The sequence below is a fragment of the Dermacentor andersoni genome, chromosome 1 (genome assembly GCF_023375885.2).
Source record: "Dermacentor andersoni chromosome 1, qqDerAnde1_hic_scaffold, whole genome shotgun sequence".
NCBI lineage: Eukaryota > Metazoa > Arthropoda > Arachnida > Ixodida > Ixodidae > Dermacentor > Dermacentor andersoni.
In genome coordinates this window covers 355980212-356052300 of record NC_092814.1, presented here as the reverse complement: position 1 = coordinate 356052300, position 72089 = coordinate 355980212, and positions in this window count along the sequence as shown.

Sequence of the window (72089 nt, the reverse complement as noted above, 5' to 3'; positions counted from 1 at the left end):
CGTTCTTTCCTCTTTCGCAGATTCTGCCGAGGTTCTTCTTGGTCACTCTCTGGATACATTTTGTCTACTGCATCGCACCTCTCCGAGCCGCAATTGTCAAGCTAGTCCGCGTGTTCAAATTTTTCACTGGGGCCACCATGACTGAAACCATGTGCGCTTTGGCCAACATGTTTGTGCCTATGGTACGCGCAGCTCTTCATCGTACGTATTGAAAGCGAGCGTTTATGTGAGCGCTATGAATTTATCTCTCCACATTGCTTTCTTTTAAAAATGGATGAAGATGAGAAAAGATCCGTATAGTGCAGCTTTGGGGATTGCTCAGCCCACTAAAAATTATTTAACAGCCTGACAAGATAATACGCACAGAACGCTGGCATGTGACCTTATAGTAAAAGACAAAATGAACGTAACAAGTGCATAAACCTGCATAATTATCGACTTACAGCAGTAACAAGCGAACAACAAAAGAAAACAGAATTACAACACGGTCCACAAATGCTTCAGCGCTTTAATGAAACCAGACCTAAGGGTTCCTGAACATAAATGAGAACACTGAGGGGTCGCCAGCATAATACGTGTTAATAACAACGAAAAATCGTTAACTAATAAACAATGTAACGAACGCAATTATTATTTAGCGATATCTATTTTCAACGACCTCAGGATATTCCTATTATACATGCTCAGAAATGCCTATCCTTTCGCTGCTTTGATTTAAGTTTTTTAATAGTCAGCTTTCTAGCCTTCTCCAATATTACATTATTCACTTTTGCAAAAGCTTGGGCATAAGATAAAAAGGCATAGAAAGTGATTATTGGCCTAATAAAAAAAAACAAAGCGTTCTTGTTTCCAGGGGCACAGCAAGGTCAGAAACAGCTCTGACTGGCTGCGAGTACTGTTATTAGACATCTCAATGCTCATACTGTGACCGGAGACGGCGCGTGCATGCGTGAATAATTAAAGAACACGTACGGTATGCCTCGTGCAGGTGCTTGTCCCGCTCTTAAAATGCTTCACATAACAGCTCTACAATGGTGAATCGTACTTAAGGGAAACTGCCATTATGAAACGCTTATTAGACATTTGCATCCCGTGCACTCGTGAACGCATGTCTTGATCTGAAGCTAAGTTAGCTACACTTAGCTACACTGCCTACACAAAAATGGCATCGCATCGATTTAAATGTGATTTTCGCTAGTTACCCAGCGCATAATGGCATAATGGCCGTGGCAGTGTTTTTTTTTTTTTTTTCTCGATGAAATTGGGGCATTTTTCGGGAAGATTTATGGCCGTGTTCGTACAATAGGAAGAATTGATCGGAAATGCGTGAGTCTCCTGACCAAATCGGGAGAGTTGGCAGGTATGCAAATAGCAATATGTTCATGTGGACAGGTAGCAGATAGGTGTTTCGTTCGTTGCACATCACGCCGGACGGAGCGAACATGTATGATCACTTTGGTGCTTTCTTATGCTAATTTGTCTTCCAGTCAAAACCAGCGTTTTGCCTCTTTTGGCTATTTCTCGGCGCTGGACTTGCGAATCTGGACTCGCAAGCTAACGCTCTTCTCAAGCAAGCCGCATCAATTAAAACTAAGCTGCACTTGCGACGCCGTAATGCAAGCCTTGCGGTGTATACAGACTATTTCACTTCCTGCAGGAAAAATGTACTTTAAAACATCATTACGAGATAAAAATCAAGGGCCACAATCTTAATACATATGGAGATAATTATGTGCACTACAGATAGCCTTGAAATAAGCTCTAAAGACGCACAATAAGAACTAAACTCAGCTGCTTCGCGTCGTGGCTGGCAGTCGTTAGACTGCTGTTTGGGACTCTAATGCAGCATGATTGTAGAGTTCTGACCATTAAGAATACGGGAAAGCATAAATGATGATTTGAGAAGCTCAGTCGGCGTAGGCGACCAGATTTGGCGCATAACGCTTAACCGAGTAGACGTGTCTTGCAACACGTTTCACGCGACCCCATAGCATTGTCCCGCTATATATTCCTCCGCAATGCATCGTGGCATATGCTTACATATCGTTTCCACAATATTCAGGACGACATATTTCATGCTCAAAAATGGGTGTCAGAATGTGCCGAAACTTCTTTGCTATAAAGTAGTGCCGTGTGGATTGGAGCAACGGGCCCGTAGCTTGAAGCCCAGGCGTGGCCCGGCGCCTGGCTCCTAGCCAGGCCTTGGCCAACGCCTGCATGACCTTGCCCGGCCCAGGCCCACGATTGTAAGAGGGGGCCCGCCCCAGGCCAGCGGGAACAACTCAGTGCACATGCCTTAAAAATGTCGTTGTTTAGGTGATGTATCCAAAGACTGCCATAAAACTGCAATAGCAATAAATCTTTGCGAAATGGAAAAAAAAAAACTTTTTCGTACGTACGTACAGCACGTACGTGTACAGTTAACATGAAAAGTTTGGGCGAGATATTTTATTTAAGACTGTTGTGTAGCACTTAATGTTATAAATTCCAAGATTTACATACACACTTGAAGAAAACTGGCAGTTTCGCGAAGGCGGAGCATTGACAGCGATAAGTTGTAGCGTAGCACTCGAGCTTCTAGCACGGTGTTTTTACAATACGCGAAGGCGATGTGACTCCACGCAGTGCGCGAAACAACTGCTGCTGCGGCGCAAGAACAGCGTGCTATGAGGAACGGCATTACCAGCGTCGCACATAGGTGGTGCACCAGATGAGGCTGACGGAAAACTGAGAAAACTGCCGGAGTTTCTCGGCGCTAGATTGAGCTTGACGTTTCTTTGTTCATTTGTTTGTTTGTTTGTTTGTTTGTTTGTTTGTTTGTTTGTTTGTTTGTTTGTTTGCATGCCCAAGTGAATTATGCCGTAATTCTTGCGCTTTTCTCATGGGCTTTAGAACTGTCAGGGTCCTTCGCACTATGTAGTTGAGGTTTCAGTCGATAAACGAATTGGTGCTCTCACGTTTATTGTCCTTGTCTTTTTGACCGCCTTCCGGTGAGACGGTGTAGCACGCACACATCAGGAACGCTAATGTGTGTGCCCACGGCGCTCACGCCAGCAGTAGAAGCCGAATGCTGCCGTCAGCTAGAGCCGACCGAGTGGAGCTTGAGGACGCGATCTATCATGTTATACACGGCGCGGAACGAGATAGAACGTTTAGCCCGGTCTCATACCCTGCATGAAGGTTACTTGGCACGAGTTGGCTTCCATGTTTTTGAAGCCAAACGGACTCCACTCCTCCATATGCCACTTCTAATCCTCGACGCGCGGGCCGCGCTTGCACTTCGATAGTGTGACCGCTCAACGGGGGTAGCATGAAGGCACCTATGGTGTTCAAATTGCTATCACAATAAATGGACTCTGTAGATAGTTCCTACACCAAGAAAAAATTTAAAAATTATGTTAGGTACAACATCCGATAAAAGTTCAAACGCGCCTATTCTAATTTGACCTCGAAATTAGTGAACGAGGCAAACGCGCTGCCACACAAGCCCTCCTAAGCCGACGAGAAAGCATTTCTCATGTATGCATGTAACGCCCACGAAGAACATTGCGAATGCATTTAAGGTGGAAGCCCATCTACGTTACACGGCAGCAACCGTTAACTGATCGTCAAAGGTGTGTAATAAATCAAAAGCGGTAAAATGACCCAACTGCAAAAAAGACAGAAAAAATCGCATCGAGACTGATGAAATAGTGCACTAGCCAAAACGGTAAAAGCCAAGCTGTATCAAGAGCTTCATTTAGTATTCGTTTTCTTTTTTAAAACAAATTTACTTTTCGCAGAAACAAAAAGAATCTAAACTGTTTTTACAATACAAAAAAGTCGAAGTTAGCTCGAAAGGCGAAGAAATGATTGCGATAGCAACTTATCAGACAGCTAGGCGCAGTAAGGTTAGTCGATTTATCACCTGTATGAACTACTGTAAACATTCGCTTACTAGCTGAATTGACAAGCGTGATGTCACGCGCACACAGGCAAACATAAACACCTATCCATCGATGACCATCCACACTCGTTGTCAGTACGCTAGCGTGATGAAGAGAAGCAGCGCAGCAGCGGCGAGCGATTTCGCTTTCAGCTGCCTCGCGTTTCGTCGCGAACTAGGCTTTCGAGAACGCGGCGCACACGAAGCCATCAAGTATCTCGGGTTGGCTAGACTTCGAACCCACCGCAGATTACCTGCAAGATAGGACGCAGGCGACGGCACTCGCCCGCGCCATGGGCAGTCGCGACCGGAGATATTTCAAGAAGCGAACGCGTGCGCTACTCTGCCCCCTTCCTCAACCCGCCCGCTCCTAGCACGCGCACATCTCCCCGCTTCGTTGGCGCGCACTCTACCCGCCGTGATAGCTGCCTTGGCGTGTTTCCTACACCATGAACCAAGAGCGCCAAGCGACCAGCTCTTCCGAGGCCCATGTTCTAAACGGGCGTGCAAAGGGCCTTCGGCCAATTCACCGCTCTGTTTCGATGGAGCATTTATCTACCGCAACGTCATTTTCCAACGAGCAGAAGAAGCAATCAGCGACGGAGAACGCCGCCGCGCGTTCCTCGACAACAACGAAGACGCCCGAGGTGGATACCGCGGGAGTGGCCGCCGATCCCATCGTCGCCAATTGTCCCTCCCAACAACGAGAGGTAGACACTCCAACCGGGGAAAGGATGGAGGAGGATGCTACCCCGAACATTTACGACGACAAAACTGACGACAACACAGGTGGCTGTTGGAAGACAGTCATACATAAGCCATCCGTCAAACGCACGCTAAGACGCAGCCCTCCGAGAACATCTCGGGCATTCCGGACGTCTCCCAGCCTACCGTACACAAGCGCAGTCGGAATCAGAACCTGCCTCAACTTCCTTTGCACGACGAAAAGATAATTCTGCGGCCTCACGGAGGACTTTGCCTCGATAAGTGGACGCGCCCAGAACTCGCCAGTGCTCTATGGAGTGCAGCCGGCTTGACCACCGACGGTCGTCAGGGCATCATATTCCGACTGCGACCTCAGCAGAACTTGGCAATCATCAGCACACCCCAGTCACACGTAGCCCACGCATTGTACAAGGTGAGGGAGCTGAACCTTGGTCAGCGGGTCTATCCCATCACAACATATTTTGCGGCCGCAGACAACTCATGCAAGGGAATTGTTCCTGGTCTTTTGCCCGGTACACCGTCTTCCAAGCTAGTGGATGAGCTTTTGGCTACTGGAACTCAAATACTTCAAGCACGAATGATGGGTCAAACCAACGTTGCGTTGGTGCCATTTGAAGGACTTAAAGTGCCTCGCTACGTGCATTTCTATGGTGCAGAACTCCGCTGCTACCCCCATCGACCCCGCCAACTGGTCTACAAGATATGTCACAAGCTCGGCCATTGGGCTGATTACTGTCCTACGCTGCACGTGGTCATTTGCGCGACGTGCGGGACTGACAACCCCACCCCGTCACATCCGTGCACCCCACACTGCAGATCCTGTGACGGGACCCACCCTACAGCGGATCAAAACTGCCCGCGGCGTGCTAGGCAGACACTGAACAAAGCTTGGGTGCGGAAAGCTCTCGAGAAAAAGCAGCGTGAACACCAACCCTCCAGCGACCCGACCACTACCACAGATACGGTGGAGACCCGAACGTCGCGCGCCCCAACGAAGGAGACCAGACAAGACCGGTTGGTGACCCGTTCGAGATCCCGTCGCAAGTTCCGGACCCGCTCCAAGTCTCGGTCCCGATCCCGCGAGGCATCGGTGCGCCTCCCAGAGAAGCGCCCTCCTTCCCCATCTCCCCAACAACCCTACAAGAAGGCCCTGCAGACCAACGCCCCAGCCAAGGTGACCCTGGTCCCTTCAGGGGTGCAGCGGACCCCGGAGAAGAAAACAGCAATGGAGGTGCCTCGGGAGGTAGGTCGGGCGGAGGGTCCCCCACAGCTCGCTCCGCCCCGTAAATCTCTCCCTACCCCTTCCCCTGTTACGAATTCGTTATCAAATCCCGATCCTCTAATAGAAATATCCCGCCTACGTCGTGACATGGAGGCGCGCTGTGAGCGCCTGCAACAAATGGACGCGCTGGTGGCAGACATGAGCACTAGTATGCAGGCGGCTCTGGACAGGATAGAACGCCAAATGGAGGCCCTTCAAATAGGGATTACGGAGCAAGTGAACTCATGTATAGAGTGCACTTTCGCACGCATGCAAGTTGCTGAGCTTAGCGGTAACAACGAAAGCGCGCTTTCCGACCAAGGCTCTCGGCCGCAACCTCCAAATGTGGGCACCCGGCGCCCGCATCCCTATGCACGACCGCCTGCTTCCTCTCGCGATGATGATGGCGCCGCGTAACGCGGAGCAACTATTGGTGTGGCAGTGGAATTGTAGGGGATTCCGCCGAAAACGAGGTTCCCGAGAGCAGTATATCGCCACATCCACGAACCCTCCCGATGTCATCCTCTTACAGGAAGTCAATTGCACCCCTTCTTTATCCGGCTACAGCAAGCTCTCGGGTGTCTCTCCTCTTGTGGGAGCCTTAGTTTCGAAACATGTTACATGTCGCATGCATACCACTAACATTGACATTCCTCACCAAATATTGGAAATAATTACGCAAGGTAAACGCAGCGAGAGTCTGTTTATACTCAATGCATACAGTTCCCCCCGTTCGCGAACGCACTGTTTTCAGCACCTACTAGCAGAATTTGGCAGGTTTGAACGGGTTTGTGTGGTGGCCGGCGACTTTAACGATCCGCATACTGCATGGGGTTACGTTAAATCGCAGGCTAAAGGGACCCGCTTATGGAATGCCATCTGTAACATGAGATACACACTGCTTACCGACCCAGAGCACCCCACTCGGATAGGCAACAGCGTATCTCGTGACACCTGCCCTGACCTTACCTTCGTGCGCAATACTGGCCCAGTCGTTGCGCACGGGCCTTTAGAGGAGCACCTTGGTAGTGACCACTACATTGTGGCGACCACATTGTCATTACGGGGTGCGCGCAGGCCCGAGCGAAATGTGCGCATAACGGATTGGGAGAAATTCAGGGAACGTCGCCAGGACCCACCTGAGCGCCAAGGGTACGAACGCTGGCTTGACTCTCTCGCGCAAGATCTAGAGGCCACCACGAGCACACTGCGCACCACAACCGAGACACCAGACATAGACCCGCATTTACTTCATCTTTGGAACGCCCGCAGAGGGTTGACACGACGATGGAAACGACAACGCCTCAACCGAAAACTGAGGAAACGTATAGATCAAATTACACGGGAATTTCAGGAGTATGCAGAGATCCTTACGAGGAATAACTGGCGAGGATTTTGCGATCGCCTCTCAGGCACATTTAGCACAGCAAAAACGTGGTCGATTCTTCGCTCACTCACAGATCCCATCACAACAAAGGGAAAAACATTTCAACAGCTGCACATCCTAATGCACGAGTACAGGGACGATGTCTCGACACTCCTCAGAGAGCTAGAGAAGCATGAAATGCTTCTCTAGCTATCTATCTCTATCCACGCATTTCCACTGGCCCGCCGCCGCAGTACCCTGACTATCCTTATGTAGGCGAGGCGAACGAATTGCTCGATGCAGACATCACATCTGACAAGGTGCTGGTGGTCCTACAAGACCTACGCCGCAAGACGGCACCGGGAGCCGACCACATCCGATTCGCCACCCTTCGTAACCTCAGTGACGCGGATATTAACCACCTCACCCATATCTTCAATGATTGCTGGCGCAAGGGCATGCTTCCCCAAGCATGGCGACGCGCCGACATCACACTGATCCTCAAACCGGGCAAGCCTGCTAAGGTTGAAAACTTACGACCCATCTCCCTAACATCCTGCATTGGTGAGCTCATGGAGCATGTACTCTTGCGGAGTCTGCACCCCTTCCTCGAAGAAAAATCATTCTTTTCTAACTCTCAATTCGGATATCGGGCTCATCTGTCTGCCAAAGATGTGCTTTTACAATTGCGGGAGGAAGTCATAGGACCTCCGTCGTCCACCCAAACGAGAGCACTCATCGCCTTAGACCTAAAAGGGGCATTCGATAATGTTGAACATGACCTCATCCTTCGCAATGTTGCACATTCACACTGTGGAATTCGTATGTACAACTATATCCACGCATTTCTTCGAGATCGCACAGCCACCGTAGGAATGGGACCGCATCGATCCGGTACGATTCGCCTTGTAGGACGTGGAACACCCCAGGGCTCAGTTCTTTCCCCTACTCTATTTAATATCGCACTCGCAGGGCTCCCCCGGCTACTCGACCAGATCCCTGATGTCGCCCACGCTATTTATGCGGACGACATTACTATCTGGTCGACACGGGATTCCGACGGAGCCATCCAGGACCGACTGCAGCAAGCAGTCGATACAGTATCCGAGTACGCGAGAAAATGCGGCTTAAGATGTGCTCCGGAAAAGTGGGAGCTCATAATCATTCGCCCCCGGAGCCGTTCCTCTACTCCCCTATCACTGTGCACGTGGATGGCAAACCGATACCACAGGTTAATCGTGCTCGTATCCTCGGCCTTACACGTCCTAGCGGATGGCAGGTCAAACTTCACTGTTTCCCTTCTATCCAGACAGATTGAGCAAATTCTGGCCATGATCTGGAGGGTCTCCAACAGGCGCTCGGGCCTTCGAGAAGAGGACCTGCTGCGCTTAGTGGAGGCATGCGTGATCAGCCACCTTACATACCATCTCCCATTTCAGCGGTTGAACCAAGCGCAACAACTTCGCATAGACGCAATGATTCGCAAAGCGACGAAGCTGGCCCATGGCCTCCCGAATTATACTTCCACACACCGTCTCCTTAACTTAGGGACACGTAACACACTAGGCGAGCTGCTAGAGGCACATTGGGTCAGCCATCGCCAGCGCCTCCTACTCACTCCTACTGGCCGCCATCTTCTCACACGGCTAGGATACTCTGTCCCAACCCTTCAGTCTGAAACTCGTCCAACGATCTTGTCGTCAGCGATACGCCAAGCACTAAGTATTCATCCATTGCCACGTAATATGCACCCCGAGCATGACAAAGGGCGGCGCAAAGCCCGTGTACGATACATTGGCCGCATGCTTGCAAACATCCCGGAAACACATACTTTATACACGGACACATCACGCACTCAAGAGGGCTATACCTCGGTAGTTTTGGATGGCACCGAATACCTGAGAGACTCTGCTGCAATACTCGGAACAAATGCCGCTTACGGAGAAATTCTCGGTGTTGCTCTTGCAATTCGATACGCCATCCGTGTTCCTGAGGAAGTGTATATATTGACGGACTCGCAACAGGCATGCCGGGCGTTCCTATCAGGACATGGCATCCCGAGAGCGGCGCACCAAATTCTCAAACAGATCCCGCAAAATACACCAACCACATCTCCCCGCATCCACTTACTCTGGACCCCTGGTCATACCTCGCTGCCGGGTAACGAACGCGCACATGCGCTTGCCCGAGAAATTTTCCTCCGGGCGACTCGGCGTGGTGAGGCGACTAGTTCAGAGTGGGGGGATCCCTTGCTCCGTTACAAAGACAGACTCCGTCATTATACACGCATTCGTCGCACCCACGCCGCACCACCGCCGTCCTTCTCGCGGGAGGAAACAGTGGCATTACGCCAGTTGCAAACCGCAACTTTTCCACATCTTGTCTCTCTCAATAAATTCTACCCACACTGTTATGCAGATCGTTGCCCTGGCTGTGGCAGCTCGCCCACAATCTTCCACGTCACGATTGAGTGCACTGAAAACCTCTTTCCTCCCTTGCCAACTCTCCTTTACCCCCTGCGTAACAAAGAGCTGTGGGACGATGCCCTCCGCGACGGACCTCCCGAGGTCCTCCGAGCTGTGATACAACGGGCTCGAAACATCGCCGGAATCATCTTAGGGACCCTGGACTGAGGGTTCCTCCCACACTGCTCTCGCCATTCAAATATTATTAATAAAGATGTTTTACTCTCTCTCTCCCCGCCGTCTTCCCATGTGAGTGCGAGAAGACGCCGCCGCACCAAGCCACCATCGTTCTCCGCTCATCTTCGCATGTTTTACCTCGCACCTACGGCACACGGCGCGCGGCCGCGATTTAATCGCACTTGGACTTCATGTGAAACTGCGCGGTGATGCCGACGATGACGGTGGAAATTCGCCTGGAGTGTACATATAAGTGCTACATCAATAAAACTAAACAAAAAATAGAACGCACGTTTTGTTTTTTTTTTTTTGCTAAGCTCATTAAGCGCCGGTTCGTCGGACTTGGCAGCTGAGTTTCTCACACAATGCCTTTCTATGCAGTGCGGCCGCGTGGGTTCGAAAGTGCGACCTAGTTGAACGGGCCGCGGCTTCAAGCCCGGGCCCGGCCGAGGCCCGAGGGCTTCAGGCCAGACCCGGCCTGGCTCGGGCATTTAGGTAGGCTTCTCCCCGTGCAGTGCTCTACTGTGGATAGCACTGTAGGCACTGCGTACGCGAGACACTGTTGCATATAACTTAGCACTGATTTTTTTGCAATAGCAGCAGTACGTGCGCTAGAGGTGAAGGTTGTTGCTGTGATGCACGTGATACGCGCTGTCTTCCCATGCACCTAGTGTTGAAGGACACGTGATCTGCCAATCCGCTGACTTTAGGTGGCGCGACATGGTGAAATCGTAAAACAAGCGGCAGCACGGGAAGTTCCACGCGCGTACCCTGCTCCTGGCACTCCTCACCATGCCAGCGTGGTGATCGCAAATGCTCGGCGCCATCACGAGAACTCTGTTAATATTGTCGCGTAGTAGTGACGGTGAAGAAAGCACCAAAGCTGGGATTGACGAAACTAGCGTTTTATTGGGCGAACTTGTGCCCTCAAAAACAGGCTACAGTCAAAGAACGGCGACAGCGGCAAACACAGTCGGCGATCGTCCAAAAGCTGATCAGTGGGTCAAGCGCATCAGGTTTTATACATGAGCCATCGAACGTTCCAGAGTAATCGCTGGTGCCCGCGTGCCTTCAAAAAGCTCTGCACCCTTCGGAAGAAGAAGACCGCGTGTGAAGGACGAACTCCGTATGAGCTCCGGCTCTTAGAACACCTCACAGCTGATCTTTTGTTTCTACAACGTGCTTACCACCACCAGTCGACGGATCTTAACGGGTGAAATCTTTTGAGACCAAGACCTGCCAGATCCGGTGAGACCTCGGGCCTTGGACATTTCGAGGCGAGCAGGCCTCAGCGCTAGGCCTAACGTAGGCGCCACGATTACGGCGCGACAGCATCGCGTGCCGCACATGCCCACTGCACTGCTACCGTGATGATGGCTGCCCGAGACCCCCTGCCTGCTGCAGCATTGGATAAAACCACACCAGCCGCCGCTATGGATCAAGAACCCACTGAAGACAACGAAGACGGGACTTGGTTTCTCGTGGCCCGAAAGCGCAAGAAACAGGTCCAAGCCACGTCGAGCGTGCCACCCAACACCGAGCCCGCACAGCAGGACCACCTACATCTGACATTGCGCAATAAGAGCTCGCAGCTGCCCCCGCTACCGATCGACGACTTGAAAGTGGTCTTCCGACCGAGAGATGGACTGAATCTCGGTGAGTGGCCGCAGCACTCTATAGCCAGAGCTATAGGCACAGCGGCTCAATTAAACGAGAGCACGCTCCACCAGCTAACCATCCGCATACGCCGAGAGCAGAACGTCGCAGTGGTCAGCACACCGGACGAAGAACTAGCGGCAAAACTGCAGCTGATCAAGTCTATATGCCTGGAAAACAAGCAGTACGAGGTTCAGGCCTATGTGGCTGCTCCGGATGCTTCCTGCAAAGGAGTCATCTCCGGTATAGAAAAGAACACAACCCCGACAACGCTGATGACAAATATCCGATCACCGATGGCTCAGGTCCTGCATGCAAGAATGATGGGAAATTCAGCCACGGCCATCATCACGTTCTCTGGCATTCGGGTTCCCCGGTATATTTACTATTACGGAGCAGAATACCGGCGCTACATTCATAAACCCCGACAGCAGCTGTGCAGCGTGTGCCTCTCCACGGGTCATCGAGCAGATGTTTGCCCAACCCCGGATAAACCCCGGTGTGCTGCGTGCGGAACTTCCAACCCCTCCGAAGGACATGATTGCACGCTGAAATGTTTTCATTGTGGTGGTGAGCACCCCGCCACCGACTCTCGATGTCCTGTAAGGCAACGCAAGCCCTTTAACAAGAGCCACGTGTTCCGAGAGCAGCAGAAAATGGCGGAGCAACAACTTCAGCACGACAAGTCCAGCAAGGTAACGACATTCAACGGTGCGGCACCTGCGACTACTGATGCAACACGTGGTCGTCCTCGCTATCGATCCCGGGGTCACAGCCAATCCCAAAGTCGCAGTAGGTCCAGGGTCCGCAGGCCGTCCAAGGACCAGAAGCAACCACGTGGTCGAAGCCGATCTGTGAGCCGCAGCCTGACGCAGCAGAAACAGCCACCGAAGGAACCTCAGGCCGCGTGGACGAAAACGCCCGACCATCACACCAGGAAGACGACAGCGGTGAGTTGGTCAGCGCAGTTTCCCCCTCTTTCCTCATCCCTTCCTTCACCTCCGTCCGCACAGCAAACAAACAAACAAAACAAAATGTCTCCCACAGCGACGCTTTCACTCACCCAGACACACACACTCGCACCTGAGAAACTCCCTCACAATTCCTGCACCAAACAAGAAGTGTGCGAAATGATAGAGGAAATGGCGACTATTTTAAGAGGGGAGATGCAAAAAATGAAGGAAGAGATCATGGCTGATGTCAAGCACATGCTACAACAGGTCATACAACAAGCCATGACTGACATGAAACAATTCATCAGTGCAACTTTTAGCTCACCTTTCAGCCATCAAAACGACTCACTTCCACATGACACTAACGCCACTAGAGAACCATACCCGTCCGGCTCGTACAACAACACCTGCCCTCACCGGCGAGGCGGTATCAACCAATCATGGCCAGCAAACCTAAGAGGCGCACTACCACCACCTTCCGGGTGTGGCAATGGAATTGTAGAGGGTACCGAAGGAAGAAGGGTTCCCTCACACAGTTCCTAGCCACACGTCCTCACCTACCAGACGTTATAGCACTTCAAGAAGTACATTGCACTCCCACACTCAGTGGATACAATGCATACACCGACAAGCATGACACCACCAAACAACCACTAGCTGCCAGCCTTGTGTCCAAACAAATCACAGTGATCGAGCACACGCTCGACAGCTCCCACATTCCGCATGTGCTCTTAGAAATTGTACCTAGGAATCGATATGAAACCAGCTTGTTTTTACTTAATATCTACAGTGCACCCAAATCGCGACGAGACGACTTCGGACAACTTTTTTCGGCCGCCAGTAAACAAGCCAAGAAATTGATTATTCTGGGAGATTTCAATGCGTCCCACCCAGCCTGGGGGTACCAAACAGAAACTCCAAAAGGTCGCCGTCTAGCCCACGCCATGAACCTTCATCAATTCACTCTGCTGACAGAACCTGACAAACCAACCAGAACGGGTAACAGTGTAAGCAGGGATACCTGCCCTGACCTAACAATGGTGAAGGGGTTGACTCAATGCTCCTGGAACAACCTAATGGAGAATCTGGGCAGTGACCACAGCATTCTAGCCACAGACGTCCAACTGGTGGCTATACGCACCCCAGAACGTTCAATTAAAATAACGAACTGGGACACTTTCCGGCGCAACAGAACCAAATCTGAACAACACGACCCGCCATCTCTACGCGAGTGGACACAACAGCTACAAGCATATTTTAAAGCAGCCACTAAGCAAATTACTGCAACAACGGAGACGCCGGATGTGGACAGACATCTGCTCCATCTCTGGGATGCTCGAAGAGGCCTGACCAAACGATGGAAGAGGCAGAGGCACAACCGTAGGCTGAAACAAAGAATCGCCCGGATCACAGCAGAAGCTGAAGAATACGCCACCAGCCTCACTAATAGCAATTGGCACAACCTCTGCGACCGCCTTAATGGCACACTAGGTAGTTCCAAAACGTGGTCCCTCCTCAGAGCACTACTCGACCCAACGCACACAAAAACGCATACATCGAACACAGTCCGCGCTATCATCCACAAAGAACAAATGAATGATGACGCGCTCCTCCAAACACTGCAACAAAGATACATTGCTACAGGCCACCGACCGGAGTACAAAGACTATCCACACGAGGAAGACACCCAATTGGACGGCGATATTACAGAGGCAGAAGTGAGGGCAGCCCTACACGGCATAAGACGAAACACGGCGCCTGGAGCAGACGGCATTCACTATGCACTGCTACGCAACCTCGACGACCAGGCCATACGGCAACTCACTGCATACTACAACGACAATTGGCAAAACGCAACGCTTCCACAGGAATGGCGACACGCCGATATCACCTTAATTCCGAAACCCGGGAAACCGCTGTCCCTCCAAAATCTCAGACCCATTTCCTTGACTTCGTGTATTGGCAAACTCTTCGAGCACGTAGTTCTAAATCGCCTCCAGCCTCACCTCGAAGTGAACGAATTCTTTCCCAATACCTTATTCGGCTATCGACCAGGCCTGTCTGCGCAGGACATACTCCTACAACTTAAGGAGGATGTTGTGGATGGTCCAAGTAAAGCTCAAACAAGAGCCATTCTGGCGTTGGACCTCAAAGGAGCCTTCGATAACGTCTCACATGACCTCATTCTAAACAACCTTGCATTCTCCCGATGCGGAAAGCGGATCTATGATTATGTCCGAGCCTTTTTATCCGACCGAACAGCCACCATCGGCCTAGGTGATATTCGGTCGGATATCATAAAGCTTTCCGGCAGAGGGACTCCCCAGGGTTCGGTTCTCTCACCCACCCTGTTCAACGTGGCGATGGCAAAGCTACCACCGCTCCTCGACAAACTTCCGAACGTGCAGCACGCCCTGTACGCCGATGATATTACAATCTGGGTGACCACAGGATCAGACGGCGCCATGCAAGACGCACAAAAGGAAGCCGTAAATATAGTTCAAGAGTACGCAACAGCCGGAGGACTCACATGCGTAGCTGAGAAGTCGGAGCTCCTGCTTGTATTCAAAAAACGGAACAAGGCCGATTTTCCACCAGCCATCACATTGCATCTCGATGGCAACGTTATTCCAAGGGTAGACAGACTACGTGTACTAGGACTTCACATACAACACAACGGGAAGGCCACACATACCCTACACATGCTCCGCCAACAACTTACCCAAATAACGCACATGATAAAGCGCATTACAAACCGCCGACAAGGACTGAAAGAAAAAGACGTACTCCGAATCGTGCAAGCCCTCATAATTAGCCGATTAACCTACCACCTGCCCTATCATAATCTGACTCAGACTGAGATGCACCAGATGGACACCCTCCTCCGTACGGCACTAAAGGCAGCGCTGGGACTACCCCAACATGCGTCTACGCAGCTCTTACTACGACTGGGGGTGCACAACACCATCCGCGAACTAGTTGAAGGTCATTTTAACAGCCAATTGCAACGTCTGCAACGAACAATGCAAAGATGCCACATTCTATCCCGGCTAGGATACCAAATACCAAGACAACCACAACAGGAAAAGCGCACACTTCTTCCGCTTAGCATTCGCAACAAAATTCACGTGGCCCCAATTCCCCGGAATATGCACCCTGACCGTCATAAAGGTCGACGAAAGGCAAGAGGACAAGCCCTCGCTCGCCTATTTGGCGATGACAAATCAAACACTCCAGTCCTATTCACCGACGTGGCCCGCTACCCACAGAAACGTGCCCTATGCCTAGCCGTACTAGATAGTGCAGACATTCTGAGAGCTTCGGAAACGCTCAACACTGTGGAGAGTGGCACGGCGGAAGAGGCTGCTATTGCCCTAGCCATCGTACACGCTTCAACCATGCCGGCGCCGGATGGACCTATCACAGTGGTCACTGATTCTCAGACCGCCTGCAGGACTTTGGCACAAGGGAGGGTGACACCCTACACACACCGCATCCTTACATCATTACACCCCACAGCGTTACACAGGGTGCGTATCGTCTGGACACCTGGACACGCCTCTCTCCATGGTAATGAACGCGCTAATGCGGTAGCCCGAGAGCTCGCTAACCGGGCGCCATTGGAAGAGCTGTCCAACCCAGACGACGCACCGACAGAACCACTGAACTACACTGAAACTCTACAATATTACAGAGATAACAGGAGACACTTCCCTCCCCCACATAATTCCCTTAATCGAGAAGATGCCGTCGCGTGGCGACAGCTTCAAACTAATTCATTTCCCTGCCTCTTTTATCTTCACCTCTTCCACCCCACACAATATACCTCATACTGTCCCTATTGTGGAGCAAAGCCCACAGTATATCATTGCACCTGGGAGTGCCCACACCCTCCGGGCTACTCCCCTATTCCTTCACCTTCCCCTTCCTCCTGGGAGACTGCGCTGGCCAGCTCAGACCCACAAGAGCAGCAATGGCTGATCCGGCGGGCACGCGGAGTGGCGCGAGCCAATGGGGCCCTGAACTAAGGGCTCCACCCTGCGAGGAAGTCGCCCAAACTCCTGATAAATAAATGTTTTCTCTCTCTCTCTCTCTCTGCACCCTTCGCGTCGCGTACACATGCAATTAGATCACTCAAGGCTCGGCAACAATAGACAGCGGGGAGAACCATCGATAACATTCTAGAAGTTTCCCATACGTGCAGGCGCGTCCTGCACTGTGCGATAACATTTGTTAGGTGGTGAACCGTAGTCACGCGATTAGCAAGTTCGCGTGTCAATATGTGCTTTTCACTGTGGGACACTACGCGTGTAAGAAAACGTTTCCTGCAATTTGCACTGCCAACGTAACTACGACCCTTACTGCGCGTGACAGTACCGCGCAGCTTTAAGGGTCCCACGTGCAGCGTCGACCGTGGTTGCGGCAAGAATCAGTTCTAACCACGCATACCCAAACACGTATGCCCTCAATGTAGCGCAAGGAAGTTACTGATCTAATCGAATTTATGGACGTCAGACTCTGGAGCTTTGCAAGACGCGTAGCGCCACCTGCCGCTGCGAAGAGGCAGTAATTGAGTAGTGCGAAGCCCGACTCCCTTGCTAAGTTGCCTATGCAGCTAGCGACTGCGAAACAACGATTTAACTAGATTTTGGTCCGTATTGCGAGTGTTTTGCGCATTCAACACCCAGACAGAGGGCTATGAATTTCTACGCTAGTCGGACGCGCCGCTGAACTGCCATAAAGCGCTTGCTGGCTCACTCTTCAGACTGATGGCGGAAACGACGGCAGCCGCGATAGCTCCGCGCGCTACGAAGAAACGCCGCAATCGACGTTACTGTTGTGTTGTAAATTGCCATGAACGTGAAGGACGGAATAACAACGTTCAGTTTTGCCGATTTCTATCGGGATCGTATGAAGGGGAATGGCGAGAGCGCTGGATACGGGCCGTTCAACCTGTTGGGTAATCGGATTACTTGCATTCCCCACAACACAGCGGCTCGCATGAGAAAGTGCGACAATTTTGTTCTTCTGTAATTGTGTTGCGTAGCCCTGAGGGAGGACAGTGGTAACCAAGCGAAAACTCAAGAATCTGCAGCCGCCACTTCGTTGGTAACAGAAAAAACAACGTTGCGAACCATCCTGCTTATGTGCCATCGATATCTCCACCTTTTAACAGACGTCCGCCTCCGCTTGACTCAACAAGTGGAACGGAGACATTTGGCAGGTCAGCTTAACCAAACATTTTGGTTCGTTTATGAATTCAAAATCCTGTTCTAGAGCATCGTTGTATCGCGAGCTCATCTCTAGTTTCGGTATTGTGTATGACCTGCGCCGATACAACAAGCACGTTTGGCAATGTGCTGAGACTGCTCGACTGCGTTTGTCAAATGTGAGCAATAAAGTTGCTGTAGGAGCACTAGATGAGTAATTGCGAAGTAATGCACGTGTGTAAACAAATATGGCGTTTATTTACATTTATTTGTGCGCAATTGTTGCTCGAAGCGTCTGCGAAAAGTTCAAATTAAGGTACTGAGCGATGCTGTAGATACTGCGAGAAAGAAAGATGCGGCGCGTAGTCACTGTAGGAAGCTTACTTTCGTTATGATCGCACGCTATTTGCTGCCTTGGAAAACGTTTTCTCTTTGCTACCCTGGAAAAGGCTATGAAAGGATTTACTCTCTGTAAATAATTGCGTGACAAAACATTACGATAAAATACATAAAAATATAGGAGATACTTAAGTCTTGTGTTCAGGACATATTCAATATGAACCACTTTTGAAATGCTTAGATTTTTATGCTGATATGGCATAGACAAACCTGATGCTCTCTGTACTTGCGAGTTGCAGCACGACGAAATAACACTTGAGACTTCATTTTATATTGTACACGTACTTCGCCCTGCTGAGCTTCCTTTCCGAAGCGTGGATGGGCAGAAGAAGCTTTCCAGGTCCTTGATATTTAGGAAACCGTGCCTCAACACAAACGAAAGCGAAGGGTCCATTGTGGCCTATGCACCTTCGCTTGCGGACAGCTCTCCTTGCACTACTCAGGTAGTGCCAAGGCTGCGATGGGGGCGCTGGTGACGAGTTTTTCCGCAGCGCCGCCTGGGCAGAGTCTGAGGTCTATCGAGGTAAAATGTGTCTGAAAAATCGTAAAGTACGACTTACACACAGCCTAGTCATAATAACGTCCGATTGATTTTTGAATATACGAGAAAACAATTCTGTTACGCAGAAACTCGCAATACAAAGCCCTTTCGCAAATCTCAAAGGCCATAAAGCGGCGTGCTCGGTTCCTTCCAACAGCTCCAGATGGCGCTTGCCTCCTTCGCATCGCGGCCCACGCAAGAAGCGGGGTTTCTACCAGGAAGCTCGCCTTTGTGCATAGTGTTCGCCGCCAGCATTTCCTGGTAAACATTAGAGTTACATAAGCTGCAGTTGCCGCCAAGCGTGACCAGCAGTCAATGATCTTAGAATGCTGTTGCGTTCCACTCTTAAAGGCGAAGCTTAAGCGTATTGCAAACTATTTCAATGCTTTGCTATCCTTTTTAATGTCTCGCCCTTACCGCCAAATTGCAACATTATATCATTGGATCCTGTTTCTATCGTTGCCTTTCGGCTATGATAATCGAAACGTGCATGCATGTGCGTGTCATAGGAATGAAAATTTTCCACTTACCTGCAGTCAACCTCGGGCACTCAATTAACGGAGTCTCAGTGACAAACTCTTAACTTCCTGTTGTAAGGGCATAGGCTATGTTTCACCATGTAATCTACGTAACGGTAATATTGCAAACCTGCCTCGTTCTGAGCGGTAGAGACTCGGCATGCGATGTCTTGCGCGTAGAGCATAGAGCGCGTGCCTCAAGGGTACGAGTGCCATTAAGCGTTATTTCCCTATAGGGACAATGGTTTGTTAAAGGAGTCTCTACTTGATGCTGCTGCTGACTTCGGTCGAATGTCAACTCATCGCACAGACGAAGCTCACGCGGCGTTATGCGTCAGCACAGCCGTACTTTAAGGCATCTTGCTGTACGTGCTCGATTTTTCTATGTGTGGTATGACCCTGTGCGTCATTTTTTATTTTGCACACGGTAATGAAGACTGTGTTTCTTCACTTGTGTACAGAGTTGTGCACTTGTGTACACAAGTCTGTACAGAGTACAGACTTGTGTACTTCACTTGTGTTCGTAGAGCTGAAGGTTTTGTTCCGGTCGTTGCCTGCCCCGAAGTACAAACTTGTGCCAGAAGTCACAGGGCTATTTCATCTTTTTTTTTTGTGCCTGATTCTATACCGTCCGCAATGTATGCAGCAGGATAACGCTGGCCAGTAGTGGCATAATGTGGCTCTTTTTTTATTCTCATCATGGTATACTTTCGTGAAGAAATGCAAGATTGCTGCCTGCTATCTTCAGAAGTACGTACACCTAAGGAGGCGCGGGATTTGCCATCCCCTCCGGAGCAGATAAGCGCCCGACGACAGCTCATTTCAAGCTCTAATATTGTGTCCCCAGCAACCCAAAGATGTAACGAGACACATCTACTTCACCATTCGCAGCTTTGTATTGCCAAAACTTCTTATAATATCCACCCAAGGCGGTCAAGCCGCAGCTACGATCACGTCCTCTGTTCTCCGGTTCCTTTAAACTACAGAGATGTACCCACGAGGCTGTGAGGTCTCGTTTGAAATATTCGACAAAATGCGTGACTACTTTTGAAACTTAACTTTATTTATGCAGCAAACATTCTGGTGACGGTATGCAAGAACGCTCGTATACTTAGATTCACGCGCACATTAAAGAACCCCAGGTGGTAAAAATTAATCCGGGGCCTTCCACTATAATGTGCCTCAAAGCACATGTGTTGCTTTCGAAAGTAAGGCACCATACTTTTAAGGACTTCCTTTCGTTTTACATGGAACATAAGTGCCGAAACTACGCATTTCTATTTTTAGCGTATCAAATCTACGCTTTTCAATTTCAGATATATTGTCTTTATCCTTCGGTCACTCGCATGCCCGCTTTCTCCGAAACGAGTGAGCTCGCCTTTGTGCCGATGCAGGTGGAGTCAACGCTGATGGTGCACCCGTATATGGCAGTGATGACTCCGTCGGAGGTGTTCACTGTAATCACCTGCGGCTTCGCCACACTGTCGGCCAGCATCTTGCCCGAGCTTGTGGACGCAGGCGTAAGTAACATGCCGTTCGTGATTGCTTTATGAAATGCGGACTTCAATGGCAGTTCCTCTTAAGATCCGCGTTTCGAAATGTGCCTTAACGGTTCCGACTTCCGCGACGCACAGGCCCCTAGTCCTGCGCTTCAGTATACCCTTATCCATCCTTGCTTGGTCAAGGGTTACACGATAGAAACTCACGACAGCGATCGAATGAAAATAAGCAAGCGAGCTCTGGAACAAACTGACTCTCTCAGGAAAACGCCGTTCACCCTACAAGGTGCTCTCGTTCACATGTATAAACACTTGCAACCCAGAGCAAGTATAGCAGTTGGACAAAAAGAGCGCGGCATTTATCAAAGATGTCATTATAATCACTGAGAAAGATCCGTTGGTTGCACAATCCAAAAGCTTTTGTGGATGTGGGGCGTGAAGTGATGGACTTAATTTTCCGACGGTCTACTCACGCTGGCTGACGAAAGTCGCTTAATTTAGTCACTAGCCAGGCGTCATCGTTTCTTTATTTTCTTTCATTTTTTGAAGGTTTACTGCGCTGGTTGGTATGGAGACATACATACTGCGCTGGTTGGTATGGAGTATGGAGTTACGTATGGAGACAATTTCGCGCTTGTCAATGGTCGACTGCTGCCCATCTCATGGCAGTTCACAACAGGGCAGCGATGCATGGTGAGATAAGGGTTATACGCCAGTCGTTAATGGATTGGCCAGTTTAACCAATGTCACTGTTTCCACAGGAATGAGAGATACTGCATACACTTCACTTCTTGTATTTTGTGAGCTGCTGTGTGTACTTAGGATAACACTCACCCTTGTCATAAAAAGCTTGACCACTTCATCTGCACAGTACACCTTTGATGGGTGCATAATTGGCATATATTGGCCGTCCGTTGCATTTTCTGAGGAGGAGGTGTCGTCTTTAGAAATCAATACACGCAGGTGATTGAAGGGAGCAATATTTGGTTCTACCATCATTTTGATGTGTGGTAGAACAGTAAATCGTACCGGCAAAGTAAACGACTATTGACAGCATAGCACTTCTGTCTGTCATTCGAACCTTTCCTGTCTCTCTATAGCATTGTTCCTGCGTCGTCTTACCCTATGAAGAACCACAAGCGCAGCTTGTGAACGTTGCCCGAAATAGCAAGCGTATTTCCGCGGTGTCCGATCTTTCGTTTTTCCTCAACTTTTCCGGATAACAAGGGGGCAGCCGCCCAAAGAAGGAGGCTGAGTTGGAAGGCATTGACGAGCTTCGCACGAAACATTCACATTTTATTGTTTATTCTGCTTACTAATCTTACTCGTCAATTTGGCGTCTGCCAAAATCTGCCGTGCTGCAAAATAGGCTGCTAAATGAACGGCGCTTGGAACTCGTCGGCTTTAAGGAAGGCCGAAGCTCGTACGGCAGTTTGCTAGCCAACTATATTTCCAAAGTTCTTGTTGTAGAGTGATGAGCAAAACGTGAACAAGGTGAATGCAGGAGCCAACGTTTCGACAAGTGGACTTGTCTTCTTCAAGGCGACATATGCTTTCCTCGCCACAGTATATATATGTGGGGTTTTTCTAAGGGGGAGAGAGTGTGAGGCGGGAGGACGCGGAAACGAGGGAAAATGTGTTAGCGTGTCGAATTGAGAGTAAAGAAACACTGTGTACAAGGTCAAAGCCAGGGCACCCCCCCCCCCTCCCCACCTCGGTCTGTCAACACATGCGCGTTAGCCGGCGTGTCAAGGGCGTCTGACACGACGGCTGACAAAAAAAAAAAAAAAGAAAGGAAAGGAAAGGGGAGAAAAGAAAGGGTGGGGGATGCGCCAAGAAATCAAACTAAGTGTTGTTGCGTATAGCTTGAAGTTTAGCATAGCGAATAGATTCTAAAGCTCCCTTTGAAACGTTTATGCCTATTGGTGGCAATGTCTTGAACTTATGGATAAGGTATGATTCTCTGTATTTTCTTTCTCGTTCAGGACGGAAATTTGACTGTAAGATGTAGAGTTTAAGTTCATCAAGTTATGACCTGGTTGGTTGAAATGCTCGGCGACGGCTTTGGGAAGCTTTTTAGCTGTGTCCACGCGATGTCCGTTTAATCTGACGTTCATTGATTGTTCTGTTTCACCGATATATTGTTTCTTACAGAAGGAACATTCAAGCACATAAATCACATCCGAACTTGTGCAAGTGAAGCTAAATTTGACTTCATGTGTATAACTATTTGCGGTGCTTTTAATTTTAATGTCACTTTGAAGGTGCCTGCAGGTTTTGCACCTAGGGCGACAACATGCTTTTATTACGGGGGAATGCGGCTGGCTGACTTTTGCGTGCACTAACATGTCTTTAAGGTTCCTGTTTCGGCGATAGGTAACCCTGGGTACATCCGGGAACGCTTTTCGCAGACGCTCGTTACTTGATAATATTGGGTGGTATTTTCTTAGGATGTTATGTTTGGGAGTGCATTAGAATATATTGTTACAAAGGCTGGCGGTCTGTCAGATTCTAATGTGGGCTGTCTCTTCGAATTGGCGAAGAGACAGCCCACATTAGAATCTGACAGACCGCCAGGTGCAAAACCTGCAGGCACCTTCAAAGTGACATTAAAATTAAAAGCACCGCAAATAGTTATACACATGAAGTCAAATCTAGCTTCACTTGCACAAGTTCGGATGTGATTTATGTGCTTGAATGTTCGTTCTGTAAGAAACAATATATCGGTGAAACAGGACAATCAATGAACGTCAGATTAAACGGACATCGCGCGGACACAGCTAAAAAGCTTCCCAAAGCCGTCGCCGAGCATTTCAACCAACCAGGTCATAACTTTGATGAACTTAAACTCTACATCTTACAGTCAAATTTCCGTTCTGAACGAGAAAGAAAATACGGAGAATCATACCTTATCCATAAGTTCAAGACATTGCAACCAATAGGCATAAACGTTTCAAAGGGAGCTTTAGAATCTATTCGCTATGCTTAACTTCAAGCTATACGCAACAACACTTAGTTTGATTTCTTGGCGCATCCCCCACCCTTTCTTTACTCCCCTTTCCTTTCCTTCTTTTTTTTTTTGTCAGCCGTCGTGTCAGACGCCCTTGACACGCCGGCTAACGCGCGTGTGTTGACAGACCGGGGTGGCGAGGGGGGGGGGGGTGCCCTGGCTTTTACCTTGTACACAGCGTTTCTTTACTCTCAATTCGACACGCTAACACGTTTTCCCTCGTTTCCGCGTCCTCCCGCCTCACGCTCTCTCCCCTTTAGAAGAACCCCACCTATATATACTGTGGCGAGGAAAGCATATGTCGCCTTGAAGAAGACAAGTCCACTTGTCGAAACGTTGGCTCCTGCATTCACCTTGTTTACGTTTTGCTCATCGTCTTGAATTTCCATCTCCCGCATTCCCCGTCTTTTTGTTGTAGAGTGAGGAATATTTCTCTGCTTACACTCTCCATTTTTAACGCAGATTAACTTGAACGACATTGTAACCAGCGGGATCCTCGGATCCTTGGGTTCACTTTGCTTCAGCAAAATATACCTTCCCGAAGTGGACAAGGTCAAGGTGAAGAAAGGCCATTTCAGCATCAACAAATCGTGAGTGTTGGTGAATGCTTAGTGACGTAGCGGACGGCTATGCCCCCATTTCCTCATGTTTCCGCTATTTCGTTTAGGACGATCTATATACCACAGGTCTCAAATTCATGCAGCCAGGTTGGTGCCCCTCGACTGAGCAGTAAGGACGTGTAAGATTATTTACTGGGATATATATATATATATATATATATATATATATATATATATATATACAGGTTGTTCATGCGAAACAATTAAATTCCCCATTACGCGAAAATCCGGCGTTGTCGGCGGCGGCGTGACCGATGGATGGTACCAAAAATGGCCGCCGGCACGAAGACCAAACACACATCAAAAATGCCCGGATTGACATCAAATTTACCATGCATGCTTGTGTAAACAAAGTCAATTAATTCAAAAAAAAAGTTCGATACATTTCTGTCTCTGTGGGAATCGAACTCGGGCCTAATAATTCATTAAGTATGCTTCGCCGCAGCGCACATTTGCATTGCAGTAAGATCATTCAATATGTGAAAGTGAAAATAATATTCGCAAACGGAGGCCTCAGTACAGCACCTGAAATTAGAACAAAGTGGGCAGTACAGGGTCTTTTTGGCCGCACGAGGGACAGCGGGGGGATGGAAGCTGGAACCAGGGCGGTCGATGGTGGTGGTGGTGGTGAAAAACTTTTATTGATGAGAAGGCCAAAAGTAAAAACAAATTAAAAAATTAAAAAGCAGCGCTGTGGTTTCGGACAGCGGGTTGGGGCCGCCGAGGCCAGAGCGTGCCGGAGGTGTTCGCATACAAGAACGGCTGTCCGGGATATGTGTCGGTGGTGTAGAGTGCGTTTCACAAAAATGCTTTCAAACTTGGTTGACTACAGAAAAAAATTTGATAAATGGATGATATCCTCTGTATGAATTTTCGTACAGAGGCATACATTCGAAAATGAGTTGACGTAGCAATCAAATAACTAATTATGGATATTTTCAATTTTGCATTAAGCAAAATTTCTGTTCAACTATCTCAATGAAAAAGCCACGCGATTGACCCCGACGAATGACTTGGAGGGTGCCTTCCAAAGAGGTTTCAGGAATGCTAAACCGTTTCCAGAAGTGCAAAACGTTGACTCTGCTAATTTTTAATTTTATTTCAAGTCAGTTTCGTAGAGAAAAGCGTAACTGAGCAGCCGTAAAGTGCAACTCTCAGGCTCTTACCAGACACACATGGCAAGCCCGAAGCGAGGGAGATAGCGGTTAGATAAGGAAGCTCGCTTAAAGTGACACTAAAGGTTAATATTAAGTCAACGTGGACTGTTGAGATACCATCCCAGAAACCTCGAAACGCTTATTTCATGCGAAGAAGAGACTTATTTTAAGAGAAAATGCGTTCTGAAGCGTCCGCGTACCTCTAGAGCAGTTCAAATCGCCCGCCCTCCGATCGAGGAGTGGTGACGTCATGGTCTCATAGTGACGTTGCGCCGTCGGTGAGTAAAACGGCGCCTGCAGACGGCGCTACGGCTTTTCTGCGCAAAACGCGAACGCGCGGCCAGAAACAGAGCCAAGACAGAGCCTACAGCAGTGCGAAAGCGGAGCTATGGTGGCTAGCGGAAGGGAAAGCGCGCGACGATAAGCTGGTTCTTTATTTTATGACGCCAACTTCGACCTCGTTGCAATGGACGACCCTGACAACGACACATTGGCTCGCGATGCGGGGCTCGACTTCAGCGATTTAAGCACTGATGAACGTGACCTGCTGCTGAAAGCTCGCGCTGCCGGCGATGACCGGGGTAGTTGGAGAAGTATGGGAGAGGCCTTTGCCCTGCAGTGGGCGTAACTAGGCTGATGATGATGATGATGACTATGACTGGCAACTGTGTGTCATGGCTGCACATATTCGCACGTTTGTAGCTTTTCCTTCGTGAAAACCAAATGCCGCACTCAGCGCCCCATCTTCGACCTGCAGTTGTTCTTGCGCTTCGGAGAATGCAGGCAAGACCAATGGAACAGCGCTACGGGAAAGCATTGCTTTGAAAGGCACTCCACACGACTTCAGTAAGTCGACATTGAACTCGTAATCCTCTGGACGAAAGTGCAGCGAGCACACTATGCGATTTTCCGGCTCTTTGCCAACAAGCTGTGGCAGAGGTACGGCAGTTAACCACTTCGAACGGAGAGGTTCATTCGTTGGCACACAGTGATAAGTAACGTTGGATTCGCCGCTGCAACTGCCCTTGGTCAAGTTCCGCGGACCGTTCGCGCATCCCACGACATCACATGGGCGTGGCATTCTTGCTGCTTGTTGCAAATGCAAGTTTCGCGAGCCAGCAGAACCAGCGCAGCACGACGCGATAACGAAACAACTGAAACTCCAAAGCGCGCGCGGCGCAGAGTCGAGCGAAAACGAAACCTTTCGACCACTCGTACTACTGAATGGTAACGTCAAAATGTAATTTTTCTTAAAATCGAACAGAAGTAGACAAGTAGCATTTTCTTCCGTCTTATGACTTAATGAAACGGTCTTTTTAATGCGAGTAGTTGAGTACTGGAGCGCCTTCGTCATCGGGATAGTACCGAAATGTCGCTGGGGGGGTCTCAAATCGTGTCATGCATTTACCTCAATTTCTCGGTTACTAAAGCTCTGTTCGCGATTATACTGACGCCCACCAATGTTCGTGTTTCCCCTCTCCCCATCTTTTCGCACAAAGGGATCCAGCGCTGGCCAGGTGGCGTTACAGCCGTTTGAATGTCCCACTAAAGGACACTCACGCTTTCCGAGAGGGATGCCGTGATAATGATGCGATACCTTCAACGATGAGTGGCGCGCGTCAATATCAATGCCTGATCACATTCTGCAGCCGGTCAGGTTCTGTCCATACGCCTTCCGAGAAGTGCACGCGCTCCTACGTTCTTGTCATATCAGGCGCTGAGCGTATGTTCCTCAAGACGAGAGATGAGTTTGTCGAAACGAAATCGGAAGTGCGTACTACTAAAAAAAATAATAAAAAAAGCTCCGTGCCCTTCCACTCTGTTAAGGATGACCAGCGAAGCTGTGTATGTGGGCCCCTTAATGGGGAACTGCACCTCCGCCACGGGTCGGCCCGGCATGACACAATCTTCGGAATCGGCCCACGTATGGTGAGTGCTTAACACCTGCTTCACCTCCGCCGCGGGTCGGCGCGGCATTGCACTATCGTCGGGATCCGCGCAATTATGGGGAGTGCCTAACGCCTGCCTCACCACCTCCGCAAGTCAGCCCAGTATTGCACTATCTTCGGGATCGGCCCACGTATGCGGAGTGATTAACGCCTGCTTCACTTCCGCCACGGATCGGGACGGTATTGCACCACCTTCGGGATCAGCCCAGTTATGGGGAGTGCTTAACGCCTGCTTCACCTCCGCCGCGGGACGGCTCGGCATATTGCACTGTCTTCTGGATCGGCCCACGTATGGGAACTGCTTAACGCCTGCTTCACCTCCGCCGCGGGTCGGCCCGCCATTGCGCTATCTTCGGGATCGGCCCAATTATGGGGAGTGATTAACGCCTGCTTCACCTCCGCCGCGGGTCGGCCCGGCATTGCGCTATCTTTGGGATCGGCCCAATTATGGGGAGTGCTTAACGCCTGTTTCACCTCCGCCACGAGTCTGCCCGGTAATGCACTATCTTCGGGATCGGGCCACGTATAGGGAGTGCTTAACGCCTGCTTCACCTCCGCCACGGGTCGAACCGCATTGCACTATCTTCGGGATCAGCCCAATTATGGGGAGTGCTTAACGCCCGCTTCACCTCCGCCGTGTGTCGGCCGGGCATTGCACTATCTTCGGGATCAGCCCAATTATGGGGAGTGCTTAACGCCTGTTTCACCTCCGCCACGAGTCGGCCCGGTAATGCGCTATCTTTGGGATCGGCCCAATTATGGGGAGTGCTTAACGCCTGCTTCATCTGCGCCGCGGGTCGGCCCGACATTGCACTGTCTCCGGCACTATCTCTCACTATCTCGCACTATCTCTCATTTTGAAGCTATAATATATGCCGATGACACTGCATTACTTTTCACAGGGGATAATTTAGAGGAACTACAATGTAAAAGTAATGAATAACTTAGCGAAGTATCACAATGGTTTGTAAGTAATGGGCTGACTCTTAATAGCCAGAAAATAAAGTACACCATGTTTCACTCGCCAAGAAAGAACATAAATTATGACCACATTGCACTAACTATTAACAACACGAATCTGCTCAGGGTGTCGCAATGCAAGTATCTTGGTGTTCTGTTTGAGTCTGATATGCACTGGAAACAACACATTAGTGTCTGCTCCAAATTAGCCCATGGCCGTCATGTATTACTAAGGGCTAGAGCGTGCTTTGGAATTTCGATCTTGCACATTCTGTATTTCTCATTTGTGCACAGCGAGTTATGGTATTGCCTGGAAACGTGGGGCAGCACCTGCAAAATATATTTATATCATGTTTCTGGCCTTCAAAAAATGCTATTCTTATATAATAACTTACTCGAAAAGTACTCACCCCAGTATGCCACTCTTTCAGCAGCCACGCATATTACCTGTGTCAACTGCATATAAATTGAAGATAGCTGAAGAATAGCGGCGTGGCTCGGGCGACGGGGACCGACGGCGCTGAGGTGACGGCGAGCGAGGACGACTGTCATCGACGGATACGCCTGAGGTAGGAGGCCGACGACGAGGCGAGTAACGGCGCGGGTCGGCACATGGGCGAGGAGACGGGGAAAAGGACCTTGAATACGGTGACGTCCAGGAGGTGCGGCAGTGGCGAGCGGCGTGGAAGGGTTGCGGTATCTGGGAGGGGAATACAGATCGCTGTGAGGCGTAGCTGTCGGCACCGGTTGGATGTCAGGCCGGGAGACGGAGCAGACAGCAGGAAAAGCGAGGTTTGCAAATTCTTGCCGCACAACTGCCTGAATGAGAGAGATCGCTGTCAAGTGGGCGTGGATGGAACAGCGCAGGACTTGTAGCGTCGAGCTCGCGGCGAACAACACGTGCGACGTGCTCATTTAAGGGTGGTGAAGCGGTAAGTTCCACGCAAGATGACGTCGCAGCCGTGTTAAGGAGCCGGGAGAACTGCGGAATGACGCGGCGGCTGTTGGAGAGCTCAAAGCGGCGGCAATCCTTCACAATGACGTCGATGGTGGACACATTGTTGAAGACCAACAAGTTGAACGCGTCGTCCGCGATCCTTATAGTACGTGGCCGACTTTGTCAGCCTCGGTCATTTTCCTGTCTACTTTCCGCAAAGAGCGAGCACGTCTTGTATGTACGAGACATACGATTCAGTAGAAGACTGAACTCGGGTAGCAAGCTCTTTTCTAGCAGCCAGCTGCCGACCGGTGGCATTTCCAAAGAGGTCGCTGAGCTTCTCCTTGAAAGCATCCCAGCTAGAGATCTCGTCCTCGTGTGTCCGCAACCAGACACGAGGAGCTCCACCCAAGCAGAATAGGACATTCGCTAGCATATTGGTTGTGTCCCAGCGGTTGTTTCGGCTAACACGCTCATACACGCTGAGCCAGTCCTCAATGTCGACATTATCTTGGCCGGAGAATATGCCAGAATCGCGTCGATTGGTAACCGTAACGTACGTTGTTGGCGGGGTCGCAGGAGTAGAAGCAGACGAGGTGTCGTCACCGGGAGACATGGCGGAAAGCAGGACGGTGCGGCCGCTGCGGAGCTCCGTGGCGAGGACGGGGAACGGCACCCTCCACCAAAATGTTACGCGAACAAAGGATTAAGAACTGGAAACTAATTACGAAGTATATTTACAAAGGATAACTGCAGCGCTGGCCAGTTCAGCCGACAGCTCGAGACCCAGAGAGCGTTCGTCGTCTTCGTTGGGGCACCCACGTGCATCGCCCACAAGAAACACGCAATATGCATGTATCATTATTATTATTGCATGTATATATGCATATATTATTATTGATGTAATTTGAGCAAAATCGAGAGACGGAATGCCGAAACAGCAACGCCGTAACATGGCCGAACAACAGTCCTCTCTGGGGACAAACTCAAAGTGCTTTTAGCCTTGAGATATTTATCGTGCGTTTTTATAACGTAATTTCACGTCCTTACGGTGAAGCAAACGGCCAGGCATATTTTAAGCGTATTTTTTCTCTCCAGAATGTGTTCTCTTCCTGCGTTAACATATTTATACCTGGGATAGTGGTCGCTTCGCTTCTGGGGGAACGAGACTTGAATTAGGGCGACCGTGAATTTCATATAGAGTTGCTGCTGTTTGGGAGTTTTCAAAGGGGGCCCGACGGAAGAAAACGGAGAAAAAGAAGGAGAGATGAGAACGAAAGAAAAAGCATACAATATACCTCAGCAGGTGTGATCCATTAGATAAAAGGACAGTAATTAAAGAGCAACTCTAAATTATTTTTGACTGGTAAGGTATTTGTTGAATATTCTGTTTGGTGAATTCGCTTGGTCTATATTAGAGAAACTTTTGTTTGTTGAATTTCGCGTCTAAATGTGGCGCGCCGATGGGTCTGTGTGACATCACGCATTTTAAAATATATTCTCTCACTTGGGCAGTTTTATCGCTGGACAAGTTGTAGAGACTTGCCAGGCTGAGTCTTTTGTACCTTTAGAATCCAATGTAATAGTACTTCTAAACCCATAACCTCAAGACCTGCACCCTAACGGACGCTCAATCCATGACGTCACAGCGATTTGGTGCGGGAACTTGAGGACGGCGTCGGCACGCGTTCTTGCGCCTTCTCTGGCTTAAAAAACATTCTCTCATGATATGAGACACCGTCTTTTATTCTGGAAGCGTAATTTACTAATGCAGCTGAACTATATATTGCCCTTTAGTGTCGATCTAAATAACTGTTCCACCATGTACTCTGCTATCATAAGCCGTCAGCGCCACAATGCCCTGGCGCTCCCACTCTAATCGTCTCTTGCTCACTGCGAGCAGTCCCAGAACATACTTTGCCGTCAAACCCAAATGCAGCAGCAGCGCCGATGGCCGAGCGGCGGGCTGGGGAAACGCCTCGATGCCCTTGCGGACAATGTGATTCGTCCAGCCTTCCCTACGACTGCATTGTACATATTTTCCCAACGCAACACCAGTTAGATGTGGGTGCAGGCGATGTAGGTATGTTTGCGAATGAACGTTGCACGATAACTTATTGCGCGTGCACGGGCAGAGCAGATTGTGTGCAAGTGTCTCAGCTCTATGAATGCAGCACCTTGCAGAAAAACAACGCGAACAGGACAATATCATCATTGCCGGGAGACTTACCGTAAGTTGGAAACGATTGTGCCGCCTAGCAAGAGGTGGAAATCACTTGGTGGATGATTAAAGATTGCGCTTTTATTGGGCGATGCTGAACATTAAAACGTATCCCGTAAATGACAGCTGTAACCATTTAGGGCTTTTTAGTCCCAACTGTATTGGGAATTTTCGATAAGATGGCTGGCACTGCTCTTCTGCAGGCGGCAGCTACGGTTCGTGGAAGTGCTAGGCAGCGGACTGGTGTTGAGCCTTACACTGGCCGGTTGCATGACCGGCTGCCTCCTCGCTTTCGTCACGTTCTTCGCGTTTGCCGACGGCATCGTCAACTGGGTGGGCGAGGCCGCCGGCTTGCAAGGACTGGGAGCCGATGTCAGTCACTGTTCCTGTCCTCATCTAATTCATTCCTTCGATTCTTCTTTCTTTCAATCGTACGGTTGCACAACCAGGTGGCACTAACGCGAATGTATGTTAGCAGAAAAGTTCAGCTTCACTCGTTGCCTTCATATGTTCAGAACACTGCGCATGCGTGTCGTATACCGCTGCCTACTACGGCAGATTCCCGTGATTACGCAACATGACAGAATCCAGATCCGCCCAGATCGCCCGCTTCGATACCCATTCGTCCTTGCTAGTTCCTTTGCGTCATGATAGTAAAAAAATAAACGGTAAAACTAGCCGTCGCTCAACTTTATCTGATGCTGAGCACGAAGTATAAACGATGTTTTGTCGTTACTACAGAGGTCAATTTGTTTTGACACTACTATGAGACAACACCGAACCAGGAAAGTGTTTTGATTTCCGCCTAGCATACGGGCGCCAGCAGCATTAGTATTGGAGATGCGTTGGCCATTCAAAACGCTCTAAAAGCGCAATTCTTTGCTGCATCAATAACTTGGATTCTTCGCTCTAAAAAAGAAAACGATAATGGTATGCTAAAACATTGATAGATCGGCATGCCTACCGTCGTTCTGCGAAGAGGCAGCTCATGCAGAGAGGGCCTAACGTATAAGTTACAGCAATAACGTATCACATATCGCGCAAAGCTACAGCTCTCTAAAGTAGCGCCCTCTTAAGTAAGCTCGGCATGTATACCGTATTTTCCGGTGTATAAGACGCACCCTTGTATAAGACGCACTCGCCATATATGAAGGCTCTCATTGAAAAAGTTGGTATATAAGACGCACCCGTGTATAAGACGCACCCCAATTTACCCACTTAGGCTAGTCAGGGTTAATTAAACACGCTGGATCGACCATCACCACTCAACCACTGAGCCACCGCGGCGGCCTGTGAGAGGTTCTTAAGCAACGCTAAGTGATCGCAAAAGGCAACACTCACGCCATACCCGCCCACGTTTTAGCAAAAAAGAAAGAAAAATACGACAAAATAACTCTCCCATATGTCCATAACAACATTTTATTTTTACTTAAAACCATCGAAGTCTTCATCTTCGGATGCGCTCTCAAAAAGCTCGCCCATTTCTGGAGGCAACGCGGCTGAAGCATTCTCTTCATACTCAGAACCGCTGGTCTGATTGTCGTCGTGCTCGGTTGGCGATGAAGCTAGCAGGCCAGCCTTCCGGAACCCTGCAGTTATGGTTGCCACTCTAACAGCACTCCAGGCCTCATGGACCCACTTCGCAACTTCGCTGTAAGAAGCGCGCCTCATGCGTCCAGTTGCGGTGTAGCTGTGCTCGCCTTCCGTCATCCACGCCTCCCAAATAGGTCGCAAAATAGCTTTAAAGCTGCGGTTGACGGAAATATCCAAAGGCTGTAGAACCTTCGTCAAACCACCGGGTATTATTGTAGGGGTACAGTTCTTCGCCTTGATTTGCCTCAGTGTCAAGTCAGTAATGTGCGCCCGCATGCTATCCATAACCAGAAGGCCTTTCCGGGAGTGAAAAAATCCATCCGGGCGCTTCGAAAAGCACTTTTCGAGCCAAACTCCCATCATTTGCTCATCCATCCAGCCCTTCTGGTTAGTTGTGACAATAACACCAGGCGGAAAGCTTTCTTTTGGCATCGTTTTCCTTTTAAAAATTATCATCGGCGGCAGCTTTGTTCCGTCAGCACAGCACGCAAGTACGACAGTGAAGTGAGACTTTTCGTGCCCAGTTGTTCGTACTGTGACAGTCTTATCACCTTTCTGAGCGACAATTCTTGACATAGGGATGTCAAATGTTAGAGGCACTTCGTCCATGTTTACGATGTGGCTGTCGATGATGTTATTCTTTTCGACTTCCTTCTTCACAAATTCATGGAACTTCTCCACTTTCTCTCCGAAATCGTCTGGTAGTTGTTGAGACATTGTCGTTCGCGCTCTTATTGACAAGGCTTTGCGCTGCATAAATCTATAGCACCATGACGGCCCACCAACGAAATCAGCGGCACCGATTTCACTCGCCAAAGTGCGTGCTTTCAAGCACAACTGCACGGTTGACAGAGCCCTACCTTGAGCCCGTTGTTCAAGAGCCCACTTGAGGAGCCGGTCTTCAAGTTCAGGCCACCGCGCCTTCTTCCCGCGGTCAGCCTTCTTTCCGCTCTTCATCGCCTGCAGTTTGGCGGACGACTGTCGCCACGTGCGAATCATCTTCTCGGTGACGTCGAAATGGCGGCCCGCAGCCCGATTTCCGTTTTCGGTAGCATACTCGACCGCAGATAATTTGAACTTTGCGGTGTAGCTCTTGCGCAACTTCGGTGGCATACTGTAGTAAGACCGAGCACTACAGGTGTAGGTAGTGGAAAACACACGCCGAAGTCACCAACATAGACGTAATACGTACACGGTTGCGAAGTTGCAAAGAATGACTAGAAAAGAACGCCGGCTTGGCTTGTCTTGACAATGTCGAGAAGCGCGACTGTCGCCATCTTTGGGAATTTCACATTACTTTTGCTTGCGCCTCCGAAACGACCGCGTGTTTGCGATTCTGGAAGTCGTCATCCCCGCCGTTTCATGATAAAGTTCACCTAAAAAAAGTTGCGCACGGCGGTCCCCGTATTGAAGTATTAACCGTGCTACTACCGCATCATTGGTAGTGATATTTTTTTGGTGAAAAAAGCTTGAGCATGAACCTGAGTAATTTCTGAACCCGCAAAAAAAAAAACGAAAAATTCGCATATAAGACGCACCCTTGTATAGGACGCACCAGCAAGATTTTTGGAAAAAAACCGCGTCTTATACACCGGAAAATACGGTACGTCAGCAAAGATAACGAGGCTGGGAATGCTGTCGAGGATAAAACAGCACCAACAACACGACAACGAAATGCACAGAACAAGGCGAGGGCAAAGTTGCAAATAAGATACATTGGAAACCCTCGCTTCGAGAAACAGTAACAGATGCGTAACATCAAGCTGTTTCTCTTTTTTTCGGTCAAAATGGGCTAACTTGTGCTGCTATCTATACATTTTGTCGTAACAGGGCATGGGAAAGGATAAAGTGAAGGAATGAACTGAATTGAATATAAATATAAACATTTTTTTACAATTCTCGATGACCGCGCATGCGCAATAACGTTCCTGGTGGTTTGTCTCTGAAAATATACTTAGTCGCAAGTGAGCGTCTTTTATGTCCACGTCTCCTTTTTCCTTAACGCTTCTGCGCTCCCCTTCGCAAAAATCGTCTCTAATGAACTTGATGCCGCAGCATGACGTGACCGGCGTTGAACGTAGCTTCGCCTTCATTTACACACTTTTGCGTCTGTTTAGCGAGAGAGAACGTATCATTTGCAGCGAAACTAGATGGCCTGTCGTGCCTTGCTGCTCGAGATGCACACGCTTGGGAGATCGCCTTATCACCCTCCCGGCAGCCATCTTGACCTACCGTCGCGCCGCCTATAGCCGCTGGAATGACCGAATAGTAACGCCGATCGAACTTCGAGAAACAGACGTCGCCACACCGCTCGCGCCCCATCGGTATCGGCTATGAATATTCATTCACTGCACGGGCTAAACCAACACAGCATCAGAGCGACACAGTGGCTTACCCCAGACCGCTTCGTCTCGCCAATGAACGAAGATGTTCGAATCCGGGCAAGAAGCTGCCAAGCCTGTCAAGCCGTGGAAGTGACCCGGCACACGCGTACAGCGGTGCAGCCGTTTCGAGCAACAGAGAGCGTGTCGATCACGTGCATTTAGACTTGGTGGAGCGTCTTCCGCCCTGCCAAGGTTTCAGGTACCTCCTCACGTGCGTCAATCGGTATTCAAGGCAGCCTGAGGCGACGTCTCTACAAGATATCACTGCCGAAACATTTGCGGGCGCAATTGTTGCTACGTGGGTATCGTGGTACGGTTGCCCTTTGCTCATAACTACTGACGGAGGGTGACAATTCCAAAGCTCGTTTTTTTCTGCCCTGGCGAAACTGCTCGGCAGGCACCTTCATAACACCGCGGCTTACCAGCCACAGAGCAACAGCATGGTCTAGCGTGTCCACCGACAACTGAAGGCGCCATTGAGCGCCACGCTCGACAGACGGCACTGAGTGTGAAGGCTACCCCTAGTACTACTGGGGCTGCGAGCAACAATCAACTATGACCTCGGGGTCAGTGCAGCCGAGATGTTCTATTTGTCAGTCATCCACGTTCCAGGCCAGTTTTTCGGCATCCAGCAAGGACAGCGGCCGCGCACCACTTAGGCTACATTCCTGGCTCGACGAGCTTGGACCTACACCCCTACGTATCTTCCGCGGGCTGCCGGTGTTTAGTTTCCCGACAATGGACACGACCATGCACGTCTTTCTTCGGCGGGACTCTATCAAGCCACCATTGACTCGTTCCTATGAAAGCCACTTTCGTGTGGTTTCGCATTCAGAGAAAACCTTGAAGCATCAGAACGGCAAGTCGGGCCAGTTGGTTGGGATTCATACTAAGGTTTGTTACAGCGCAACCTAAGACAAGGCCGCAAATAGGCCGCAAGATTGGCCGCAAATAAAGACGGGGACAGCGGAAGAGAACACAAAAACAACACGGGCGGTATTCTGCTTTCAAGCTATCAAAACATGTGTTCGTTGCCTCCGCCAAACCCAGCTCCCAACAAGGCGACCAAAATGGCCAAAGCCGACATCCTCCTTTAGGTTCGTGACCAGCACCAGCATGGAAAACTCCCCCGTGTTGTGGTATTCGGTTATGTACAAACCTCCGTGACCCCCCTCAGATGAATGAACCCATTCAAAGAACTAATTTCTGGAGACCTTTTGAACTTGACAGAAGAGCTCCTAGAGGGCTGTAAATAACAAAACGTGGCAAAAGTACAACGAATAAATATTAAACGATACAACGTTGAAATTTCCACGAAGCATATATCACATTTGGCTTCAGTACTATCCGAGAGACTCTCGAAGCAGGGTATAGTAAAATGCAAGACCGTATATCGCCTACCCGCGCAGATCCTTCAAATGCCAGAGGTTCGGCCATGGCTTGCAAAGCTGCCGAAATCGACTGAGCTGCGCGAAATGCGTTGACCATGCACACGCTTCTGTTAACTGTGCTGGCGTGATCCACTGCCCATACTGCAATGGTGATTATGCAGCATATTCTAGATCATGTCGTACGTGGAAAAGAGAAAAACGCATCAAACTAAAAGTAAAAGAAGACATATCTTACCAAGAACCACGGAAGTGTGTTTCATTTCTCCATACCGCTGGGTATGCTGATGTGGCGTGTAGGGGGGTGATCCCGCAGCAGACTCCAGCATGGGGGCCCACAAAGAGTGTGGCCGCCGTAGGGCCACCAGCCCCCTCCCCCCCCCCCCCCCCCCATGTGACAGCAGCCACCGCTGCTGCGCCGTCTCTGAAGGAGGCCCCTTCGACCTCTGCGTTGGTGACCTCCAAGGCCCTGCTTTTCGTGGCAACGCATAACCCGAAAACTTGAGTGAGCGGAAGTCCAGTGGCTCCCGGGAGTCGATGTACCCAACTCCAAGCCAAACGGCGCAACCAGCGCCTGGCGAGCGGCGCGATTCTCGCGCCCACTTTAAAAACAAACCGCGCATCATAACGCCCGGAAAGGACCTTGTGAGCCAATGTTTCTTTTCCGAATCACACAGTATAACACTCTTTCAAAATGGATACGCAAATTGTGCAGTAAAATATGAGAGGTTTTCTCCTGAATCTTGATCACATTAAAGAATTCTTACGCACCCTTCATCCAAAGGTACTGTCTGTTCAGGAAACACATTTAAAAGCTACACGGACAAATTTTCTATGGTCATATGCTATTTGCCGCAAAGACCATGACGAGGCTAACACTCCATCTGGTGGTGTAGCCATAGTTGTCTACAGGACCGCTGCTTGCCAAAATTTGCTACTTCGGACGCCTCTCGAGGTAATTGCTGTGCGAGCAATTCTGTTTAGTAAATTGGTTGCCGTCTGCTTCACCTACATACCGCCAAACGATCACCTGGGCAAAACGGAATTATATGGCCCGATTGACCAGCTTCCTGAACATTATCTTGTCATAGGGGATTTTAATGCTCAAAACAATCTGTAGAGAGACTCCCGGTATGGCACCAGGGGTCGGCTGATCGTAACCTTTCTCGTGGCCGCTGGTGTGTGACTACTTAACAAGAAAAAGTCCACCTACTACAATATTGCACATAATTTTTATTCTTCTATCGATCTAGCGCTTGGATCTCCGACGCTTCTTTCTGAACAAGAATGGAGTAGAGTAGTAGGTGGCGTAGAGGTAGAACACCCGCCTCGCGTGCAAGAGGTCCGTGGTTCGAATCCCGGTGCCGCACAATTTTCCACCGTATTAGAAAAATCCGCGAGTTGATAAAATTGCCTAAACAGGCTTGGTGTGTGGCCTGATCCCGGTGACCAGAACCGGTAACGCACTCCCTCACCAGAGCAGGGTTGGCCACCCTGGTGCAGTACTTGGCCACAACCTCCTATATGAACACAACAATCAAACCCAGGCCCTCAGTCCCCAGCAGCTGCGAAGCAACTGACCACGGCGGCGGTCAGACCTGCGACGCAGCAGAGGGTGCTAAGAATCCCTGGCTCCGGACAGGCAGCCATTGGAATATGAACCTGGCAACGTTTAACGCTAGAACGTTCTCTAGTGAGGCGAGTCTGGCAGTGCTATTGGAGGAATGAGAGGGCAGTAAATGGGATATAATAGGGCTCAGTGAAGTTAGGAGGCCAAAAGAAGCATATACAGTGCTAAAAAGCGGGCACGTCCTGTGCTACCGGCCTTAGCGGAGAGACGAGAAATAGGAGTCGGACTCCTGATTAATAAGAATATAGCTGGTAACATACAGGAATTCTATAGCATTAACGAGGGGGTGGCAGGTCTTGTGAAACTTAATAAGAGGTACAAAATAAAGGTTGTACAGGTCTACGCCCCTACATCTAGTCATGATGACCAGGAAGTCGAAAGCTTCTATGAAGACGTGGAATCGGCGATGGGTAAAGTCAAAACAAAATACAGTATACTGATGGGCGATTTCAATGCCAGGGTAGGCAAGAAGCAGGCCGGAGACAAGTCAGTGGGGGAATATGGCATAGGCTCTAGGAATAGCAGGGAAGAGTTATTAGTAGAGTTTCCGGAACAGAATAATATGCGGATAATGAATACCTTCTTCCGCAAGCGGGATAGCCGAAAGTGGACGTGGAGAAGCCCGAACGGCGAGACTAGAAATGAAATAGACTTCATAGTCTGCGCTAACCCTGGCATCATACAAGATGTGGACGTGCTCAGCAAGGTGCGCTGCAGTGATCATTGGATGGTAAGAACTCGAATTAGCCTAGACCAGAGGAGGGAAAGGAAGAAACTAGTACATAAGAAGCCGGTCAATGAGTTAGCGGTAAGAGGGAAAATAGAGGAATTCCAGATCAAGCTACAGAACAGGTATTCGGCTTTAACTCAGGAAGAGGACCTTAGTGTTGAAGCAATGAACGACAATCTTGTGGGCATGATTAAAGAGTGTGCAATAGAAGTCGGTGGTAACTCCGTTAGATAGGATACCAGTAAACTATCGCAGGAGACGAAAGATCTGATCAAGAAACGCCAATGTATGAAAGCCTCTAACCCTACAGCTAGAATAGAACTGGCAGAACTTTCGAAGTTACTCAACAAGCGTAAGACGGCTGACATAAGGAAGTATAATATGGATAGTATTGAACATGCTCTCAGGAACGGAGGAAGCCTAAAAGCAGTGAAGAAGAAACTAGGAATTGGCAAGAATCAGATGTATGCGTTAAGAGACAAAGCCGGCAATATAGTAATATGGATGAGATTGTTCAAGTGGCTGAGGACTTCTATAGAGATTTATACAGTACCAGTGGCACCCACGATGATAATGGAAGAGAGAATAATCTAGAGGAATTCGAACTCCCGCAGGTAACGCCGGAAGAAGTAAAGAAAGCCTTGAGAGCTATGCAAAGGGGGAAGGCAGCTGGGGAGGATCAGGTAACAGCAGATTTGTTGAAGGATGGTGGGCAGATTGTTCTAGAAAAACTGGCCACCCTGTATACGCAATGCCTCATGACCTCGAGCGTACCGGAATCTTGGAAGAACGCGAACATAATCCTAATCCATAAGAAAGGGGACGCCAAAGACTTGAAAAATTATAGACCGATTAGTTTACTGTCCGTTGCCTACAAAGTATTTACTAAGGTAAATGCAAATAGAATCAGGAACACCTTAGACTTCCGTCAACCAAAGGACCAGGCACTATTCCATAAAGGCTACTCAACAATAAACCATATTCACACTATCAATCAGGTGATAGAAAAATGTGCGGAATATAACCAACCTTTATATATAGCTTTCATTGATTACGAGAAAGCGTTTGATTCAGTCGAAACCTCAGCAGTCATGGAGGCATTGCGTAATAAGGGTGTAGACGAGCCGTATGTAAAAATACTGAAAGATATCTATAGCGGTTCCACAGCCACCGTAGTCCTCCATAAAGAAAGCAACAAAATCTCAATAAAGAAAAGCGTCAGGCCGGGAGATACGGTCTCTCCGATGCTATTCACAGCGTGTTTACGGGAGGTATTCAGAGACCTGGATTGGGAAGAATTGGGGATAAGAGTTAATGGAGAATACCTTAGTAACTTGCGATTCGCTGATGATATTGCCTTGCTTAGTAACTCAGGGGACCAACTGCAATGCATGCTCACTGACCTGGAGAGGCAAAGCCGAAGGGCGAGTCGAAAAATTAATCTGCAGAAAACTAAAGTAATGTTTAACAGTCTCGGAAGGGAACAGCAGTTTACAATAGGTAGTGAGGCACTGGAAGTGGTAAGGGAATACATCTACTTAGGACAGGTAGCGGCTGCGGATCCGGATCATGAGACTGAAATAATCAGAAGAATAAGAATGGGCTGGGGTGCGTTTGGCAGGCATTCTCAGATCATGAACAGCAGGTTGCCATTATCCCTCAAGAGAAAAGTGTATAATAGCTGTGTCTTACCAGTACTCACCTACGGGGCAGAAACCTGGAGGCTAGCGAAAAGGGTTCTACTTAAATTGATGACGACGCAACGAGCTATGGAACGAAGAATGATGGGTGTAACGTTAAGGGATAAGAAAAGAGCAGATTGGGTGAGGGAACAAACGCGAGTTAATGACATCTTAGTTGAAATCAAGAAAAGGAAATGGGTATGGGCAGGACATGTAATGAGGAGTGAAGATAACCGATGGTCATTAAGGGTTACGGATTGGATTCCAAGGGAAGGGAAGCGTAGCAGGGGGCGGCAGAAAGTTAGGTGGGCGGATGAGATTAAGAAGTTTGCAGGGACGACATGGTCACAATTAGTACATGACCGGGGTTGTTGGAGAAGTATGGGAGAGGCCTTTGCCTCGCAGTGGGCGTAACCAGACTGATGATGATGATGATGATGATGTATTAGAAAATCTGTTTCGGAGCGACCACTTCCCGGTTGCACTGAATGTAAAACAGCCACAAAACTCTCCTCCGCATGTCCTCGATGGAAAGTAGGCTCCGCTGACTGCAATCATTCTAACAATCTGCATACTTATCATGAGATTTTTAAGCGATTTTTAGTATTGACGACGCAGTGGCGTATTTTACTACTTTCATTATCGACATTGCAGGAAAGTTCAACCCACAGACAAATGGCCAGTCATGTAAGAGACGTGTTCCCTGGTGAAACGATGAGTGCAGAGATGCGCGAAGGCAACAAAACAAAGCTTGGGGCAATCTGCGCTAATATCCAACGGCGGAAAATCTTAATGCGTTTAAACATACGAAGCCACAAGGACGGCGCACGAGACGACAGGCTAGGAGAGAGAGCTAGGAGAGGTTTCACTCTGGCATCAATTCCTATACCCAAGAGGATAAAGCATGGAATGAACTCTGAAGGCTAAAGGGGCAGCTTATCCATCCGTTGCCTTTGGTCGATGGCCAAGGGAATACGTTGGAAAGCCAGGCCGACGCCATTGGCATACACTTCAAGCGTGTATAAAACTCCATACACTACCCAGAACCATTTCTTAAATACAAGAAAGTAGCAGAACACAAGTCACTGGGCCGAAAATTCCGACCGAATCAACGGGACCTTTTAATATTGCCGAGCTGAGAGTTGCCCCAAGCGTGTGCACTAGCTCTGCACCGGGATCTGACCGAATCATGTATTACATGGGAAAAAATGACACACAGGTGGCACTTCTGGCACTTTTCAACTCTATTTGAGCTGCCGGATACCTTCCATCCTCATGGGAAGAAGCTATCGTAGTCCCGGTCTTGAAACAGGGTAAAGGCCCATTCGACGTTTCAAGTTACCGTCCAATAGCACTCACACGCTGCTTATGCAAACTCTTCGAATAAATGATAAATCGTCATGTCTTAAGTTTCCTTGACTTGAACAAAATGCTTGACCCTTATCAGTGCGGTTTAAGAGAGGCTCCGTCGACTACCGACCATCTCGGGCGGATTGAGGCAAACATTCGCGACGTCTTTAGCCACAAGCAGTTCTTTCTTTCATTGTTCTTAGATATGGAAAAAGCATGCGACACAACTTGGCGATATCGGATTTTACGAGATCCCTCAGCAATGGATATTCGAGGAAATATGCTGAAGGTAATTGAAAGTTGCTTATCACACCGTGCATTTCGTGTTACAGTTGAGAATGCGCTATCCCGGCCATTTATTCAAGAAACTGAGGTACCGCAAGGTGGGATATTAAGCTGTACCCTATTTGTCGTAAAAATGAGCTCCCTGAAGTCATGTATACCACGGAATATGTTTTATTCCATATATGTAGTTTATATACAGTCAGGATTCATGTCACGCAACCTCGCAATCTGTGAGCGACATGTTCAGCGTAGCTTGAACAAAATGTGTAAATGCGCAGAAAAGAATGGCTTTAAGCTAAATCCTCTTAAAACTTCCTGTGTCCTTTTAATACGAAAAAGATGCTTATTTGTAGAGCCCAATGTGGGGCTACGCAGACAGCACGTGTCGGTGACCATAGAATACAAACTTTTACGCATCATACCGGAATTAAAGCTAACTATGATTCCACATATATAGTATCTTAAAAGCAAGTGCCCAAAAACAATGAACCTTCTTAAACTTTTATCACATACGACATGGGACAACGACAGGAAGTGCCTCATGAACCTGTACAAAAGTCATACGTATACACGTTTTGACTATGGCGCCATAGTGTATAAATCTACCAGTTCATGCGTTTGAAGACACTTAACCCTGTTCACCATCTAGGTATCCGCTTGGCGACCGGTTCCTTCAGGACAAGTCCTGTAGAATCTCTACATGGAATGTAATGAATGGTGACTCCGTCTTCAAAGGTCGTACTCTAGTTGCATGTATTTTCTGAAAATACGTGCAAACAATGAACATCCCACTTACTCAACCATAAACAATATCACCAGTGCCGCTCTGTTCCACAGCCGACAGACAGTAAGATAGCCCTTCTCTCTGCGCGTGCAGAACCTTAGCCACGAAATGAGTATCCCTTTTCTTTACCATCACTTAATGGCTACAGCGAAGCCATTACCGCCGTGGAAGTGGCACCACATTGATTGTGAGTTTTTTTGTAGAAGTTACAAAGCATGCCCCGGGCAAACACATCCGAATGCACTTTTTAGACCTTCAGGCAACGTACTCGTGCCCAGACGCATCAAAATCGCATGCCGATGATTTTTTTTTTTGTGCAGTGGTAGGCCCATCGTTCACGTAATACACTGATCTGCACCCGTAAACAAACATTTTTACAGCTGAGGCCTATGCAATACTCTCGGCTGTAACGTACATCACCAATATTCAGCTTCGCAAGGCCGTGATTTCTACTGGCTCTTTAAGCGTTGTTAAAGCTCTGTCGTCGCTACGGGAATGTAAGAATCATGTAATTACAGAGCTTTACTCGGCTGTATGCAAAGCTTACACTTCTCAACATATCATATGTTGGGTTCCTGGACATAGAGGCATAGAAGGCAATATGCTTGCCAAGAAACTGGCTACATCCATACAATCAAATGCTAATAACGCTTCCATCACTATCGCTGTCATAGTTCTCAAACCGCTCTTACGCAAAAAAAGCGCAGCTGCTATTGGCAACGCCTGTGAGAGGCAAAATCATCTAATAAGCTCCATCTAATAAAGCCACATTTAGGAAGCTGCACACCAATAAGAACACGATGAACTGAGGTCAGTTTCTGCCAACTTCGTATAGGCCACACTTACGGTACACACTCTTATCTGTTAACCAAGGGTTAACCAAGGGTGAATGTAGGGAATGTGGTGAAACGCTAACTGTACTCCACGTTTTGCTTGAACATCGCGAAGGACAAGATCAAAGAAAAAAAAGCACTCTCCTCTAGCATACAAACAGCGTATTCCATTACACCCGGCATTGTTTCTTTGCAAAGACCCGCTCTTTGACGTGATATCACTCTGATTTCTTTAATGATCTTAGTATGCTAGATGTTATACACCAGAGTGATCCGTTGCACGGCCTCTTAATAGAGGCCCATGTTGCGGCATTAGTATCTATAGCACACGCTTCCAGGCCCTTGCGCACAAGGATCCTGGTGAGGCAATAGTGCTGTTTAAAAATTATCATTAATTGAATGTTTTAAGTTTATATGTCATCTATATACATAGCACTCCTCACTGTAGTCAGTACCATAGTTTATTGCAACTATATGCGTTAGGCATTTATGCAACGATCAGATTTAGGCCATCTACATCTACATCTACATCTACTTTTACATCTACATCTACATCTACTTACCGCTAATCATCAATCCATCGATCGCTCAACACTATTTCTTAGCGCTCTTTGGCCATATCTGGTCCTTGCGCCATTAAACACCATACATCATCGTCCTCAGGTTCAAAGCACACGTCCTCAGGGTCAAAGAGACAATGTCCTGATAATAATGAGGCATGGCAACAAACATTATCGAATATAACCACAGTAATTGGTATTATTACCGACCCACTTCCTGCAGATGCAATCCAATGTGCGCACCGCCCAGGTTCGTATACGCCTAATAAATCCCGTCCTGTTATTCTGAAGTTCGCAAACGTCAAAACCAAAGAGAAACTACTGTCTCTGCGCAGCCAATTCAAGCATAAGCACGTCAATCTAAGTGAGGATCTTTCCGATAGTGCACGAACCACGCGAAGAAAACTGATAGCATTCGGTAAGAGCCAAGCCTCTTCTGAATCTTTCAAATTGCGATATAAGTTAATCCTCAACCGAAAATCATACATGTACAACGCCAATTCAGATCAAATTGAAGAACTCAAGCAGCGTAGTGATAATGTAGCCGCGTCCATATCCTGTTCCACCACGTCCTCCTATCTAGGAAAGCGCGAGGGGCAATGGTTCAGTTTCTTGATTTACTCAAGTTTCAGTTTTATATTCTAACGTTAGAAGCATCTTCAACAAATACGATTCTTTATCTTTTGCAATTGACAGATGTTCTTCAAAAATAAAGCGCTTACTGAAACATTGTTGTCTGCGCATGTCACTGACACAGAAGTGTTTCACGGTGCTGTGCAATTTCGTGTTTATCGCTGCGATCACACTGCGCGTAGAGGAGGTGGCGTCCTTTTGACAATTTCGAATGACATTCCGTCTTCTCTTGTCTGTAAGAGCGACGATCTCGGGGCTGTCTGGGTTTCCGTAACTCTTGGTCACAAAAAGTTCATCATAGGCGTGTGCTATCGCTCGCCCTTTACATAATCTGCGTTTTTCCATGACCTACACGGCAGTATAAACCTTGCTCACACGCAATTTCCTTCATCTCCCATCCTACTTCTGACCGATTTTAATCTTCCAAACATAACCTGGAGCGATCAACCTTCTTGACATTCTCCCTTTTCGGCACAAGCTAAGGAGCTTTTAGACTTGTGCTCAGTTTTTTCATTGTCACAACTAGTAACACAACCTATGCACGTGTATACTTTTTAATGCCGCAAGCAGCCTTGACCTGGTTTTGACATCCCACCCTGATACAATCTTGGGGATTACACACCTAACTGGTATAAGCGATCACTGCCTACTTGCATTTTTAATTAACACTTTAATCCCCAAGCCAAATAAAATAAGAACAACTATACATATTTACAGAAACGCTAACTTAAGCACCATAAATAACGAATTAACTACATTTCTCGACACTTTACTCCCGAATTTTGCAAATCGTTCTCTTCTGCACAAATGGGGACGTGTTCGCCGCTAAAGTTCAGGAACTAACTGAAAAGTACATTCCATCCCGCATCATTACCTCCAGTTCTGATGCTCCTTGGTACAATACCCATCTTAAGCGCCTATGTAACCGCAAAAACGCCTATATATATCGCTCCGCAAAACACTCGCCAACTGACACACGCTGGTTAACTTATAAGTCGGCATTTTACACGTACGTAACAGCACTAAAGAATGCTAGATCTGACTTTCTAGCTTTCTATCTAAAGCCATCAATGTAATCACCCTTTCCATGAGGAGCACCTAGCTCTGGAAGACCCATTGGGCATCCTTAGGAACAGTGCACTGCCGCCCTTAATGATGCATTTGTGCAAAATTTTTCCGTCCCCTTCAATGACCGCCTACCTCCTACTTGCCAGTACGATTATGTAGTTATGCCTCCAGTGATTGTGGATACAGCTGGCGTTGGGAAACTAATTGATTCCCTGAACCAACACTCATCGCCTGGTTCAGGCTCTATAGTTATTAACTCAAAATTTATTAAAAATACCAACGCCGTTAGTTCTTTTATACTAACAAAACTTTTTCAGCAATCACTGGATACATCTACTCAACTTAGCCAATGGAAAATCGGGAAGGTGGTTCCACTGCATAAAACAGGTTACAAAAATTTAACACGTAATTATCGCCCCATCTCACTCTCAAGCACTTGCTGTAAATTGCTCGAACATATAATTTTCACACATCTTGTTAACTTCCTGGAATACAATGCATTTTTCACACCAGCTCAGCATGGATTTAGAAAACCCATTTTCATGCGAAAATCAACTCGAAATCTTTACGCACAAATTGCATCACATTCTCTATCGTTCGTCATTTGCTGATTGCATTTCTTTAGACTTCGCTAAAGCATTTGATAAGGTCTGTCATAAAGTTTTACTTTAAAAACTAAGTCAGCTGCGCCTTGACACTAACATCCTGAAGTGGATTGAATGCTTCCTACCTAATCGCTCGCAATTTTAACCGCAAACGGCCATAACTCCCTGCTTCGAAGCGTAACTTCTGGTGTACCACAATGTTCAGTACTCTGGCCTCTTGTTTCTCACTTAGATTAACGACCTCCCTTCTTCACTATCATCTAATATTCACTTATTTGCTGATGATTGTGTTGTCTTTCGTGAAATAACTAATGCAGAGGATGCTAACCACCTTCAGTCCACCAGTCTGATCTAATGAGCTAACTGGTGCAAACTTTGGCTGATGGAACTAAACGTTGGCAAATGTAAAGTGATGCGGGTATCCCGAATAACTAACAGCATGCATACATATTACCTAAATAATGTTCCCTTGGAATTAGTTCACTCTTATAAACACCTAGGTGTGCATATGTCTGCTAAATTATTTTGGAATGGTCGTACCGATTACGTAACCCGCAATGCTAACCGCATGCTTGGCTACATATGCCGTAACTTTTCAACCGCCCCATCATCCCTAAAAATGTTTCTTTATACTACCCTTATACGTCCGAAACTTGAATATGCATGCGCTGTTTGGGATCCTGTCATTGACAAACTAATTAATTCATTAAAATAAGTGCAAAGTAATTCAGTTCGTTTCATCTTACGTAATTACAACACAACTGCAAGTGTGTCTGCCATGAAAACCAACCTTGCACTTATCCCACTTTCTTCTCGTCGTAAAATCTCACGTTTAGTTCTTTTTCAAAAATTATACCAGCATTCAACACTCCGCAACGATTTCATTTTTCAGCCACAATATGTATCGCCTCCAATCGACCAGCGTTATAAAGTTGGTCTTGAATCATGTCACGCTAAAAGTTTTTGCAGTCATTTTTCTTCGTTCATATCCACGGAACGGAACCATCTTCCTGGTAAAGTCGTATCCATTTACGATGACCAAAGATTTCGAGCAGCTCTAGTTGTGTACTCGAAGCATTTCTTTTGTTTACTGTATCGTTGTAACCTAAGTGCTTTTGTGTTTACCACTTTACTATCTTAATTTGCTACCAATTTATGATGACGTTGTAAACTCTAGCTAAAACTATATAATCAGAAGCTTTTGTACTTAAACGTTCTAACTCCTCATATTTGTTTCTTTTCCTCATTTATTGCTGTAACCCCTTCCTCTATAGAATGCCTTTGGCCCTGAGGGTATAATAAACGAAAAAAAATAAAAATTGCCAGGAGAGCGACATATAATCAATACAAATTCGGAAATAAAATTATTCATTATACAATATGAGCTAAACATATTATAAATTGGTCAGGGTGTTGCACCATTACAGTCAATTCCGGAAAGGTGGTTCCACGCGTTTGCTGTGCGTAGAAATAACTACGATAGTTCGGCATAGTATAATGCCAACATGGCGAGGATTTTCTACTCGTTGCGAAGTGCAATCGGCAAATGAGACTAAATCATGGCGTAGGTGCAAGTGATAACATATTTTATGAAAAAAGAAATATCATTCCACCCTAATATAAGTAACCTACTGTAAGGTGCGTACTATTATCGTGTGAAAAGTTTTCACAAAGCAACGTATTTTGTCATTGCACACCGCGCAAGGCAAGGACGCACGCATGGAGACTATACATGAATGAATTAATGAATGTTTGATCTTTAATGGCGCAAGGTCCAAGTATGGCCAAAGAGCGCCATGTCCGTGGTAATGAATTCGCATTGTAATTATGAGTTCTATGAAGTTGGTGTGACGTGGCTGTAGAGGGGCCTTAAAAATAATTGTTCTAAAATGCGTGAAATCTGTATAATAAGGTTATGGCCGTGACATGTGACGTGTACTATGAACATAAAGACTATACATGAAAACGAATTGCAGCTTTAAATAAATGCTCTGTCTACCTCTCTCTCTGAGGAAAACATCACTCTATCGTTGTTCAAGTTTTGTAATCCCAGCTTTCTTAATAAAAAAAGAAGATAGGCTTATGATCCATGTCTCCTCTCAATGGACTAAGTCGGAACCCGCTTTAATCCACATAAGCATGATACCAAGAAGGAAAAGCCGCGTATGCTTCTTTTTAAACCGCGCGTGCATCGACAAATCTGCATAAATTGCGGGCTTTTGCGCGACCTCGACTTGCGCTTTCATGTGTATTGAGGGATGGGTTCCGACGGTGAGAGCTAACCTGATTTAATTCTGCTTCTCGGGGCGACTGAAAATCTCGCTGCATTGAGAGGTTTGTCGCACCGCCAATCGCGCAGCCGGCGAGGAAAGAGTTACGGCGCTATGGATCCGAAGTTTCTTTTTTTCAGGCAGAAGCGCGCGTCTCTGAACGCAGGAAGTGGTAGGTGCCTTGCTCCAACCGTTCGCATGCGTGTTTGGGCTGCCCTGGGCGCACAACGAGGTAGTGGCACGGGTCATAGCGCTAAAGACAATGCTGCACGAGCCCGCGGCGGCTGCTTACCTCGTGAACCAAACAAGCAGAATCGGGGTAAGCACCGACACCTTCTGGAATTTCATACGAATGATTGCGCCAGATTTTGGTATCAAGGGTTCTTCTATATGTAGAGCGCACACCGAGGGCGAGACACAAAAGACAGAATGGCACACACACACACATACACACACAGCGCTTATTCGCAACTACATGATTTATTGGCCCTACGCATGCGTGACAAAAATACGCTCCTGTGCAGTTAAATATTTTAATGTAATGTATGTGCGCGCGCCATTCCCTCTTTTGTGTACCGTCCTTGTGAGAGCTTCACGTAGAACCTCATGCATCGCCAACTCACTCGAGTATACCCTAGACTCAAGGGTTGTTCTCGTATACATTGATGACGCAAGCTATAAGAACAAGAGCATATCCGCAATGGGGATATTGTTTATTCTAACTCTCTGGTTCGGTGCTACCGTTCGGTTCCACACAAAAAGCAGTAAGCTTCAGGCGCTCCTATATCAGTTCTAGAACAGCTGCCCAATTGCGGCAAATTGCCCCAAGAGCAGTCCTTCAGGCCACTTCGTTGCAAAACAGCATTTTAGCGGAAAATGTAGCGAGCCTGCGGTATAGAAAGCCTAAAAGAACACACAATTTATTCACGTGATACTACCTGGGTAGTAAAATTAAAACCAATACCGAAAACTCCATATCATCTTCTTCATCGTCATTATTATTATTGCCATCACCATTCTAGAAACAAATATATCTCCGCCGGCGGTTCAATGTGATGCAGCTGTGCAGTATTGTTTGTGCTCAGTTTTGCATTCTTCGAGCCACTGTTGCACGGAGCTTGCTCAAGGTGAATGTCGGCTCAAAAACAAGCCTTGGATAATGCCCGGTCACACATGGTTGAGCATGATTTTTTTTTTTTTTTTTGTGGTACTGCTCTACAATTTTTTTTCCTTCCCTTGCTACTTAGAAGGCACGCCGAACGCCTGTTGCAAGTCGGATTGGTAGATGCGGATTTTGTACCATTAATTGCATAGACAGAAAAATATTTCTATTAAAACAAACTAAGTTATGAATAAAGGGAAAAATCAGACATCCACCCCTTCGTAGCAATTGCTACAAAGGAAACCCATACGGGTTCCTCGAAAGGAAAGCCTCATAGGAGAAGAAAAATTCGTCCTGGTCCGGGACTCGAGACCACCGCCTTTCCAGGGCAGCCGCTCTACCATCTGAGCTAACCAGGCGGCTAGCAGATGGCAGTGCGAAGTCGAATTTGTCGAGAACGCGAAGCAAAGGCAAGTGTTTGACGTAGTAGTTCTGCGGAAACCCGCAAGGCGGAGAGAAGTAATGAATAAAGGGAAAATCAGACATCCACCCCTTCGTAGCAATTGCTACAAAGGAAACCCATACGGGTTCCTCGAAAGGAAAGCCTCATAGTTGTCATAGTCATAGTCATAGTCGTAGTCGTAGTCATAGCCTCACTCCGCCTTACGGGTTTCCGCAGAACTACTACGTCAAACACTTGCCTTTGCTTCGCGTTGTCGACAAATTCGACTTCGCACTGCCATTTGCTAGCCGCCTGGTTAGCTCAGATGGTAGAGCGGCTGCCCCGGAAAGGCGGTGGTCCCGGGTCCGAGTCCCGGACCAGGACGAACTTTTGTTCAACTATGAGGCTTTCCTTTCGAGGAACCCGTATGGGTTTCCTTTGTAGCAATTGCTACGAAGGGGTGGATGTCTGATTTTCCCTTTATTCATTACTTCTCTCCGCCTTGCGGGTTTCCGCAGAACTACTACGTCAAACTAAGCTAGTTTAATAATCTTTATCCCGAATGCCTCACTGATGCGCATAGAGCCAGCCCCGCTATTTATTTTCACCTGAACTTGAGGCCGTCTCTGGTACATAAGATGCACGTTGGACGGTGTGCCAAAATTTCTTGTCGCTCCACCAAATTGTTCTTTTTTTTTTCGCCTTTAGCGAGATCTGCGCCGAAATTTCAAATTTTTGTTGCTGCTATAGCTAACACACCTCAAATAACCTCGGTTGTCATTTTTTTTTTGCCTTGATGACAGAAGGGATATTAAAATGTTGTTTATGGTGCGGCTTATGACTCACCAACGACTAGATCGATGTTTTGAGTAGATCGGCGAGATCGATGGAGGAGGGAGAGGGGAGCAGCCGCAGCCGTCGTCATTGTCCTGACTTTGTCCGACGCCCCCAGCCCTCACCCATCCTTGACAAAAACATTGCACACTTCACTACACTCCCACAGAAGGTTACTCTTGAATCCTGAAGGTGAAAAGGCGCATATTAATATTACTTTCTTGCAAGTGTGGCTATGATATCCACTGCCTGCTGGTAGGCGCATGCTAGGTAGGTGTCCACAACAAATCTGAAGGTATGCCAGAGTTTAATTAAATACGAATGGGGGGGGGGGGGCGTTGAATCACAAGTAATATGTTAGAAGACCTGTATGTCAAGAGCGTTAGCACATAACTAGGTATAGACCTCAATGTATTTGTACATTTGCACAGTTTTCTGTGTGAAAGAGAACATCAACATAATACAGCTCACTAAATCGGAATATTTGGCTACGTTGTGCCGTGATCACATTTCATATAAGTAAACGCCCGCGCACGCATTTCCCCCCCGAAAGTTGCACTATGGTTTTATTGCCTAAAGGATGTTGGATTTTTAGATCAGCGCTTTTTTTCTTGCGTTGTTCACACGCTAGCACCGAGCACTGCACTGTGGAGTCGCGTATTTATCTCCGTTGACATAAAATCAGAGTTTAAGCAAGCACATTTTAAGTCATCTGATTGCTCACCTCCAATGCCAACGTTTATCCAGTTTTGAATAATTTGTATTTTATTTTAATGCTAAGAGTATGCATTTTATGAAGCTTTCACTCTGAACTATGTGTAGGATTTTAATAAAATAACATTATGAATATATTCCTTCGGACTGGTCCAAGTGCGATCTAATGGTACCGTCGAGATGAATGAATGCTGCATTTCGCAGGTGTGTCTAGAATACTCATGTTGCCCCTAAGTTATCAGGTGAAACGTTTGTGGATGGCGCACAGGTGAATCACATGCGAGCACATTTTATGCACAAATTCCAAGTGGAAAAAACAATTCATAATATTTTCGCCACACTTAACACCGCGTGCTAAAAAAAGCAGCGCTTTTTTTATGACTGTATTATCTATCCAGCTGTTTTGATGCGCTCTGCTGCGCTTTGTTTGCAATTAGGTGGGGAAGCAGTTCGCAAACGTTGGAAAAACGACCGAAAAGCGCCCCGGTCGATCGGCGATACACTAGGCATGCAGCTTCCAAAAATAAAGTGGGGCTTTGCCGCATCGCTTTGGTTGTTTGACAGACAAGATGGCGGACCTACGCGCCACTACGATACCTTTGGTAGAATATACAGTAACTCTAGAAAGAAATGATTAGGTACCTACACCCTGAAACACTGAAAACACCCCTGTCTATTTTCAATACCATGTTGGTGGCTGGGTATATTCCTTCCTCGTGAAAAAAAGCTATTGTCATTGTCTATTGTCTTTGCCTTCTCAAACAAGGCAAAGAACCGTCCTTAGGCCAATAATGCTACGAAGCTGTCTGTGCAAACTGTTAGTAAAAAATAGAAAACCGGCGCTTAATCTGTTTCCTAGAAAATAGCAAAATAGTCTTGCAGTGTGACTTCCAAGAAGGTAGGTCGACAATAGACCACCTTGTTCGCATTGAGGCAAACATCAAGGACTCGTTTCTGCATAAGCAGTATTTACTTTCAGTATTTCTAGACCTACAGAAAGCGTATCACCAGGTATAGCGCTTCGGGATTCTCCGAAATCTTTTAGCAATGGATGTCCGTGGCACCATATTGAGCACAATTCAAAGCTATCTCATCGCAAGTTTCGCGTAAGAGTGGACAATGCTTTGTCTAGACAATTCACCCGAGACGCTGGTGTTCCGCAAGGGAACGTGCTTGGATTCCCATTCTTTATTGTAAAAATGAATTCCCGTCATGAAGGGGGAGGGGGGGGGGGCAGTCACTCCACGCACAATGTTTTAGTTCGTATATGTCGATGATGTGCCGATAAGTTTCAAATCATGTAATAGTGAAATCATGCAGCTAATTAACGCTGCAGCGGTGGCGTAGAGGTAGAACACCCACCTCGCGTGCAAGAGGTCCGTGGTTCGAATCCCGGTGCGGCGCAATTTTCCACCGGATTAAAAAAAAAATCCGCGTGTTGATAAAATTGCATAAACAGGCCTGGAGTGTGGCCTGATCCCGGTGACCAGAACCGGTAACGCACTCCCTCACCAGAACAGGATTGGCCACCCTGGTGCAGCACTTGGCCACAACTTCCTATATGAAAACAACAATCAAACCCCAGCCCTCAGTCCCCATCAGCTGCGAAGCAACTGACCACGGCGGCGGTCAGACCTGCGACACAGCAGAGGGTGCTAAGAATCCCTGGCTCCGGACAGGCCGCTGTTGGAGTATGAACCTGGCAACGTTTAACGCTAGAACGTTATCTAGTGAGGCCAGTCTAGCAGTGCTATTGGAAGAATTAGAGGGCAGTAAATGGGATATAATAGGGCTCAGTGAAGTTAGGAGGCCAAAAGAAGCATATACAGTGCTAAGAAGCGGGCACGTCCTGTGCTACCGGGGCTTAGCGGAACGACGAGAACTAGGAGTCGGATTCCTGATTAATAAGAATATAGCTGGTAACATACAGGAACTCTCTAGCATTAACGGCAGGGTGGCAGGTCTTGTTGTGAAACCTAAATAGAGGTACAAAATGAAGGTTGCACAGGTCTACGCCCCTACATCCAGTCATGATGACCAGGAAGTCTAAAGCTTATATGAAGGCGTGGAATCGGCGATGGGTAGAGTGAAAACAAAATACACTATACTGATGGGCGACCTCAATGCCAAGGTAGGCAAGAACCAGGCTGGAGACAAGGCAGTGGGGGAATATGGCATAGGCACTAGGAATAGCAGGGAAGAGTTATTAGTAGAGGTTCCGGAACACAATAATATGCGGATAATGAATACCTTCTTCCGCAAGCGGGATAGCCGAAAGTGGACGTGGAGGAGCCCGAACGGCGAGAATAAAAATTAAATAGACCTCATACTCTGCGTTAACCCTGGCATCATACAAGATGTGGACGTGCTCGGTAAGGTGCGCTGCAGTGACCACAGGATGGTAAGAACTCGAATTACCCTAGACCTGAGGAGCGAACGGAAGAAACTGGTGCATAAGAAGCCGATCAATGAGTTAGCGGTAAGAGGGAAAATAGAGGAATTCCAGATCAAGCTACAGAACAGGTATTCGGCTTTAACTCAGGAAGAGAACCTTAGTGTTGAAGCAATGAACGACAATCTTGTGGGCATCGTTAAGGAGTGTGCAACAGAGGTCGGTGGTAACTCCGTTAGACAGGATACCAGTAGGCTATCGCAGGAGACGAAAGATCTGATTAAGAAATGCCAATGTATGAAAGCCTCTAACCCTACAGCTAGAACAGAACTGGCAGAACTATCTAAGTTAATCAACAAGCGTAAGACAGCTGACATAAGGAAGTATAATATGGATAGAATTTAACATGCTGTCAGGAACGGAGGAAGCCTAAAAGCAGTGAAGAAGAAAGTAGGAATTGGCAAGAATCAGATGTATGCCTTAAGAGACAAAGCTGGCAATATCACTACTGATATGGATGAGATAGTTCAAGTGGCTGAGCCGTTCTATAGAGATGTATACAGTACCAGTGGCACCCACGACGATAATGGAAGAGAGAATAGTCTAGAGGAATTTGAAATCCCACAAGTAACGCCGGAAGAAGTAAAGAAAGCCTTGGGAGCTATGCAAAGGGGGAAGGCCGCTGGGGAGGATCAGGTAACCGCAGAGTTGTTGAAGGATGGTGGGAACACTGTCCTAGAAAGACTGGCCACCCTATATACAGTATACCTCATGACCTCGAGCGTACCGGAATCTTGGAAGAACGCTAACATAATCCTAATCCAAAAGAAAGGGGACGCCAAAGACTTGAAAAATTATAGACCGATCAGCTTATTGTCCGTTGCCTACAAAGTATTTACTAAGGTAATCGCAAATAAAATCAGGAACACCTTAGACTTCTATCAACCAAAGGACCAGGCAGGATTCCGTAAAGGCTACTCAACAATAGACCATATTAGACCAACCATTATATATCATCATCATCATCATCATCATCAGCCTGGTTACGCCCACTGCAGGGCAAAGGCCTCTCCCATACTTCTCCAACAACCCCGGTCATGTACTAATTGCGGCCATGCCGTCCCTGCAAACTTCTTAATCTCATCCGCCCACCTAACTTTCTGCCGCCCCCTGCTACGCTTCGCTTCCCTTGGGATCCAGTCCGTAACCCTTAATGACCATCGGTTATCTTCCCTCCTCATTACATGTCCTGCCCATGCCCATTTCTTTTTCTTGATTTCAACTAAGATGTCATTAACTCGCGTTTGTTCCCTCACCCAATCTGCTCTTTTCTTATCCCTTAACGTTACACCTATCATTCTTCTTTCCATAGCTCGTTGCGTCGTCCTCAATTTGAGTAGAACCCTTTTCGTAAGCCTCCAGGTTTCTGCCCCGTAGGTGAGTACTGGTAAGACACAGCTATTATACACTTTTCTCTTGAGGGATAATGGCAACCTGCTGTTCATGATCTGAGAATGCCTGCCAAACGCACCCCAGCCCATTCTTATTCTTCTGATTATTTCCGTCTCATGATCCGGATCCGCCGTTACTACCTGCCCTAAGTAGATGTATTCCCTTACGACTTCCAGTGCCTCGCTGCCTATTGTAAATTGCTGTTCTCTTCCGAGACTGTTAAACATTACTTTAGTTTTCTGCAGATTAATTTTTAGACCCACTCTTCTGCTTTGCCTCTCCAGGTCAGTGAGCATGCATTGCAATTGGTCCCCTGAGTTACTAAGCAAGGCAATATCATCAGCGAATCGCAAGTTACTAAGGTATTCTCCATTAATTTTTATCCCCAATTCTTCCCAATCCAGGTCTCTGAATACCTCCTGTAAACACGCTGTGAATAGCATTGGAGAGATCGTATCTCCCTGCCTGACGCCTTTCTTTATTGGGATTTTGTTGCTTTCTTTATGGAGGACTACGGTGGCTGTGGAGCCGCTATAGATATTTTTCAGTATTTTTACATACGGCTCGTCTACACCCTGATTCCTTAATGCCTCCATGACTGCTGAGGTTTCGACAGAATCAAACGCTTTCTCATAATCAATGAAAGCTATATATAAGGGTTGGTTATATTCCGCACATTTCTCTATCACCTGATTGATAGTGTGAATATGATCTATTGTTGAGTAGCCTTTACGGAATCCTGCCTGGTCCTTTGCTTGACAGAAGTCTAAGGTGTTCCTGATTCTATTTGCGATTACCTTAGTAAATATTTTGTAGGCAACGGACAGTAAGCTGATGGGTCTATAATTTTTCAAGTCTTTGGCGTCCCCTTTCTTATGGATTAGGATTATGTTAGCGTTCTTCCAAGATTCCGGTACGCTCGACGTCATGAGGCATTGCGTATATAGGGTGGCCAGTTTCTCTAGAACAATCTGCCCACCATCCTTCAACAAATCTGCTGTTACCTGATCCTCCCCAGCTGCCTTCCCCCTTTGCATTTCTCCCAAGGCTTTCTTTACTTCTTCCGGCGTTACCTTTGGGACTTCGAATTCCTCTAGACTATTTTCTCTTCCATTATCGTCGTGGGTGCCACTGGTACTGTATAAATCTCTATAGAACTCCTCAGCCACTTGAACTATCTCATCCATATTAGTAATGATATTGCCGGCTTTGTCTCTTAACGCATACATCTGATTCTTGCCAATTCCTAGTTTCTTCTTCACTGTTTTTAGGCTTCCGCCGTTCCTGAGAGCATGTTCAATTCTATCCATATTATACTTCCTTATGTCAGCTGTCTTACGCTTGTTGATTAACTTCGAAAGTTCTGCCAGTTCTATTCTAGCTGTAGGGTTAGAGGCTTTCATACATTGGCGTTTCTTGATCAGATCTTTCGTCGCCTGCGATAGTTTACTGGTATCCTGCCTAATCGAGTTACCACCGACTTCCATTGCACACTTCTTAATGATGCCCACAAGATTGTCGTTCATTGCTTCAACACTAAGGTCCTCTTCCTGAGTTAAAGCCGAATACCTGTTCTGTAGCTTGATCTGGAATTCCTCTATTTTCCCTCTTACCGCTAACTCATTGATCGGCTTCTTATGTACCAGTTTCTTCCGTTCCCTCCTCAGGTCTAGGCTAATTCGAGTTCTTACCATCCTGTGGTCACTGCAGCGCACCTTGCCGAGCACGTCCACATCTTGTATGATGCCAGGGTTAGCGCAGAGTATGAGGTCTATTTCATTTCTAGTCTCGCCGTTCGGGCTCCTCCACGTCCACTTTCGGCTATCCCGCTTGCGGAAGAAAGTATTCATTATCCTCATATTATTCTGTTCCGCAAACTCGACTAATAACTCCCCCCTGCTATTCCTAGTGCCTATGCCATATTCCCCCACTGCCTTGTCTCCAGCCTGCTTCTTGCCTACCTTGGCATTAAAGTCGCCCATTAGTATAGTGTATTTGGTTTTCACTCTACCCATCGCCGATTCCACGTCTTCATAGAAGCATTCGACTTCCTGGTCATCATGACTGGATGTAGGGGCGTAGACCTGTACAATCTTCATTTTGTACCTCTTATTAAGTTTAACAACAAGACCTGCCACCCTCTCGTTAATGCTATAGAATTCCTGTATGTTACCAGCTATATTCTTATTAATCAGGAATCCGACTCCTAGTTCTCTTCTTTCCTCTAGGCCGCGGTAGCACAGGACGTGCCCGCTTTTTAGCACTGTATATGCTTCTTTTGGCCTCCTAACTTCACTGAGCCCTATTATATCCCATTTACTGCCCTCTAATTCCTCCAATAGCACTGCTAGACTCGCCTCACTAGATAACGTTCTAGCGTTAAACGTTGCCAGGTTCATATTCCAATGGCGGCCTGTCCGGAGCCAGTGATTCTTAGCACCCTCTGCAGCGTCGCACGTCTGACCGCCGCCGTGGTCAGTAGCTTCGCAGCTGCTGGGGACTGAGGGCCGGGGTTTGATTGTTGTGTTCATATAGGAGGTTGTGGCCAAGTACTGCACCAGGGTGGCCAATCCTGCTCTGGTGAGGGAGTGCGTTACCGGTTCTGGTCACCGGGATCAGGCCACACTCCAGGCCTGTTTGTGCAATTTTATCAACACGCGGATTTTTTTTGTTTTTTTTTTTTAATCCGGTGGAAAATTGCCGGCACCGGGATTCGAACCACGGACCTCTTGCACGCGAGGCGGGTGTTCTACCTCTACGCCACCGCTGCACCACCATTATATATAGCTTTCATTGATTACGAGAAAGCGTTTGATTCAGTCGAAACCTCAGCAGTCATGGAGGCATTGCGGAATCAGGGTGTAGACGAGCCGTATGTAAAAATACTGAAAGATGTCTATAGTGGCTCCACAGCCACTGTAGTCCTCCATAAAGAAAGCAACAAAATCCCAATAAAGAAAGGCGTCAGGCAGGGAGATACGATCTCTCCGATGCTATTCACAGCGTGTTTACAGGAGGTATTCAGAGACCTGGATTGGGAAGAATTGGGGATAAGAGCAAATGGAGAATACCTTAGTAACTTGCGCTTCGCTGGTGATATTGCCTTGCTTAGTAACTCAGGGGACAAACTGCAATACATGCTCAATGACCTGGAGAGGCAAAGCAGAAGGGTGGGACTAAAAATTAATCTGCAGAAAACTAAAGTAATGTTTAACAGTCTCGGACGGGAACAGCTGTTTACGATAGGTAGCGAGGCCCTGGAAGTGGTAAGGGAATACATCTACTTAGGACAGGTAGTGACTGCTGATCCGGATCATGAGAGTGAAATAATCAGAAGAATAAGAATGGGCTGGGGTGCGTTTGGCAGTGTTACGTTTCGCCTACGACGCGCGGTATAGCCGGCGCGGATGCAACGGACGCCGGGGCTTCCTTCAAAACGGCGGACATTTTGGCTCGTTCGGAGCTGCCGCGAAGCCTCCCCGCCAAGCGCGTCCAGGCGTGTTTCAGTGCCACGTGTCTTCGTGTGTGCGTGTGTGTGTGTGTGCCCACGCTTGTCAAAGCGCGGCAGCCGGGGAGAGGAGCTCCCCAAGTGTGAAGCGAGGAGGTCTGTCCGGCGCCCGGCCGGCGGTTGAGTCACTACACTCGTCTCAACATGTATCTCAGTCTGTCCGTACCCGCCGTCACGTGGTCTCGTCACGAGGCCTTCCTTCTTGCCCTCAACTGCGAAAGTATAAGAGCAGCTGCCCCCGGACGCCAAGAGAGGCTCCGATTTCTTCTGTTGAGTTACGTGCTCTCCCGTCTCTCACTTCGGTCGACCTGACCGCCCGCTCTTTTGCGATGTTAGAATAAACCAGTTGTTCTGTTACCAGTCGACTCATGCTTTGCCGGGACCTTCGGATGCTTCCAGTGCCCCAGGCCGCCAGGCCAACGCTACCCTTGGGGCTTGCGACCCGTTTGCAATAACGGGCGTCAGCGCTGAGTTTGCAACAACTCGTGCCAGCGGTGCGATTCTAACAGCTGGTTGTCAGCGGTGAGATCGCGACAACGGAGGCCAGCAGCGAAGAGATGCGGTTGACTGTATGCTGAGCAGCACAACGACCATCCGGGAGCAGTGCAACGAGCCCTGTGTGATGACTGGTTGCCTGCAGCGGAACGACTGCGCTGAATTCTTGGCTGCGAGGTTTGGTGAGTGCGGGACTTTCTTCTTCTGAGTTTTGCCAGGCTTTTGTTAGTGTCAGAAACAGAGCTGGTAATTGTGGTTGTCGTTGCTGCCGGGTTAGTTTGCGGCAAGACAATAGTAGGCAGTAGAGAAAGCAGCATTCAGAGCAGCCATGGATTTGAAGTCGTTGCGCAAACCGAAATTGCTGGAGCTTGCAAGAGAGTTGGGTCTGGATGTCTCAGACAAACTCAGAAAACCGGAACTGCTAAGGGCTATTCTTGAGTTAGAGGCTGAGGATGACGAGCTGTCGGAATGCCTTGAGACCATTGAGGAGCGGGCAAAAAGACAGGAGCGCGAACTTAAAGAGCAAAAAGAAAGACATGAGCTCGAACTTAAAGAGAAAAAAGAAAAAGAAGAGCGCGACCGTCAACACGCTTTGGAAATGAAGCGTCTCGAGGTAGAGATGGAACGCGCTCGTAATGGAAGTCAGGCACACGGTGCAGGAGAACGAGTATTGTTCAAAATGACTGACCTGATGCGGCCGTTTAAGCTTGGAGAGGACATTGGTTTGTTCCTGGTTAACTTTGAGCGAACGTGCGAGAAGCAGGGGTTCTCTCGGGAATCGTGGCCACAGCGCTTGCTCACTTTGTTACCCGGCGAGGCGGCCGACGTAGTCGCTCGCTTGGAGAGAGAGGAGGCAGAGGATTTCGAGAAAGTGAAATCGAGTCTGCTAAAAAAGTACAGGCTGTCAGCGGAGGCGTTCCGTCGGAAGTTCCGGGAAAATGAGAAAGGCAGAAGTGAGTCGTATACAGAGTTTGCCTACAGGCTAATGTCAAACATGCAGGAGTGGCTCAAAGAAGAGAAAGCGTTTGGTGACCACGAGAAAGTTCTGCAGTGTTTCGGGCTAGAACAGTTTTATAGTCGGTTACCTGAATACGTGCGGTACTGGGTCTTGGATAGGCCAGACGTTAGTACGGTGGCTCGAGCCGCTGAGCTAGCCGAGGAGTTTGTGACGCGTCGGGCTCGCGGAGCTAAGGACGGTCAAAAGGGTGAATTTGGCTCCAAGTTTGAGAGGCCGAAGTTCACGCCCATGAGAGGAAAGGGGGAAACACGTAGTTCGGATGCAAGTGAAAGCAGTCCGACCGAACGTAAGGAGACGGCGGCAGCCGAAGCCGAACGCAGAAAGCGGTTCGAGACGAGGCAAGCGCGCGTTTGTTATACGTGCCAGAAGCCGGGTCACTTTTCGGCGCAGTGTCCAGAAACAAAAACAAAAGTCGTGTTTTTGTCTTTATGCAGCACTGACGAGAACATGAAGCTTCTCGAGCCTTACATGCGAGACCTCCTCGTGAACGGGAAAGAGTGCCGAGTGCTTCGCGATTCCGCAGCTACGATGGATGTAGTTCACCCCTCTTACGTAGAACCCGATATGTTCACCGGCGAGTGCGCATGGATCAAGCAAGCCGTGGAAGCTCATAGCGTGTGTCTGCCCGTAGCAAAAGTGCTGATTGAAGGACCTTTCGGAGCGCTTGAGACGGAGGCCGCAGTGTCATCTATGCTGCCCCCCCAGTACCCGTACCTATTTTCGAACAGGTCCGATTACCTCCTGCGCGAGAAGGGGCTTTTGTTTGGTGAGGCTAGCGTTCAGGCCTTAACCAGATCGAAGGTTCGGGAGCTCGCTGCAAAGGCGGTAGTTGCGGGACCGACGTTGTCAAACAATGAGAAAGGGTCAGAGGTGCAGCAAGCTGATATTCAGAGCACGTCCAAACTGAATAAAATTGAGCCTGTAGCGTTGAAGGCACCAGATACTGGAGAGGAAATGCCCGACACGGGAAAGTTAGAAGAGCTGTCTCCAGATTTGCTCATCGCGCCTACGTCAGACGGACTTAACAGGTTGCTAAAAGTCAGCCGGTCGGCTTTGATAGCCGAGCAAAAGAAGGATGGCAGCCTAGAAAACATACGCTGCATTGTCAAGGAAGGTATCGCGAAGAAAAATGCTCGCTTTGTGGAAAGAGGTGGGGTCCTGTACCGGAAGTATCTAGACCGCAGAGGAGTGGAGTTCGATCAGCTGATCGTGCCTCAGTGCTACCGTCAGGATCTGTTGCGCTTGTCGCATGGGGGTTTGTGGTCCGGACACCTAGGAGTTAAGAAAACTAAGGACCGTCTCTTGCAAGAGTACTATTGGCCAGGGTGTTTTCGGGACGCAGACCACTTTGTGAAGACATGTGACACCTGTCAGCGGGTGGGCAAACCAGGGGACAAATCGAGGGCGCCGTTGAAGTTGGTACCTATCATTACGGAGCCTTTCAGACGGCTCGTTATTGATACAGTGGGACCTCTGCCGGTAACAGCCACGGGGTACAGACACATTTTGACTGTGATCTGCCCAGCGACAAAGTTCCCTGAAGCAGTGCCGCTTAAAGAACTAAGCTAAGTTGAGATAGTCAATGCACTACTGTCCATATTTGCGCGAGTTGGTTTTCCTGCGGAAATCCAATCAGATCAGGGCACAGTGTTTACTAGCGCTTTGACGACAGCCTTTCTCGAAAGGTGCGGGGTAAAGCTGTTACACAGCTCAGTGTACCACCCACAGTCGAATTCCGTTGAGAAGCTCCACTCCGTCATGAAGCGCGCGTTGAGAGCATTGTGTTTTGAACATCAAACTGACTGGGAGCTGTGTCTACCTGGGATGATGTTTGCATTGAGGACCGCGCCGCATGCGGCTACGGGGTTTTCGCCAGCTGAGCTAGTGTACGGTCGCTCGCTGCGTTCTCCGCTTCGCCTGCTTCGAGACGGATCACTGCCCTCTCCAATGGCTACAGACCATCTCTTCCACAAATGGCCGCCTCCTGCGCTGGAGCCTCGCTTTGCAACAACATTCCTTTGAGGTGCGTTACAAAAAGGGGAGTCTCAACGGTAACGCCGATGGCTTAAGTCAAAGCCCCTAACGTGGGAATCAGCCTCAAAAATGTTTGTTACTGATGTTTTTCTTCCTGAGGCAGGATTTTTAACATATTGCTTTTGTGTAGTGTTTCAAAGTGATGATGTGCTTTCTAGTGCAATTTTCCGATTTGTGGACGCGTTCTGAGTGCTGCTAAACTACTGTAAGGAACTAGGCAGTAGTATAAAAGGGGAAAGAGCCTGGCAGGGCTTAGTGAGGGTTGTGCCGTGCTTGCTGACTGAGCGGTTGACTTTCGGCGTAGTTCTAACGCTTGCCGGGAACGAGAACAAAAATGTCAACTCTCCCGAAGTCACTTTGCAGTGTCCTGTGTGAACCTGAACGAGAGAACGAGGCCTTCTCTGTGCGCTGCGCTCAAGAAACGCCGACGGACGCCCGACTTCGGTTATGCGCATCATCGAGCGACATCCCTCCGGACAGCGGATGCAGTCCCCTGACCATCGGGATCTCCTTCCCCCGGCGGGGCGGTCTGTTACGTTTCGCCTACGACGCGCGGTATAGCCGGCGCGGATGCAACGGACGCCGGGGCTTCCTTCAAAACGGCGGACATTTTGGCTCGTTCGGAGCTGCCGCGAAGCCTCCCCGCCAAGCGCGTCCAGGCGTGTTTCAGTGCCACGTGTCTTCGTGTGTGCGTGTGTGTGTGTGTGCCCACGCTTGTCAAAGCGCGGCAGCCGGGGAGAGGAGCTCCCCAAGTGTGAAGCGAGGAGGTCTGTCCGGCGCCCGGCCGGCGGTTGAGTCACTACACTCGTCTCAACATGTATCTCAGTCTGTCCGTACCCGCCGTCACGTGGTCTCGTCACGAGGCCTTCCTTCTTGCCCTCAACTGCGAAAGTATAAGAGCAGCTGCCCCCGGACGCCAAAAGAGAGGCTCCGATTTCTTCTGTTGAGTTACGTGCTCTCCCGTCTCTCACTTCGGTCGACCTGACCGCCCGCTCTTTTGCGATGTTAGAATAAACCAGTTGTTCTGTTACCAGTCGACTCATGCTTTGCCGGGACCTTCGGATGCTTCCAGTGCCCCAGGCCGCCAGGCCAACGCTACCCTTGGGGCTTGCGACCCGTTTGCAATAACGGGCGTCAGCGCTGAGTTTGCAACAACTCGTGCCAGCGGTGCGATTCTAACAGCAGGCATTCGCAGATCATGAACAGCAGGTTGCCATTATCCCTCAAGAGAAAAGTGTATAACAGCTGTGTCTTTCCAGTACTCACGTACGGGGCAGAAACCTGGAGGCTTACGAAAAGGGTTCTACTTAAATGGAGGACGACGCAACGAGCTATTGAAGGAAGAATGATAGGTGTAACGTTAAGGGATAAGAAAAGAGCAGATTGGGTGAGGGAACAAACGCGCGTTAATGACATCTTAGTTGAAATCAAGAAAAAGAAATGGGCATGGGCAGGACATGTAATGAGGAGGGAAGATAACCGATGGTCATTAAGGGTTACGGCCTGGATTCCGAGGGAAGGGAAGCGCAGCAGGGGGCGACAGAAAGTTAGGTGGGTAGATGAGATTAGGAAGTTTGGAGGGTCAACATGGCCACACTTAGTACATGACCGGGGTAGTTGGAGAAGTATGGGAGAGGCCTTTTCCCTGCAGTGGGCGTAACCAGGCTGATGATGATGATGATGATGATGATGATGATGATGATGATGAATTAACACTGGCCTGCCGCTCTTTGGCCATACTTGGCACTTGCACCACAAAACAACACATTAATCAATTGTAGAACGTAATTTCGCAAGGCGCATCCACTTGGAATGTATTTACAGAATGACACCAATTTGAAGATATGAGGCACAAACTCGCTGTTAAAATGCACTGTTCTTCCACTCATTTTTTTAAGAAAACCTTCCTTTATGCATTGAAGCACAAAAGTAATTGGAACGCCCTCGCATTTCGTCCCACACTTCGGGGAAATATCTCAAAGCTGGTGTCATCATGAAAGTTCGTTCCAAATGGATGCGCCTTGCAAGCGTACCGGCTACAATTCGTAAAGTTCAATGTTTCCTCCACTTCCCTTCTTTGCTTGCGCTGCACCCTCTTCCTCCGATTTCCTCCTCGCGCTCTCCTGGCTCTCGCCGTTTTTCAACCGCCACTGCGCTCCGCGATCGCTCTTTGATCGTTCGCTGTGCTCGTTCGCTCAGGTATACGCTGAGGGAGGACGACACCCGCCGACGCTCAATGCCGGAACGGGCGCCTAAGAGCTGCCTGCACTCTAGAACAAAGTGAATAAAAAATGAAAGCGGCCTGGTCGCAAGGAACTTGCTAACGGGGTTATGTCATTTATGACTAGAGGAACATCACGAAAGGCTGGGCACGGTGAGGTCGTCGTTATAGACGTTCTTTCTCTGCGTCACTTACGCTTTCAGAGAGCGCGTACATGTAAAACAGAGCTCCTGTTCGCGTAGCTCTTACAGGAGCTTGTAAAATTGCTTCGCTCATCTAAATAATGTCGAGAACGTGCTCTAAACTGCTTGTTTGTTTTATCCACCTAAGAATATTTATTTTATTGTTAATTAACCTAGCTTCGGCAATTACGCACAAAACTGCTAAACTTACATCGTATGTAGTAGTTATCGATCTGAACATTTGAATGATAAAATAATGTCAGAAAGACGTGAATTGGTCTTTTTTTTCTGTGCAGGTAAATGGAACCGTCCGACATAATGGTGATGCAGTATGCTTATGATAAAACAAGTGCGAAAGTTTCGACAGGTTTCTTTGATGAAAGCCAAGTTCATGAACTGGATATCATATGCCCAACCATGCACTTCTTTCTTTAAAACGAAGTGTCCTACATTATAAAAGAAGCACCGCAGCGGTATGGTGCATCACGCAAGTTGTGCGTCAACATTGGGTACGCTCCAGATCAGATTTCCGAGCGTTGGTAGCATCAGGCTCGGTTTCATGGCGTCATTTGGAATAAAACCAGCTTCCTGCAAAATATTTCTTGCGGAAGGTGTTGGACAAACTTATCGGTAATTTGGGACAGATGGGGCAGCGCAGACAGTTGACGTTAGAACAAAAATTTTGAAATATTAGGATGAGGTCCTTGCGGCAAATAGTTCGGCTGTCCAGAGTTAACACCAAATGAAGAAAACACAGGGATAGTGGAACAATTCTTGCACACGTAAAGTCACGTTAAATATCAGCTCTAACACGCTTCCCGTCGTAAGAACAGCGCCAAGACTGCACGGCATCAGTGACACACAAAATACTGGTTTACTAGATACCAACAATTGGAAGACTGCATGGCTCTCCAGTTTTAGGGATGTCATCGCCGCAGTGCAGTCTTGGGGCTCCTTCGACCACGCACATCATGTTTCAGCTAATATTTAAGGTGACTCTTGTGGGAATCGAGCTGCCTTCCCGCACCTCATCCCCCGGTTTGCGCGGTGTGCTTAGCTCGATCTGCGGGAACCGCCGCCGCAATGGCATCATGGCGCACACGGCTAGCGCGCCGGAGCTAATTTCCCGCGCTAACCATACTTGTCCCTCCAGTTGGCGACTCACTGCACGAGCATACGTGCAGATGAAAAGATATAAGGTAACGACATGTGATGATGCGGTGGACTGGAAAAACATCGTTCACTTACACCCGTTCGCCCTGGCAAACTCGACCTCAGCTTCGGTGAGCATGATGGATGGAGTGCTTACACACTTGTCTTTTTCTTTTGCTATCGCAAGTGCTTCCCATGGTTCTCGCTCCGTTTTTGTTTTCGATGTGCCAATGACTGCGGTGCTTTCTAGTAGCGGAGAGCGTCTTGTTCCTTATGTTCTTCCATTAGTTCCGTCAGTGTAGCACTAAGCGCAATACAATCATGAACGTCCACCAACTAGCGCCGTTCATTGCTATCATTAGCATAATTCGCGCGGCTCATCGCACGACAAATAATGGCGGAAAATGTCTTCAATGGCGGCCCAGAGCAACCGTCACACAACGTCAAATTGACGTAACGAAGCGACCCTTCCTGTGACGCTCCTCGTGTGATATTCCTTGAGTCAATCAACAAGCTGACATGGCGGCTATCCTGGCCCACCGCCATATTCAAGAAATTGTAGCTGCATTGCGCGGGCTTGCGCACGCTACCCTTCACTTTCTTTTTTAAAGCGCTGACATCACTGTGCTAAGGACCAGAAAAAAATATTAGTCGATAAAATTCGCAGCTCCACGTCACGTTTCGTTATCTTGATGAAAACTCAAAATTGCATTTTGCAAAGCTTCCGCTTCCCGGCGCAAATTTTAAAACACGTGACCTTTCGACAGCCAATCAGAGACAACATGGCGGATAATGGTGGCCGTGCAGCCGCCATGGCTGTCCAGAATAGAGCTCCAAAAGCCGCAATAAATAGCTCGGTATACAATCGATACCAATGGCCTGCTGCTTATCGCAGGTCAGTGGGTTCTCAAAACATTGATTCAAGTTATAGAGCACATACTTTAATAACAAAACCCCAATAAAAACAATTGTCCTAGTTTTGTAAGAAAATGACATGTTAATTGTGGTTGTCGCTGACTATAGCTACATTTAAAGACCCTTTTCACGGAGCAGTTGCCGATAGAGGAACGAGATGGTGCATTAAGCGGAGCGCCGCACATTGCCCTAGCGAAAACGCACGAATAAGAAACCATTGCCGCTTCTGTACTGCTACTATGGGATCACCTGTCGGAAATGCAACTGGGTGATCGCTAACACACAGTGTCCCTTAATGTTACCATAGACAATTTTAGTTTAGCGTGTACAGCATAATAGCGGGCTTAGCGGAAAAGCGGGTTCTAAATGCGCATGCGCAGAACGCAAAACGACCCATAGCGTTTAGCGTTACCTTCTTTGCGTGGTTTATGTGGTTTACGTAAAACATGGCGGCGGTCCCGGCCGCCCCCTTCGAAATTAAGTTGGCGTTGCTGTAGTTGAATTTACTTCGTTGGTAGCAAATGACTGTGCAAACGGATTTCGCTTAGTCTCAGGCCTCATCGAAGACGGAGTAATATGGATAACCTCGTGGATTTTTCGAGGTCGCTTGTCGTTTCGAACGCGTCGAGGCCTAACGAGAGAAACCACCTAGGGTGCCTGAATGGTCTCTCCCTCGCCGCCGCTCCGTGCAGGGTGGGGATGATTCTTTGAATGGGTGCTCGCCGTCTCAGCCGGTTTTTTCCGACGGCCGCCGCCATTGCGGATCTCACTTCCCAAGGCGACAGGTGCGAGGAAAGAGCTGCGGCCGCTTTTTCACTGTCTTTTTCAGTGAAATGTCTGGCTGCTGCGTGCCCGTGTGCACGAACAATCCCAGAAATGGTTGGAAACTTTACCGTTTTCCAACAGAGCCCAAGAGAAAGCTGCAGTGTATCGGGAAGATTCGGCGGAACCTCGATCGCCGACATGGTGTCAAAAGGTAAACAAGAGCGAGGAGAAGTGCAGGCCGATGCCATCAGTGACTCTGCAATTTCGTTCATTGAAGAACTTGAAACAAATGAATACAACATCCTATTCTACATCGGCGGTTTTCTTGTAAGAGGGATGCTGCCAGTTGTTGCAGTACGTGAGCCACGCAACACTGCCTTGTTGGTCTCAGGTGACAGCGAGCACGCGCATCTGACTCTTCTTAAAGAATACAGTGATGAAGGTGGCAACGTCACATATCGAAGTGAGAATGTTTCGCTGACAATGAAATCATGCGAAGAGCATTTCAGGGGCACCATAAGTTGGACTGCGAGCTTGCTTCCTTGAGGTTCCCTTTGAAGGCTGTGATGCTGTGACTGAGATGTGAGGAAGATGGTGCGTCCTTGCGTGAAGACCTGCCACGAGCACAGCGAGTCTGTAGAGAAGCTCTTGATCCCAAGTTATGCAAGGCTGAGGCTTCGCATACATTTGCCCCATGTTGGCGTGAACGGCGTCAACAAACATGGAAGCAAAACATGTGCTGGGGTCCTCCACTGACCTAAAAAAAACTGGAATGGCTTTTTTACTGTGTGTATTCGTAGCTTTTTTTTTTCTTTCAGAACATTTAATTGGTTTATTACATTATTTTGTGCTCGTAGAGATTGACCTTATTCATGATAGAATACCACATGCGCAAATAAAAAAGCTTTGTGATCTTTCAGCTGATTAAGGTTCTGATTTTTCCAAGGGGGTTATTCTCAGTGAAAATAATGATAGTCGGAGCGATACAAGGCATAGCGTCAATGCGGCGTAATGCGTCAGTGATATTTCACTGTTGATTCGATCGGGCACCTCTTGCGCGACCATGAAGAAAGTTTAAAATGCAGGAGCACTATGACCGCGGCAACGTGGTTATTAATTTATTTCACTTCTTACTTTCCTATATATCTGTAAGAAGTTCTTGTTTTCTCGGAATGGTCGCGCAAAATAAAAAACGCAAGATTCATTTATGTGAACGCAGTTTCACACTCTCCGCCAGCTTAAAGAGGAAAAGGGCGATCTGATAAGCCTTGACGCACCCTCCGTCAAGATTTGTCAGAGCAACGAGGGTACGCTCCATAGGTGGTGAAAGCAGGCAGGCTTAAAGCGTGCAAGATGCGTCCCAAGAGCGCAATGAGAAAAACTATGCCGAGCGGCTGACAGGCCTAACGGCCACCGAGGAGTCCACCGATAAGATCGATGCGGTGACAGGAGACAGCGTGCCACAGCTATATTAATGTAGTTTGAGCTTGCAAACAGTCTATGAATACACACGTGCATATTCTGACCAGTGTCTTTCGCGCAAAACACCTTTGGTTGCAACGAATTGAAACAAAATGCGCGCGCCCAGGCAGTGTGCTCCCTTTGGAGTGAGATACGTAATGTCGGACGTAGTAGCAGACGACGTGGTTGTCCCAACCCTATATAGAGCGACGGTAAGGAAGAGACCATCCAGGCACCCTAAAATGGATGGATTGATGCCATGAGCGTCCCCTTTGGAACGGGGCGGTGGGTTGCGCCACCAAGCTCTCGCTATTATACTGCCTAACGTCCTACCTATAGGCTAAAAAAGAAAAACAAAGAAAAAAAACACTGAAGTCCCAGAACCAAATTTTCTGATCCGCTATTGCGAACTTTCCTTTTGTACGTCTCCGTTTTTTTGTCGGTTCCCTACTTCCACCAATCCTCCAATCGCCTCTTACTAATCCCTATTGCGGACATGTTTACTTTTCCCCTGCTCTCGCTGAACCCAAGCGTTTCAAGGAGGATAGTCGTGCCTAAATCGGTCGCTAGGCAGACTTCTTCACATTCTAATAAAACATGCTCCATCGTTTCCCTAGCTTTACCGCAGCGAGCACAAGCTTCTTCTTCCTTTCTATATTTCGCTTTATAGGTGCGTGTTCTAAGGCATCCCGATCTCGCTCCGAAAAGTGATCAGCTTCCTTTTGAGTTATCATAGATCGTTTCTTTCCAGATTTCGTTTTTCCTCCTTAATAGTTACTCATAGCAGGTTTCTTTTCCATTGCCGCCACCCATGAGATTAGTTCAGCCTCTCAGACTTTCCGCTTGACGTTCTTTGTTGCTATGTTGCCCACCCTACAGGCCGCATAGTTGCTGGTAAGCTTTCTAGTTATTTTCCTCCACTGTGAATCAATGTTTTTCCTGCACAGATACCTCAACACTCTCCCCGCCCATTTACTTTCTTCGATATTCCTCAGCCGTTTACTGCGCAATTTTACTGCGAGCTTCCCTCACTTAAAAACTAGTCCAGCCCATATCACCCTGCACAGCTTCATTTGTAGTCTTCCCGTGAGCGCCCAATGCGAGACGACCCACTGACCTTTCGTTCCCATCGAGTCCTGATTGTACCCCTGATTTAAAGCAAACAACCGCATTTCCAAAAGTAAGTCCTGGAACCATTACACCTTTCCACATACCTCGGAGGACCTCGTACCTATTCTATCCCCATAGCGCCCTGTGCTTCACTATGGCTGCATTTCTCTTCCCCTTCACTTTTAATGTTTTTTCCTGTGTTTCCATATATATATTGCCCTCGTTTATCCATATACCAAGGTATATACATTCTGTTACCCGAGGTATTTCCTGGCCCTGTATCTCCACTGTCTGTTTACTGTTTTCATTGAGTACCATAACACCTGACATTCTAACACTAAATTTCAAACCTAAATTGTTGCCTTCCTGCCCACAGATATTAGCCAGACGTTGCAAATCACTTTGCTTGTTAGCTAGCAACACAACCTCGTCCACATAAAATAAACCTGGGAGCTGCTGATCTATTACTGTACCCGCCTGTTTGTATGAGAGATTAAACCCGATATTACTTCCTTCAAGCACCCTCTCCATCCTCACCATGTAGATCATAAACAGCAGTGGGGATAAAGGGCACCCCTGCCTCAGTCCCTTGTTTATATCAACTTTCTCCTCGCTCCTCATTCCTTCCCATTCAACGCAAACGCTATTTTCTAGGTACCCGCCGTGGTTGCTCAGTGGCTATGGTGTTGGGCTGCTGAGCACGAGGTCGCGGGATCGAATCCCGGCCACGGCGGCCGCATTTCGATGGGGGCGAAATGCGAAAACACCCGTGTACTTATATTTAGGTGCACGTTAAAGAACCCCAGGTGGTCGAAATTTCCGGAGTCCTCCACTACGGCGTGCCTCATAATCAGAAAGTGGTTTTGGCACGTTAAACCCCATAATCTTTTTTTTTTTATTTTCTAGGTAAATCTCTCTCAAAACCTGTACACAATCGTCACCTAAGT